The sequence below is a fragment of the Lissotriton helveticus genome, chromosome 10 (genome assembly GCF_964261635.1).
Source record: "Lissotriton helveticus chromosome 10, aLisHel1.1, whole genome shotgun sequence".
Classification (NCBI taxonomy): Eukaryota; Metazoa; Chordata; class Amphibia; order Caudata; family Salamandridae; genus Lissotriton; species Lissotriton helveticus.
This window is the reverse complement of record NC_136071.1, coordinates 642,091,634-642,163,722: the sequence shown is the minus strand read 5'-3', so window position 1 is coordinate 642,163,722 and position 72,089 is coordinate 642,091,634.

Sequence of the window (72,089 nt, the reverse complement as noted above, 5' to 3'; positions counted from 1 at the left end):
CCATCACCGTAAGCATATTATCCATGACCAGCCCTGCGGACTGTCGAATGGACGCCGCAGCTGCCGCTGTTGCTCTTAAACAACTCGGCAAGGCTCTAGCTACTGGGTCTAAAGTCGAAGAAAAATAGGCGCATGGGCGTTGTTTGCCACCAAAAGGTTGTGTCAGAACACTCAATGCACAACCATCCCTCTCGTGAACGTATAGTGTAAACGGCTTACTGTAGTCAGGAGTACCCAACACAGGAGCCGAACACAACGCATCACGCAATTCAGAAAAACCTTTCTGACACTCTTTAGTCCAAGGCAAAGGAGATGAAACATCCTTGCACGTAAGGGCTATCAATGGTTTCGCCAACAATGAAAAATTTGGAATCCATTGTCTGCAGTAGGACGTAATACCTAAAAAGGCACGAACATCTCTCTGGGTTTTTGGCGCAGTCATTCGGGAAATCGCTGCGATTCTCTCTGGGGTCAACCTTCTCCCTTCTTTTGACAATAAGTGACCTAAATAGGTAACTTCTTGACAACAATATTGTAGCTTAGAAGGTGATACCTTGTGATGTAAGTCATGTAGGTAATGCAATAATGATACTGTAGTCGTTTTGCAAATAGCTTCTGTATCAGCTGCCACTGGCAGGTCGTCAACGTATTGAATCAAAGCCGCACCCGTCGGTAAAACAAAGGCATCAAGCTGACTTTTAAGTGCTTGACTGTAGATTGACGGACTCTCACAGTAGCCCTGTGGAGCGCGTTTTAGCCTAAAACTGCGACCACCTAATGCGAATCCGAATAGGTCTCTGCTTTCCTCAGCAATCGGGATACTAAAGAAAGCATTCTTTAGATCGATCACCGTGAACCAGGAGGCAGAGGCCGGAATCATTGTTAGTAAGGCCGTGATATCAGGGACCACGGGAAATTGTGGAATCACTATTTTATTTACTTCTCTCAAATCTATTACGAAACGATACACAGGAGGTTTGGATGGGTCAGTTCATTTCAAAATAGGCAATACAGGGCTATTACACACGTTTCCACGAGTTTCTTCAACAACACCTTTCTTAATTAGATCATGAACGATTGCTAACAGCGTTCGCTCACCATCAAGAGAGATACGATATTGAGGTAAACGTGGTAATCGCACATTTGGTTTCAATTGAATCACATAAGGTGGAATGTCTAACAGACCCACATCATTGGGACCTGTGGCCCATAGAGACGCAGGAAGGGAACTCAATTCCGGTGGGAATTTATCTATCAACAAGTACATAGGAGAGATCACTCTCCGACCTAATGTAAGCTCCACTCCTTCAGGAGAGCAATACAAAGTCGCATATAGTCGTTTCAACAAATCCAGACCCAAAAGATTCTCACCACAGCCGGTAGATAGATTCAGCGGAACCTTCAGCTCACGAGGGCCAATCGTAAGGGGCAAAGGACTAGAGACGGGGTTGCTAACAGGGGCGCCAGAGAATCCAACGGAAACGTTCGTTAAGCCAGACAAAGGTGCGCCAGGGAGTTTCGAATGCATGATGGAACTTTTCGTTGCACCAGTGTCTAACAGAAAAGGCTCAACTACGCCCGATGTAGCCACTGCAACGTAAGGTCCACTCTGATCAACCGGAACTGATACTAATCCCTCTCTTTGTCGGTGGCTGTCCTAGTAATGGTCATTTGCAACAGTCTCATGTTCCACGTAATAATCGTCCACATTATATTGTGCAGATCGAACTGACCCCGCATTTCGCTGGTCAAAACAATTATTCGTATCTAATGGATTTTGAAGTCGCACAATTTGATTTTGGGGGGCACCGCGACCTCTACCTCGTGATGCCTGTTGAGGACCACCACCACGGTTTCCTCGTGTTGACACACCATTTAGACGGTCACGTAAAGCAGGACAATCATATTTTATGTGTCCCTCTCTTCTACAATATGCGCACTGATTATACCCAAGTGAAGATCTATAGTCAGAGTTGTCAGAACGCGGCTGCATCCTATCGGGCTGTGCTCGCGGTCGATACTGCTGTTGTGAATCATTTTGGTTTGATCGTGGAGGATACGCTTGCTGCAACAAAACCTTCGTTTTGAGCTCCTTCGTTTTCTTATCTACACGATCACTTTCTTCCTTTTCCCTATTCTCATAGTATTGAGCCGTTGCTAATATCTGTGCAGTGGTTGAAACCGCCCATGCACTTTCTGAATTCTTCAATTTGTTGCATAGTTCAGGCAACAAATTCGACACGAACTTGTCGACAAATAACCGCTGGCCACCCTCAGCGCCCATGTCCTGACCGCTGTGGTCGACAAACGCTTCCTCAAACCTTGTGAAGAAATCCGAGACACTCTCGTCTTTCTTTTGCTTACAAGCTGATAACTTATCCCAGTTCACCTTCATCGCTGGCATGAGAGTTTTCATGAGCGTAATGATTTTCTGAGGTAAATCCAAGATTAACTGCTCAGGTTTAGCCCCACCGACTTGCAATGCATCAGCCGCTATCAGTGCAGCCCAATCACCACCTAACTCATTTGCGTGGTTTGCTTGACGAATTTTCGCCCAAACTGGTTGTGGTACAACATTACCAAACAACATGTCAATGTCGGCAAGGTTCATAACAGAAGCTTCCACCAATTGGGATAGCTCCTTATAATAACCAGCCGGATTCTTACGCGGATCAGGCAAGGATTGCTTCACTTGCAAAACTTCCGATCGTTTCCATGGGAGGTGTATCCACACTCTTCAAAAATGCGGTAAAACCGCAGGGTTAGCTTGCGGATCACCAGGCACCCAAAGTGGCGGAACCTCTCTCATAGGATACTGACCAGGAGCCGCTTTCCAATTCTCAGTGGCATCATCAAATGACACTCGAGAATGCACTGTGGATCTGAACGCTAACAAACGTTCCAAGGCACGTCGTACATCACCCCCTACAATCATACCGTTCGAAAAGTGACTCTGGAGTTCAGTTATATCGGGCGGTACGTTATCTAGATCATCGTTATACCATTCTTCCCTCAAAAAGTTACACATTTCTTCGAACACGAATCTCTGCGTAGGCTCATTAAACTGAGAAAACGTGTCGGAGACCACACGTGGAGTGTAGTTAGCAGGGTGTCTTATCCATCTATGTGCCATAGTCACTAATGTCTCTTTTTCCCTTCCACTAGGGATCTGGCTCCGTCTCTGGGGAGTTTTGGAAAGATCAGACGGGAATAACTGACCAGAAAGCGGTGAATAAAGGGTAGCAACAGTGTTAGGGATACGATTACGAACAGAAGGAGAAGAAGAAAGAAGAGCAGGAGCAACAACATTAGAAGCGAAGGAAGGCATAGTAGAAACAGACAAGGTAGTCGGGGTAACAGGAATAACAGATTGAGGAGGTACAGGTACAGGGGCAGTAGGGACAGGGACAAGTGGTGGGACAAACGTAGGATTAACGACGGGCGGACCCGCAGCCACTGGAACAACGGGAGGAACAACAGGAGGAACTACAGGAGGAGCTACAGGAGCCGTAGCACCCTGTGCATAAGGAGGTGGCGATTTCATCAAATACGCTAACAAGGAATCCTCCTTCGAATCTTCTTCTTTCTTATCTAGATCAGTCGGTAAAACCGGATAACATTTATCTACACTCATATGATGTAGTCTAGTGGAAACTTCCATTTCTTTTTCTTCTTTTTCTCGCTTACATTGTTGTACAACTTGCATTATCGGAACAAACCCTTCTCTTCAATCCTTTTTAAGCTGTTTGATTTCCTTCTGCTTGGCCTCTTTACGCCACAGCCGAAAAGAATCAAACATAGCTGGCCTAGCTTTCTTTTGAAATATTTTAGCTTCAAGATTATCTAAAATCGTAAGTTCAAAACTTCCATGTGGTGGCCAACTAAGGACACCGTCTTTTCTCGTGTAACGGACCCAGTATTCATTATATATAATAGGGCCCACACCATGTCGACTGTAGAGCTCATATATCGGAGTTCCAACTGGAGGTATCGGACACGAGTCCTCCAACCGGGAATCCATTGCGCAACATTTGAAGATACCAAACAAACCACTATGGCTAGGCATCGTGCACACTAACCCAGTATCAAACTTCAAGGGTTACCGAAGTGCTAAATCTTCGTGTAAGACAAAACCCTCGGTTTTTGGCAATTGCAACTGTCAAATAAATACTAAGAACCACGACTAAGAACCACAAATGCAATGGAACCATGCCATACAACAAAGCCTTAAAAAGCTACAACAAAGCTTCAATGAGCTACAACAACAAAGCTTTAATAAGCTACAACAAAGCTTCAAGAAGCTAGAACAACCACTAAGGACTGGGAGCGACCCACAAATACTTAACTCAGAACTTCAATGGCGTCACCAGGAAGGCCCGTCTATCGTCTCGCTTGTACGTAAGGTCTGCGCCGGGCGTCGAAGACAGGTCGACAGTCAGGGCATCGGTCCGTCGCAGCCGTCAGGAGGCGGGAATCTTCGCAGGGAAAATCTTCGGGCCACTTATTTCGACAACAGGATCGATGAAGCGGGGTGCACCTTCCCTCTGAGATTTCACACGAAGTTCCTCACGATCGTCAGGCTTTGGACCGGTACCGCTGATGTCGCCCCACAATGGGCGCCAACTGAAGGACTGGACTTTTAAAAGAACCAGCGGTGCCAGGGAACAACACCTATAACCTTCATGGGATACCTGTTTCGGCGCACAAGTGACAGAGACACGGGACACTTCCTTCGGCGTCAAAGATCAGCGTTTATTTACTGCAGGGAAACAAGAGTCATTAGAAGTACATCGGCATGTAGGTTCTGCGAGTCTGCTTCAAATTGCATATGTAGGTCGCTCTCTTTTATACAAAATGTTGCCTTTGCACAACATGCGAACAAAAGATTACAATCCAGTTCCCACAGTAAACTTCAAAAGGGTCGCTTTCATGTTTTCAGAATCCCGGAACATAATTACAGTAGCAATGCCGGTTCCCAACTGTAAAAGCACATCTTCCCACCATTAGGCACACCCATTAGAGTTGTAAATGACCAAGAAGAAGAGACAAGAGCAGCTGCAAGGAAGTCAGACACGTGTAGAGAAAAGAGTGTGAGGGTAATATCGGAAGCATGATCGTAGGATCAAAGAGTTGAATCCTATCGCCTGTACGGCTGTCACAATAGACCGGCACGACCAGATTACCCTCAAGCTGAGCCATCTGCCTTCGCTGTGTCATTCCTCCGGCCGTAAAGACGCATGAAAGGAATATGCGTCTTCCGCAAGGCTTGGGAAACAGAAGGTCAGGAGGCGAACAGTTACCTGCTCGCTGACTACGTGAGGGCAAGAAACAAAATGGGTGCCGTATCTAAAATGGAACCCGAGGGTTCAGATGAAGAACACGTAATATTAGGCAAACCCTATCAGGTAGTGTAGCGAAAATGCGTACACTTATCGAACTCACCATTTACGGTTCGTAGATACCAAGCTCGTCCATATTCGGTAATGCCCAAAACATCGTAATAATTTTTACGGAACCTCATCCCTGAGTTTCCAACAGGAGGCCAGCTCTTCTCAGGCCCTTGGAGACAGTTACACTTCAGAGGGGACAAAGCACACAGCACAGCTCCTCTTCAAGCAAGGGGAACACAGCACACAACAAAAAGTCCCTTAGTCCGTTTCCTCAGCAACAACAGCAACTGCAGGTTAGCCCCCAGACACACAGCAATGGCAGCACTTTTCCTCAGTCTTCTTCAGCTGTTCTTCTTTGCCAGGGATTCCTTCTTGATCATGACATTTCCTAGTCTAAAGTTTAGGGGTTTCAGCTCTGACATTTATACCCCAAAAGTCTTTGTTTTTCATGTGTGAGGGGTCCTGGACCCAGTCCAAACCAGTTCTGGGTGCACTCTGCAAGTGCATCTTCTTCCTTTGTGAGTGTGGGCCAGGGCCATCAGACACACCGCAGGAGGTGGAGCCAGAATTGTGTAAGGCAGGCACAGCCCTATTCAGACCCAGGTGCTACTCCTCCCACCATTCCAAATGCAGATAGGTCAATTCAGCCTGGTGCTGACTCACCTAGCCTCCTGGAGCCACCCCAGCCCCTGTCACTCACAAACCAGACAGTCAATTCACAAACAGGCAGAGGCACACAGAAAGGTTGAACAAGAAAATAGCCACTTTCTAAAAGTGCGATTTCCAAACACTGATTTAAAAACCATCCTCCCTAAAAGATGAGTTATTATATTCTGAGTTCAGGGATACCATATTCCAAATTTCTATCTTGCTGCTTTGGGAAGATTTGCAGGTAAACATGTTACACAGCATTCGCCATTCTGTCCTATGGGCAAGATAGCCTTTCAATAATGAAAAACGAAATTGGCAGTATTTCACTCACTAACAGAACATGTTACCCACATTAGTTCATGTCCTACTTTTCACATACACTGCACCCTACCCAGGGAGTGCCTTGGGCCTACCATAGGGGTGTCCAATGTGTAAGAAAAGGGAAGGGTTAGGCCTGGCAAGTGTGTGCACTGGCCAGGTCGACATGGCAGTTAACAAACTGCGCACAGGAACTGCGGTGGCAGGCCTGAGACCTCTTTTCAGCGCTACTCATGTGGGTGACACAATCAGTGCTGCAAGCCCACTGGTAGCATTTGAATTACCAGCCCTGGCACACTCAGTGCACTGTACTAGGCACCAACTGGTAAAACAAGTAAGCCAATCATGGATAACAAATCACATTAACAATTTACACAGAGAGCATATGCACTTTAGCACTGACCAGCAGTGGTAAAGTCCCAGAGTCCTATAGCTAACAACCACAGGACAGGAAAAACAAAGGAGGAAGAAGCAAACAGTTTGGGGATAACCCTGCAAAAAGGGCCATTTCCAACACGCACTGAATATTACTGTTTGCGATTTTGCTAGCGTGTGCTATTGATAACGGTATACACCCGTTACAACGGATCTTTTACTCCGCAGACCCATTACAACGCGACCATTACTCCGCATACCATTACAACGCATTGCGCTGGGGGGCGCTCTAGGATAGGGAATAAGTATAATTTACTATCCAACACCTTCCCTAGGGTCCACGGGGACTGGAGTTAGAATAGTAAATTATACTTACCACTATCCAGCGCCCCAAGGCGCTATGCGTTGTAACGGTATGCGGTGTAAAAGTCGCGTTGTAATGGTCTGCGGAGTAAAAGTATGCGTTGTAACGTCATACATCCTTTGATAACATCTCCAAACCTGAAGTCAGTTTGTAGGTTGTATGGGAGAAGATGAAAGAAACGTTTAACAGTGGCGGTTCTTCTATATGGGTGGAGGGGCTACGCCCTCGTCCTTTTTCTGCCCCCTAGTTGTGCTTCTTATTCTACAATTAACTACGAGTCAAAATAATTTCCGCGAGTAAACTTCTGACAGTCTGATACGCAGACATGCACTTCAGGCTGCAGTTCTCATGTCCGGTTTATGGCAGGCATAAATAATGCTCTCTGAGCATGCGCCAGCAATCCGAGATTTGCCGGGCTGATGAGCTCAGAGCCCTGAGGCTCGTGACGTCACCAGCTCGGCAAAGCCATTGTATTACTTGCTGAAGGACCTCCCCCGCCAATCCCTGGGCGCTGTCTGCTTCAGCTCTGCAGATGCCAGGGCTAGACGTCAATCACTCTTCAGCAAGCCTCACTGTTACCCCACCCTACCATGCCCTGTGACCAATCAAACAAGGGCGGGTTAAAGTGAAAATAAAGAAGCTGCGCCATGATTCCTCGCACCGCTCCGGTAAGTGAAAATTAAAAAGAATATATTTCCAGAATCCAGAATAAAGTGTTCAAAATGCATGTGCCTGTTCCAGCTCTCAGCAAGCCATGAGATCGATTAGCAGTGTTTAACTGTGTTTGTGCCCTCCTGTCAGGCACTAGTTTGTGGATGGAATCCCGAAGTGCATGATAGCACCATTCATCCTTAAGGGGCTGTAAATTGTACCTAGCATTTCTGTATGGCGACTCTTTCGGTAACTGCTGAACTCTGGCTCCGAGCATTAATTAACAGAAACTTGGATCAACTCCAATTCTGACCCGGACATAATTCAAACCCTCCCCCCGGGCTATCTTATAAAGCATCTGGACAGACCCTCTGGGACGGGAGGTGGTATAGCTATGATTTATAGAGATTACTTAGTCTGTCACCTAAAGGACAGCCCTGTTCAGGACTGTGAAAACGTCTTGTTCTCTATCCACTTACCCCCATCCACCACTCTCTCGGGTATTCTAGTGTACCGTCCGCCAGGACAGCAGCGATCCTTCTGCGACTCTCTGGTGGAAAGCACATCCTCATTGTCCTGTTTGTCCCCGAACTTCACGGTCTTAGGAGATTTAAATCTCCACTTCGACGACCTCACAAACAACATCGCCGAAGACCTAAAAAAAGACCTAGCCTCACTCAACCTCCACCTGAAAGGCAACCAACCCACCCATTCCAAGGGCCACCTGCTAGACCCCATTTTTTCAAACCTCACTAATCTAACGGTGAGCAACCCCCTTCCCCTTCCGTGGTCAGACCATTTCCTTATTTCTTTTAAACTCCAACTGCTGTCTGAAATCTCGGCGAGAGCCCCTCCTCAAGCACCCTCTCGCCCATGGCAGAAACTGAATACTGTTTTATGGACTGAAACCCTTGTCGCCTCCACCCCGGAGCTCGACCCAGACCCTTCAAGAGCCGATACGCAACTTTGTGGCTGGATCGAGCAGTCCCTCGACGCCATCCTCCCCGCCATACCCCCTCCCAGTAAAAAGAGAACTCTCAAGTCCCCCTGGTACACGCAGGAATTGCGCGAACTTAGGAAAAATTGTAAAAAAGCGCGAGCGCATATGGAGAAAGGACTGGGCCATAGCAAATAAAAACGAATATAGGGCCGCCTTAAAGCAATACAAAACTTGCAAAAAAAAAACTCAGGCAAGATTTTTCGAGCTAAAAATCCAAGCCGCAGCTAATTCAGCTAAAGAAACGTACCGTATAATAAGGATTCTCACTAAAACCCCTGACCCCCCGCCCCTACCAGACCCTTCGGGCACTAGATGCAATCAGCTTGCGGAGTTTTTCTCAGCGAAAATTCATACCATCCTCACTACCCTCCCTCCCCCGACCACCCCCCTTCCCTCCCTTTCCGTCCCTTCCTGCACGGAAGCTCCCGGTCTCCATACTTACGTCCAGGTGACCACGGATCTATTCCTAACCACGCTCCATTCAGTAAAGAGCGGGGCACCTTCGGACCCAGCGCCAACCAGCAAACTTCAATTAGTCGCCACAACGGTGGCTCCCTCCTTCACCAACCTTATTAATGCGTCCCTGGAATTGGGTACCGTTCCAACCAATTGGAAAAAGGCCACAGTCAGGGCACTTCTTAAAAAAACCCACTTAGACCCCGCAGACTTATCCAACTTCCGACCCATTTCTCTCCTCCCGGTGATCAGTAAGGTGGCCGAACGAATCGTCAATCAACAACTCTCTTCTTACCTGGAAAAAAATAAACTTCTATGCAACTCACAGACGGGGTTCAGACCAGGACAGGGGACAGACACCGCATTACTAGCCGTGGTCGAGGAGGCAAGATCCATCATAGATCAAGGGGGATCAGTGGCAGTGATCCTCCTTGATCTAAGTGCCGCCTTTGACACGGTGGATCACGCTATCCTTATCCATCGACTTAGCGTGGTAGGAATATCTGGTGCCGCCCTGTCCTGGATCAAATCCTTCCTGGAAGGTAGAACCTTCCAGGTGTCAGATGGTACGAGCACGTCCAAAGCGCTTCCATTACAGTGTGGGGTCCCACAGGGCTCCTCCCTGAGCCCCACACTTTTTAACGTTTACATGTCTCCCCTGGAAGACATTATCTCCCCGTTCGGCGTTAAGTCAGTAATGTACGCCGATGACACACAGCTGGTCGTGTCTATAAGCCAGTCAAGAAAAAACCTAGACAACCTAGCTGCCTGTCTAGAGAATATCTACAAATGGATGACTGAATCAAGGCTGAAACTAAACGGCGAGAAGTCTGAAATCCTCCTCCTGGGAAATCCACGCAAACTCCCCTCATCCCTCGTTTGGCCAAGCTGTATGGGCCCACCCCCCGACCCAAAGCAGAAGTTAAAAGTCTTGGCATTTGGTTAGACCAGGACCTGAATTTCAAATCTCAGGCAAGAAAAACCTCCGGGACCTGTCTTGGCCTCATTAAAACAGCACGAAAGGTCCTTCACCTAGTCCCCTTCCAATCCAGGAAACTACTCATGCAGGGTTTAGTGAACTCCAGGCTGGACTACGGAAACGCTCTATACTTAGGGGCCCCCGCCTCGGTCATTCACAGATTACAATGTGCACAAAATGCCGCGGCAAGACTCCTGACAGGAACCAAATCCAGATGCTCAGCCAAACCAGCGCTCAAAAGCCTACATTGGCTACCGGTCAAAGAAAGAATCAACTTCAAGACCCTATGCATCTCGCATAAAATAATGCAGGGGAAAGGGCCACCGATTCTGAGTTCCATGATCAAACCCCATCAGTCAAACAGGCAGCTCAGATCGGATTCCCTCTCACTGGCCAACGTCCCCAGAATACAAAAGTCTCGTTCAGGGGGGCGACTGTTTTCCTATAATGCCCCAAAGTTGTGGAACTCCCTACCAATTTTTATCCGGAAAGAACACAACCTTCTGGCCTTCCGTAGGCATCTAAAAACATGGCTCTTCCCATAGTCTCCATCTCTTCCTTGGCAAGATAGGTCCTCTGTTAGCGCTGGGATGCCCTAGGGTAGCTACGCGCTCTACAAATCCCTATCCAAATCCAAATTAACCACAGACCGCTAGGGCCTGCTGCGAACTCGGAGGGCACTTTGCTGCCCCACAGGCCTTGCGCCGAGTTCTACCTTTGCTTCATGCAGCTAGTCTCCCTGCACTCTGGAAAGTCGTCCGGGGGCTTGCAGTCTTTGGACATTCGTCCCACTTCTAATTGCCCTCACTTCTGAAGTAACTGATACCACCCCAGCTCCCCTAACCCCCCCTTATTGGTAACTGCGAGGGTGGCCGAAGTCCAGCGTAATGAGTGCCCGAAGCCTGGCTCCATTTGACAAGTTCTCTTTGAGGTATTTGAAATGTGACTGATTCACAACTGTGCAAAGAAACAATTAGTCAAAATACTGTTTACTTGAAACGTGAGGGGCCATTAGTGCCAGATTAAAAAGAAGGATCGCTCGAACAGCAAGGCATCAGAGTTAGGTATTAATCATGTATTGAGGGGCTCTACCTTGGACATATGGACTGGCATATGTTATACACTTTTCGCATTCTCCTCTCTCTGGGAAGCTAATGTGAATGAAGCTGGCCTCATGAATAGCACTGGTGGTTGTGGAGCCAGGGAGGAAGGGGAGAAGTGAATTAATTCGATTTTCACAGGTGGAAATGAATCTTATACAGGTGAGTTAATCAAAACGTGCATTAAAAACAGCAATCAAAGTAAAATATGTATTACGCATTTCTACAAAGTGCGTCATACGCAAATTACCAAAAACGCCGAAATCCAAATCAGTCCTGGCAAAAATACTGAATTAGACCACATACTGGAGGCTGCTGCGACTACAGGGTGGCACAGCGGCTTTTGTGGTGGGGTCACTGTGAACTCCAGAGTTTGTGCGGTCAGCTTTGCCCAAAAAGCCTTTTACAGTTGAAAGTTTGAATTGAGGTGAAATTTAGGTTTTGTAGCCCTTCTTTGCCGTTATCAATTTCAGGTGAATTAATACCACATCACTGCTACTGAATGATATAGTAGATTGTAGTTTATTTGTGCTAGCCCCTCTCTTGCACACTTGTGTCACTCCAAGCCCCCTTTCTGTTCCCATGCCTCCCTGTCTCCAAATGTTCTGCTTTCTTTCTCTATTGGCCCATCTACACTAACTACAGCTTTGAAATGCTGAACATTGGTCTTTGAACACATCCACATTCGCAGGATGGTACTGCCCCGTACTTCTTCACAGACAAAAACAGAGGGCATGCGTGATCACATTATTACTACCAATAGGAATTAATTGTGCAATGCACTTCACTTGAGTTTGCATTCAGGGAATGAATGTCTCCATTAATGAAATGTTTGAGGTTTCGTGTTGGAGTTTGGCGCCTCTTCCATCCCCTTAAAGTACTTTTTCTTGTAAATTACTTGTCCTTACAAATATTGAAATAGTACAGCACAACTGAAGTGTTTTCTTCTCCAGCATTTCCCTTTTGTGCCCCATATGTTTATTTTCATCACAATCTGGTAAGGTGAATAGGGTGAAATCTGAGCATTTAATTTCTGTCTGCAGATGACCAATGTGTTTTGCGGTTCTTAATAAGCATTCCTTGAGATCTGCCCCCCAAAGGTAGCTTTTCAGCCTCCTGCTCTTTCAAAGTGAATGATCAAGGTAGTAGTTCAATACTTTCTGCATTTCTGAAGGTTTGAGGGGGTCTTTGGCAGCAAATGGATCCTCTTCATACCATTTCTGATTGATTGAATAGCTTTATTTCGATATATTTATCATATCATAAAAGCAATACAAAAACAGTTAAAAATATAATACAATTTAACAATTCATCCCTCTATTCAATTTATGCCATTTATCAATTCTACAGTTTTTTATAACCATCAATAAAATAACATAGGAGGGAATTCATTCACCATAAAATTATTAAAACAGGCTAAATCAATGCAGATCTTTTTACTGGAGAAACAATTTCCTCACGGATCTTATCCGCCACACCCAACCCAGAAATTTTGCCAGGCAACAGGCAAACAAAGGGCGAGCATCAGATCTCAAGATACGTAGAGCCTCCAAGTGCGATCGAGTGCCAAGGCTCAAGCATAGTGGTTTCAGCCATCTGCACCGAGGTGCTACATAGGCTGGGCACTCAAACATTAGATGGGCAATGGACTCATCCCTTTTTTCGCAAAAAGGGCAATACGATGTGGTTTGCAGCGGTGGCTTCCAGCTTGCTGTCCATAGACCTAATGGTAGAACTCCCACCCTGAATTTGAAGTACAATGACCTGTCCATCGGGTTGGGGATCATGTCCAGATAAAGTTCTCTAAGGGGGAGGTCCTTGATTAACAGAAACTCAACGGCAGATCTGCATAGTTTAGAATTACTCATTCTCTCATTAGCCACCCATGACCAGTACAATTTCTTTAACATCTGTTTGGGTGGAGCTGTTCTGTTAGCCCAAGCGTCTCCAAGGCCCAGTTCACAGAGAAGCCGCTTTACTTCCATGAGCCAACCCACCTTGTGCCAGCCAGGGGATGAGAGAAGTTCACTCAGGGCTTCTGCGTAACTCGACAATTCTGGTACGCTCCATATTCGAGCCCACAATAAGAGGGGACGTAACCTTACTTGCTCGCATATTGGGCGTGTACCTGCATCTAATAAAAGAGGGAGTGTTGGAGTGCTGTGTGGTAGCCTCATAAGATCTTTGTGAAATGTGTTTTCAAGATGGGTCAGTGTATCAACTCTCTGGGTGCCTGTGGGGATGAGGTGCGGCCAGAGCACACGGAGACGGACGCAGACGAGGAAAACACCACTTCCTGGTTGCCGAAAACTCAGAACCAGGAAGTCAATGGCCGCGGTCTATTCGTTTCACTGCGGAAGGAGGAGGAGTCCAGTCAGCCGACGGAACCCGGAAGGATAAGAAGGAGTGGGCTGGAACGGACGGTGTGCGAGGTCGGAGAGGAGGCAGCGGAGCACTCGGAGGCGGAGGAGAGAGGAAGAGCGGAGAGCGTGAGAACGGAGGCGGAGGAGAGAGGAAGAGCGGAGAGCGTGAGAACGGAGGCGGAGGAGAGAGGAAGAGCGGAGAGCGTGAGAACGGAGGCGGAGGAGAGAGGAAGAGCGGAGAGCGAGAGAACGGAGGCAAGAGGAAGAGAGGAGTGCGAGAGAGCGGCGGAGGCGAAGGAGACACGAGAGGCAGGGCGGACCCAGCGCGTGCTGCTGAGCAACGTTCCAGATACTGCTACCATACCCGGTGGGCTGAAGGGAGAAGACGCCACGGGTCCAGCTGCTGTGGTCCGGGACTCGGGCCACAGCCCAAGGCAAGTGCTGCTAAAAGGGGCATTCTGGTGGGGCGTTTGGGGAGGCGGGAGGTAACCGGTTTGGGGAGGCAGGAGGCCCCTTGGTGATCCTTGCACTTACACCCCCTGTTTGGTAAACGGTGACGGTAGCACAACAGTCTGGCACTGAGAACGGATCAGTGAAACCCGTTTCTTTTTCTTTCTCCCTGAGGCCACACAAACCGGGACGACAGACCAACCCTGACATACCCAGCAACCAGCACCAACCTCCCCGTGTTTCAGGAAGGACTGTGTGGTCTAAGCTCCCTTGCGACCCAAGAACAATAAAAACCCTTTTTGTGTTTCAACAGTACTCTGGTCTCATTCTCTGTCCACCGCTAGCCCCTACAGTGCCCCACAATTCCGACCCATACAGCGCCGCACTCACAACCCTTGCCCTATAGATGTCTAATATCACCCCAATGGGTTTAAGAGACGAGGCACGATGTTCTTTTAGCAAAGCCCCTGTAACCCTCTTATGAGTCAGAAAGACTTTTTGGTGGTGAGCCTTCCAACTCATAGAGTCACAGAGTCGGATGCCTAAATAATCAAATTCCCTTACCCTTTCAAGTGGGACTGAATCTAGGGTTGGGGGAATGACTGACTTCCTAGGGGGGTTTAAGACCAGGAATTTGGTTTTGCTTATATTGATGACTAGGCCCCTAGAATCACAAAAGTCCTTGAACCTGGAAAGCAACGTTTGAAGGCCTATCGGGGTTTTTGAAATCAGGAGGGTGTCGTCTGCAAATAGGAGGGTAGGTATTTTCCTGCCCGCCAGGGAAGGTGCATCTGCTGGATGTTTAAGAAGATGCTCCACCACTCCGTTAACATATAGTGAAAACAGAGTGGGGGCTAGCACACAACCCTGGCGGACACCCCTATCTACAGGAATGCGAGATGTTTTTTGGCCCTGATCACCCCACCTGATGTGAGCAAAGTTGCTTTCATGAAACTTAATAAGCAAACCCAACAAATACGGAGGGATACCTAAACCCTCTAAGACATTCCACAATTGGTCACGTGGGACCAGGTCAAAGGCAGTCCGTAAATCTATAAATGCGAGATACAGACTGCCTTTGCCCAGTACAACCACTTTCCAATAGATCATTAAAAAGCGAAATGTCTGTTCAATGGTGCCAGTTCCTGATCTAAAGCCGGCCTGGAAGTCAGACAAAACCTGATTTTCTTCAGCCCAGTGCAAAATCCTACCTAGGACTACTTTGCCTGCTACCTTTTGGGTGGAATCGAGCAGACTAATTGGACGGTAATTAGCAGGGTCGTCCCGACAGCCTTTCTTAAAAATCGGGACGACCTCCGCACCCCTCCAAGAGTCCGGAAGGTGACCTCCCATCACGGCCTCGTTCAGAAGTAAGGCAATAAGCCCGCTCCAAACCTCTATATTAACCCACAACAAATCACCTGGGAGGCCATCTGGGCCTGCAGCCTTGTTAGGAACAAGGCACCTAATTGCCCCTTTGACTTCCTTAGCAACAAAGGGGTAGTCATTGCTTGTATTAGCAACCAGCGCTCTATGCAAAGGACCCCTGTTTGTTTCTAGTACGCCTGATGGCAAGGAGTAGAGCTTAGAAAAATGTGCAAACCAAGCCTCCCCTGTAATGTTGCAAGTCAATTGTGAGTCAACGGGCCTATCCCTACCTCTGAGCAAATCCCAAAACCCCTTCGTGTCCTTTTTGGAGCTCGCGTCCATTAGATCTCTCCAAAAGTTGGTTTCGTGCGCTTCCCTTGCCACGGATAGAACTTTTTTATAACTTTTCCTAGCGAGTCTAATTCGAGCTGGATCATTCACTTTCACAGCTAGGACAAGTTCACCTTTGGCCGCACGACATGCAGAGGAGTACCATTTATCTCTACCCTTGGTTGCAGTTCTATTAGCGGCCCTTACCCTACTCTGTGGGACTATGAACAATTCGCTTAGAGCTGAGACAGTTTCTGTGAGGGCCGTGAGGGCATCACGATTAATGGATTCCGATGTGTCTAAGCGGAGCTTTGCAGCTGTCATTATGGTCTTAGCTTGAGCCATCTTTCCCTCGTCCGCAGCAACCTTAGCCCATTTTAAACGCCTGCCGCAGTTCGAAGGAACAAGTTCATGGGATGACTTCCATATAGGTGGAGACATAGTTGGATTCCCGCCTTGCCACAGGGGGGTAAGGGTTAGGGCCAAAGGGTTATGGTCACTGTCGGATGTCAATAAGACTTCCATATCATGGAGATACGACCATAGATTATGGTTCAGCAGTACATAGTCGATTCTAGAAGTGTGTCCCACCCTATTGTAGGTGTGCGTTCCCCCAGAATCTGACTTAGATCGACCATTAGTAGCTCTAAGGTCGTATTCCAAACAAAGTGAGTTGATATCTATGGCACTCTGGGACCATTTTTTAATCGGATCTAGAGAGAGCAGGGGAATGCCTCTCTTAACATCGTCTACCCAGGTGTCCAAGATGTCTTCACTGGCTAGGGGTTCGAAACAGCAGTTGAAGTCTCCTGCTAAAACAACAAGGGAATCGATATTACAGGCTCTAAGCTCCTCTTCTACTTCGGATGAGGATAACATTGAATTCCCCCCCCCTGGCCCCCCTTAAGTAGAGGTTAAACACTTCTAGCTTCCTACCCCCATGGCACGTTATTGTGAGTCTCAGAAGATCAGGAGATTGTGTGTTAATATGCCTTATATTTAAACCCAATGCAATACTGACCCAAATGAGAAGGCCACCCGACGGGCGACCTTTACTGCCCTGTGATTTCGATGCTGGCACGAAGTAAGTTGTATACCCTACCCTGTGGCGGGGTTCCAAGCACCATGTTTCTTGCAGGAGACAAATCCCGAAAGGATCGACAAAGGAATTCCAATCTGGATTGTCAACATTGCGTGCAAGCCCTGCCACATTCCAACTTAAGATCTTCAGCTGGGGGTTTTCTATGGTTCTCTGTCTGGTCAGGGAGGCAGAAGCAGGGGGATCAATGTTGGATCCAAGGCCTACTCTTGAGCCACAATCAGCCGCTGCCGCTACTTCAGCGGCTCTAGTTGGTGTTTGAGTGGCCTCTTTCTGGATTTGGATATTAGCCCTGGGGACGGTAATTCGTTTGCCAGGAGGCAAGGACAGCTGGTGGGATAGCATAGAAGTCGTTGGTGGTGCAACTATCTCGTGCACAATTGCATGGGTTCTATTAGTATTAGAGGTGTACAACGCTCCCTGCACTAGCAAGGGATGTGCCATAGGTAGGACAAGTGGGGCGGAGCTAGTCCCGTCAGGGTTAGTTAACAAGAGAGGGGAGTCAGGTTCCACATGAAGTAAGGAGATCTTTGAAGGCAGCGGGGGATCGAAAGACTTGAGCAGTCAATCTACTTCTTCGAGACAACTGTACCTGTTCGAGGTAGATACCCCGAACCAGCGACTGGGTGGAATTTGCTCTTTAGTAGAATACCCCCTCCTGGACTGATGGTGTGCCATGGACCAATTGCCCCCATAAGTGTGTGCATTACGTGGTGGATAGAAGAAGGTTAGTGGCCTAGGTGCTATGGATGAGCTCTCACCCTCAGTAGACCATGAGCAGATATGGTGGGCCGTGTTTGGGTCCTCAAACGTCACGACTATGCAATCGCCAGGTCTAGATTTCCGTGAGGGACCCACCCAGGGAACTCTTCGCACCATATTAACTCCACTTGTCCGACCATTTGGAATCGGTCTATGCACGTTAAGCCAGTGCATGACTTTGTTCTTTAGAGACCAATGATTTTCGTATTGGCCGTTCACGACCTCCGGCACACCCGTCAGCACCACCACATAGTCATTGGCCTCTGGGGGGAGATCGATATACCCCCCTTTAAAGTTGCTCTTATTATATGAGCCCTGAGTGTGTCGGTGCGTAGTGTTGCTAGCATTCTGCCTTGGAGGAGCACCCGCATTAGTTTGTATGGGGACTTGGGGAGTGGGGTCCTTTGGCTTTGGCGCCCTGGGCAGGAGATCAGGAATTTTATGATCAACTCCCTTAGTACGAGGTTTGGGGATTGGCTGTGTTGTAACTGGTGCTGGAGGGGGAAGGATTGGAGTCTGTGGGACTATATTATTCTCTAGGAGACCTTGGTTTTCTAGACCTCGCAAGCCAAGAGTGGCCAAGGCTATAATGCTCTTTTCCATCTCTAATAGGTGGTTCTCGATGCGAGAAATTCTTAGGTCCAGGGGAGATAGGAGCTTTTTTAAGGTTTCCCAAACTATTCCTATAAACTCCCCATCCCTCCCTTCCTGATCCTTTGAGTGGAGGCCGACTTCCTCTGCAATTATATTATCTTTCGTGGTTGCAGAGGCTGAACCATCACTATCTTTTCCCCGGGGGACCTGTGGCGGGGTAGCATACCCTCCTATGACGCTAGTCACGGGGATATTACCAACGTTGAATAGGTGTGCCCCAGCAATTTTAGCCTTTTTGCGTAAGTATGCAGACCTTGAGATACGTTTCCTTTTGTGTAGGTTACCCTTGATACTATTACATGTGGATACATCGGAAATATCTGGGGAATGGGAAATGGTGGTGAGTTGTTGGTCAAGAATATCCACGGGCGGGTGCTGGCATACAAGCGGAGGTATGGGGCACAGGGGTAACGGTGAGACAAGCGAAACCGGAGTGTGATGGACATCCGCCTGCGTAATTACGCAGCGCTGATGCTCCAGACGCTCCGGGGTAATAGCAGAAGCTATGTGACCCAAGGATGATTTCTTAGAATTAGCAAACTCCAGCGACAACTTTCTAGCAGCAGCCAAATCTAAGGAGACTCGAGTTTGCAATTTGGTAATTTCATTGTCTATAGCAATGTTTGTGCGTGTAATAAAGTCATCCATGGGACCGTTTTGAATCAAACCCCCCTTAGCAGCCCTACTGCGGGTAGCTCGTGTGCACATGTTTAACACAATAGGCAACCAGCATAAGCTATAGGTGGAAGCAATGTGGACTGTACTGATAACAGAGCAAGGGGCGAAAGAGGGGGGCCCAGACCAGACCGCTTAGACCTCGAACGGCCTCAAACGGCCCGCTCTTTGCCCGGTCTTCGCCCCGAGCTGCATCCCGAGCTGCGTCCCGCGCTGCGGGAGTCAGAGGCTTTGATGTAGTGGGCGTGTTGGGCGGGGGGCGGGCCCGCAGGCAGAGCGGACCGGATGCTGACTACCGGTCTCGCAGGGACTCCTGGTTGTTGGAGTCCCCGCACGCTCGCAGCCCCGCTGAGCCTCTTGCCCAGTACCGCCTTGCAGCTCCTTCCTCTGATGATGCTGGCCCAAACACTCCTGGGCGATGCGGCACCCGCGAAGCGGGTGCGGCGAGAAGCGGGTTCAAAAAGAATCAGAAGTGCAGCCTTAACGGTGTGACCAAACGAATTGTGTCCCAGCGAGGAGAAGGTGCAGGGAGCTTTTTACAGTCCTCAGGTGGGCGGGGGGCGGGCCCGCAGGGAGAGCGCACCGGATGCTGACTACCGGTCTCGCAGGGACTCCTGGTTGTTGGAGTCCCCGCACGCTCGCAGCCCCGCTGAGCCTCTTGCCCAGTACCGCCTTGCAGCTCCTTCCTCTGATGATGCTGGCCCAAACACTCCCGGGCGATGCGGCACCCGCGAAGCGGGTGCGGCGAGAAGCGGGTTCAAAAAGAATCAGAAGTGCAGCCTTAACGGTGTGACCAAACGACTTGTGTCCCTATTTCTATGATAAAGCAGGTTTATACTGCTCGTACAAAATACAAAAAGATGTACTATTCACATGCAGAAGGTAAGAGCCATGCAAGTAACGGCAACAGGAACATATACTAGGCATATCCTCTGTTTTACTTGGTAATTTGCATCCGAAGTGAATTAAGGGCTCAGAGTGTTTCATTATCTGCAGGAATTGTATTCGTGAAAGTCAAGGAATACCAGCTCAGTTTAGTACAAACCACCACTTGTGAAACAATAGCACACTGTGGCACAGATGGACAGAACATGTGGTAGGCTGATATGCATCCGATTAGACTGACAGTTTTGCCAGTCACTATCTTTGTTAGAGCAGATTCACAATGCCTTTATTAACCTTCCTGCTTTCTCAAATTTGCTTGAAAATGCACCATCTGTACACTCTTTTTCAAAATTTTCTCATAGGGGAGAAACCCCCGAACTGCCCCCCCCCCCCCCGCGTAGGTGCAGTACCACAATTATTTTACGCCCTCCCTCTTTCAAATGTCACCAGCCGCCACTGACGTTTAAGCTACTTATGTCAGGATCCCTCCAAGGCCTGGGGTCCTTATTTTGTATTTCTCCTTTGCATGGTACCTGCATATATTTTGCGGTCTACCGGTTTCACAGGTGTACAAAAAACATTACAAAGTCATTAGCTTGAATTCTGGTTATGATTAAAGAGAAAAAAGCCAATGAATCATCTTTCCTATGCAGCACCCACTTTCAGCAAGTGCTTAAAAATAAATATGTATTAAGTATCAAACACAGCACCACAATAAAACGAATGAATAGTATTGGAAAACTGTACAATCTCACGCAGAGAACCTTCTCTATAATAGATATATGTACTAACTGCTAGAGATGTCTTAACATTACATCGCGCCTCCTCTTGGAGATTATCCAGTACAGATATAATTATGTACTCAGAATTCTCTAAAATATGAAACTGTTTGCACGATGACTCATTCTATCATTGTGCGAACATGATGGTACAATAGTAAAAAAGCCTCTTTATACAAAATGAAATGAAGTAAAAAAAACAGAAATGGTTCTTCAGTTATATAAGATCAGAAAGTGATCCTGTGAGGTACATATATTGATTGTGAATAATATGGATTGGTTGTTGTGCTACCAGCCAGAATCTGAGGCCTTCTAACATATACAACCACGTTATTGTTGGAAGAACGTGCTGCAATGTAATTTTCCTGTATTTGAGTTGAGAAGTCTTCCACAAGTCTATAGTAAGCAGCCGGCTTGTTCTGTATGATTTGTGGATTATTGTCTCTCCATGATATAAAGTGTCAGGATTTTTATAAAAGATGTCATGATTTACGATTGCTTATTGTGCGCACAAATGAGTAAATTCGAGATAATCGTATATTTTTTCAAGTGAGAACTTTGAATTTCAATTAGGGTACCATGCTGGTCCAATGTTCCCATTATATATAAAAGTGCAGAAAATGGTACAGGGGTTCTTCAAGTAAGGTAAAAAAGGAAAATACTTCGAATATACAGAGCATGGTAGTAAAATAAAAAACAAAATTGATGAGGAAATCACAGATAAAATTAAAACGGTCTAATTAGATGTGCATAATACTGTTCTTGTCTTATGTACTGCTGTACCAAAGAGCCCACCTAAATCAACCAATATTAATAATAATTTCTCATCTTCTCCTTTTGGCAAATGCGGCCAAAAATTGGGTAATATATTTCAACAAACTCACATGGTAATTCATACTTCCACAAAGGGAGCTATTGAAATATGAAACTTAAAAAAACGTGGACTGAACTAAGGATGCACCTAATGTTCTAAGTGGTTGGTGGGGACGTGTCAACTTCACCAGTTTTCACCTGATTGGCAATTGTTCTTCTGAGGCAGACTACTGATGTGACCATATTTGGTCATCACTTGACTCATCCGGCCTTCACACATGGGAAGCTCATCCCTGTGTCATTGAAGAAATGCCCCCATTCTGTATTCCATTTGTAGGGTCATGCATAAATTACCAAGTTACTGGATCACTTGATTGCTTTGCAACATTATAACCAGTTCTAGGTTACAACAATTAGACAATCCGACTGATAAATGCATCTTACTAAGTGGCGAGGAAGTAGCACAGCGGTACAAGGCTAAATGGCTGCAAAAATCAATAAACTTCTGATATACATGCAACCTCCTAATCTAGGGGTTGCATGTCACAATATAATAAATAAAACAGTGTCTAACATAAATAGTGGTTGCAGATTTTCTTTCATTGACCAATTGGGGCTATTTTATACAAAGAGGCCCAGGACATAAAGGGTGTGTGTGCCCACTTTCTATGCCGAAGAGGCACTTTGTTATCACAGAAAAGGCCACAGATGTTTGTGCATCTCCTTCTGTAGTGTAAACATAAAATTAAAAAATGACAAAAAAAATTAAAATGTACCTGCTGCTCACGCCGCCTCTCTGCAGCCTCCTCAGCCTCCTCGTCGCAGATCAAGCACCCGGATTCCCAGGGTCCATAAGCCAATCACAATGCTGCAATGCAGCGTTGTGATTTGTTCCCCTAAATTCCCCAAAGCCAATCACAACGCTGCGTAACAGCATTGTAAGTAGTCTGACGCTCAGACGTGGCCAGGTAGCCTTTGCATGTTTCCCTACCAAGCTTTGTAATTCAGCCTGGTGGGGAACATGCAAAGTGAGCATGAATGTTTGGCCGGCCCAAGATGGCCACTCAAACCATTCAAGCATAATTTGGAGTGGGAAAACCTCTCATCTCCTCCCCTCCCCCTGCTCTGGCCCACCCCTCCCTGCAACTAGGAAGGAAAAAAGAAAATGAAAATAAAGCGTTTCGTTATTATCATTTTCTTTTTTGTCTGCCCTGCTTTAAAGCAGTGGGGCATGGTCCACCCCTGGGAGTTTCATTGAAGTGTTTGTGGAGGCAAAGAGGTCTGTGAGCCACAAAGAGGTTCTCATGGACACCCCAAACATCCCTCTTGAGGGTGGGTGCAGTATTTCACTGTATCTCGCTTCAGGGGGAACTCTATCCCTCCCTTTGAGCAGCAAGTCGGGTGCAGACAGCACTATGAAAGACAGAGCGGCTACTGCAAACAGCCACTCTGCGTTTAACTAATGTTGTGCCCTGAAGGAAGCACACTATATGTAATAGGGCACACTTTCCTTGTTTGTGCCTGCTGCGTTACAGTGCAACAAGGGACAGTGCCCCTACATAGAACCTGGCCCCTGACATTGCGTGCTCTGAAGGTTGAGGGCATTTGCTAGTCACCTAATGTTGTTGAAGATCAGTTTCACTACTGGCAGCTAAACTTATCTGTACCAGTAAAAGATGTAGCAGCTCAATAATCAGTCACACTATGTCGACACTAGAAGCAAAATCAGAGTGAATGTAGTGACATAAATTGGGCCAGTAATCAATAAATATATCTCATCAAAATATCCAATTATTAAGGGGTGACAAACTATTTATTGAAATATGGACTGTACACAACACATTTGGAGTTGCAAATCATGCAATTCACACAATCCCAGGTCTGTGTGTGCAAAACAGCAGTTTTCATGGATTTAACCCCTTTTGTGTGAAAGAAAAATCTTTCTAATTTATAAAATAGGTTCAGCGGTTCATTAAAAAAACTCAATTGGGAGGGGATGTGAAAGGGTAACCACTTCCTGATTGGACGTCGTAATGAAATGTATCAATGCTTTGTGACCGCAATTGGCATCGCAAACCTGCAATCGGTTACCAACTCTCAAGTTGAAGGTGGTTGACTTATTTTAAAAGGGGTAGCTGCCCCATGTCTCTTTCGCACATCAACGTTTTCTTTTAAAGCATCACCTTTCTATTTAAGGGCATTTAAACATGTGTAAAAATCCATGGATGGAGTGTCTTCTGCACTTTTTGTTTGGATATTAAAGAGAAATTATCATCTTCTTCAAATCCCTGCTGATATACCATTAATGGTAGTGTTGTTTACTTTTCCTCTTTCACTGCTAGCCAAGTGGCCATTTTGTGGCCATTTTGTTGTGTTGCCACTGTGTGTATGTTTGCCATATGCCACTATTTTTCATTCTTCTCCATGTCATGAGGCAGGGTGGCCGTTTTGATCTGTGTAGTCATTGTGCTTTACTTTCCCCATAGGCCTGCATCCCTTCTTTGTTGTCCATGCCTTCGTCCTTGGTGGCTATATGCCAGGGTGGCCACTTTGTGTAGCCAGTGTGTTCTTTTTCTTCCACTTTTCAGAGCCATTTTCTAGGGACATATTTTTCTTTTTTCCCTGATGTGACTTAGATGCACTTGAGGATGACTGTACTACATATGTAATGTGTTTTTATGAATGTTTCTATTTCCCCCTACGCCTCCTTGACTCCATTAGGAATTCTCATAGTCCCTAGGGAGACACCAGCAATGTTTGTTTTTCAATTACTTGATTCTTCCCTGTACCCCCTGTCTGCCATAGGTGCACACCAGCAATTATTTTTTTAAGCATTATTTTATTTCCCCCCTGCACCCCCTGTCTGACATAGGCCATATTCACACACCAGCAATAATGTTTTTAACTATTATTCAATTTTCTCCCTCCACCCCATGCCTGTCTTAGGTGCTCACCAGCATTTTTTTTTAAGGATTATTCAATTTTTCCCCCTGCACCCCCTTCCTGCCATGGGACATTTTCCCCTTGTGCTTGCCAACTGACATAGTCCATAGGGGTACAGCAGCAATACTTTTTTTAAGGATTATTCCATATTCCCCCTGCACCTGTCACCTGCCATAGGCAAACACCAGCAAAAACATTTTTAAGGATAATTCAATTTTCCTCCTGCAAGGTGTTCCATAGGCCGTAGAGGCACATAAAGTACATTTTTACAATCTGTATGTTATTGAAATATCATGTTATGGATTGGAATGGATACACTATTGTTAATTATTCCTGCTGTAACTGTACTAGATTATATTGTCTATAAATTTAAAATGCCTTGTTTCACTGATTTTTATTCATGCTTGAATGCTTGTATGTGCACGAGGGATATCATCACACAGAGTACAGCCAGACAGAAGGCTAGCAGTTGTGTCCTCCTCTGCTTCCGCTTGTGCGGCGGCTAAGTGGCAACTCCCAGAGCTAGGAAATAACTTGAAGATGGCCCCAAAGGAGGGTATTCCTGCCAAGAAAGTAGCCAGTAGGGTGATAAAAAGAAGGATATTGCCACATCTAGCATGCCACCCTCCACCTTTTTCAGGAAATGTGGTGTACCAGCCGCACCTTCCTCTTTGCAGCAAAAAGCTGGAAGCAGCACTCCTGCATCATCAGCAGCACCACCCAACCTAAGTCTATGCCCAAGCGCCTTTCTCTCAGCGATGTAGCCTTGTCATTCTTGGCGACAAGGAGTTAGCCTGAACTGGATTTGTCTAAGCCGCAAACTAGTACTAAATTATCATTGGCAAGTGGACAATAGGAGCCGCAGCCACTAACAGTTCTTCCTGAAGTAGGAGTAGAAGAGGAGGTTGAGCTTCCTGCTGAGCAAGATGTTGCTCTTCAATAATTGGCTTCACAATCTCCAGTAAGTCAAAGAAAGGGTATTCCATCATCTTCTCCAAGCCCTCTTTCTGAGGATCTGGACATGGTTTGGACCCCTGCTGAGTCCAAGAGCTGATAAAAAGACAAGGGGAAATAAAAGTTCCTGAAAGCTTTAGAAATATGGAAAGTGACAGTGATGACAATGATCCAGTGATTGTCAGTATGGTGGGTGGCTCAAGCCCCTCCAATTCAGCTTGCTCAGAAGAATGTGGTTCCACTACCTTCACCACCAGCTTTCATATTTGTAAGACCCCCATTGAGGCCTGCATCTACCGCAGTCGAAGTATGCCCTGCAGAGAGGAAAATGACTCAGTCACCTACCTCCAGTTCTTCAGGCACTGGCACACTAAAAACGTTATTCTCCCCAGGTTGGGACTTTTTTACAATTATCAAGAAAAAGGATAACATTGTAATATACTCCATTTGCCAAGCAAGTACTTGCCGAGGTAACTCGGGTTCATACTACAATACTGAAGGCCAAGCGTTCCATCAGTAAACATCACACAATCTGGTGGGAGGAGCACATTAAAAAGATAGGTGCTGGTGGTGAAGAGAGAGAGGAAGCAGCTGAGTGCACAGTGATAGAAGGAGGAGGTGATCATGAGGATCACGAGGAAGAAGATGATGACTGCATGATGACACAAAGCAGCCCTGTCCCCTGTAGTGTGTCAGCTTAACATGCATCATTGAGTCTACAACCTCAGGGCTCTCTCCGGAAGTCGCTTGTGTCAGTGACACCACAATACAAAAAAATTCAAGCTCCTGATATTGTTGTGTGGCGTTTAAAGCTCCAAGTGAATTTTCCCGATTCATGCCCATATATAGGTACAATTCACATTGCCCTTATATAGGCATAGAAATCAATCCCTTATTTAAGCATTGCCCATGCTACCCAAATACAGGCATGGCTACTTCCACCCGTACCAAACGTCACAGCGACTTCTTGGAAAACCAGCTTAAGCAGTCAGGGACTTCTTCTTGCTTGAATATTGATTTGTCCAAGAACTCAGTTACTTTAAGAAGAACAACTATTCCCTAGGGGTTCTTTCCTGACGTTCATATGCCCGACTTTACGTCAAACTATGGCATTCCTAAACACCTTCAAGGTATAACTATACCTTCACTTGCTCTAGCAAGATACGGTGGTTCGGAGCAGTTCGAAGACCTACTTGCCCGACGCAGCTCACTACAGCAAGTGCCGAAGGAAGCCGACTCTCCAGCTGACGCACTGATCAAGAGGCTGCCTTTCTCCTGCCGAGAATCCAGCTCTAGTGTTTCCGGCTCCCCTTGCGGGATGCTGGGAAATTGAGACCCAAGATAGAGATACCAGACCTCCTTCATTCTGATCAAAGTATAGAGCTGATTATAACCTAGAGAAATCTTTGGTAGATTCTTGGCAAAAACTAAAACCAATGCTACACAATATTTACTTCTTCCCTGGTACTGGACTTAGGTTAGGTACATTGGGGTAGGCATATTTTAGAAGCACCAGTTGAGTATTTTAGTCAATGTTATTTATGTATGTATTTTTATATGGCTTAGAAACCATACAATGCTCTTACAGTATTATTTTATAATGCTATTCTCGCTGTACGCATTATCCTTTGCAGTCTGCAGAACGACTGTAGCAGTTCACTTCTCTTGCAAGAGAAAGAAGACTGTTCAATAAACCCTTTTATTGAAAACGGCCATCTCACTATTTCTCTGCAACTCTGTAGAAACGAAGCATGCACGATTGACTGAGTGAAATACTTTATTGTTTAGCGACTCTGAGAGATATATTCTTATTCTTGGGAAACAAAGTTGTCATGTTTATGCGGTTGTCGGAAACTAATCCCTTCTTGTGTATTCGAGAAAGTTTCTAGTGACCTCTGAGTTAGCTGGCACACACACAATTAAGTTTAGTATATTCGATAGAGACCTAGTTGACCCCAGTCCAACGTCTAATCTATAGGATATATTATTCCAATGCGCAGAGCCTATTGGGAATATAGGAACTACACTACAATATGGGCATGTTTAGGCAGGAGGGGCCCTACACACGCAACCACCCAACGGCACGTTTGGACACTGAGAGCTGGCTAAAATGATAGTGTGATTTTTAGGATTTGTGGAGGGCATCTGCCGGAAATAAAAGGTTTCCAGCCAGAACCATTTTTCCTGAGTTGCTGTTCCAGCTCTCTATCATGATGTGCTGCATTTGGTTGCTGGTCCCTTGCCAACCCCCACCTAGAGCGGTACCTCTGCAAGACCCATCGGCCAGGATACTGTCTCCAGTTATCCTGCCCTCCAGGTTAGAGGTGGGTTAACTCTGGTGACTTCTAGGGGACCTAGCCCTACTGGCTGGGCTCTGTCCCATGGGTTTTCCCATGGGGGAACACCTTTCTCCACTAACCTTCCATTGAGATTTCTGTGCCTGCCATTTAGGAATGGCACCCACAATCTTCAGGACCGCGGGGGCTCTGGTTACAGAAGCTCCACGCACTCCTGTTGCTAGGTGCTCTTCCTCACACAGCTGGCAAGTAGGCACTAGGCCTCCAACCTGGTGCTCATCTAAGGAACCCTCCAGTCTCTGGGGTGGGGTTGTGAACCCCTGGGGATGCTGCTCACACTCTCTCCCTCTCCTTTGAGGCAGGGCACTAGTCCGTATGCCCCCCCAATACTCTGGGACCTAACTGCTCTTCTTCGCTTCTCTTCCCTCCCTAATGCCTCCTCAGACCCTTGGACCAATGACCAGGGGTTGGGCTCTTGGGCCAGCTCCCAGGAATCAAAGAGCTCGCACCCTAAAATGTGTTGGCGCAATCCTGGAAAACAATTACTGAGCCTAGGCTCCCTGGGGGCCAAATTGAGCATGCCCTACAAATCATTTTCTATGCTAACCATCACCCAATCATCCAGCGCATGCATGTACTCATTCACACTCAGCACTGGCTGTGTGCTGTCACCATTCGAACTGGTCTTCACCTGTTTAGTCTTAACATCCAGTTCCCTCATGCTTAACTCATGAGCCAAGAGCATCTTCTTCTCTTCCAAGGCAAGAGCGTTCCTGCTCTCCTCTGCTCGCTTTTCAGTGTCAATCAGCAGCTTCTTCTCTTCTGCTTGAGCATTAAGTTTTAAAACCTCCAACTCATGCTCCCTGGCCTTTTGGTTTTCCTCCTTTTCCTCTGGGAAAAAACTCCTCCCTGAATGGCTACTACCAGCCCCTGAGGCTGGTCCTTCCACTGGCAAATCATGTGGGCCAAATCCATTCCCTGGGTCATCATCATCCACCCCAGCATCATCTGTCTCCTGAGCCTCTTTGGCTTCCCACCAGGCCCTCAAAGCCGTTTGCAGCACCTCCTTCTTGGCGCTACTTTTCATGGGACATCCCAAAGCTCTGCAGAATTGCCTCAATTGATCAACCTTGTAGGTAAGCAATGCCTCAATGTCGAATTCTAATTCTGCAGCCTCACTGGCTTCTTGACTCCTTTGAGACATGATTTTGTACCCAAGGGAAGGTGCACCAAAACAAAATCAACTAATCCAGATGTATACGTAAAATATATCTCTTAATTGTTGTAGATAATTAGAGTTGAAAATCAGCCAACCTGTTTCGTTCCACAGCTGGAACTTCATCAGGGCTCATCTATTCAGTTGGGTCAGGGCACGGTCTGCCTGCATTCATTAACCAAAACCATCTTAACTTGCATGAAGTAGCAGATATCTTGAGATCTCGACCTCAATTTTAATTTAATTCTGAGTTGAACAACATTGTTCAACACCCCACAATTCAGGTAGCCTCTGTAGTGGCAAGTGTCCTTAATGAGACACAACGACAGCAAAAGCACTTCTTCTTCTTTGAAATATTCGAAAAAAGTCCTTTGAGACATGATGAGTGGCTTAAAGGTCACTCACAAATAGAACCAAAAATTAAAACACAATATGTGGTTGCGACGTGGTCTGCGCTAAACTAGTGTTGTACACCAATCACTGTGAGTGAATTTGCAAACACACATTCAAATCACCAACCGCTGACCACCAAGGTCAGAACTGGCGGTCTCTAGTTGGCTGAGGTAGGTACCTTAGTCCAAATAGGGACCCTTGCTTTTGAGTCAGGGAAAGGAAGGACCACTTCTCAGATAGCCCCTGCTCCCTCCTTGGTAGCTTGTCACGAGCAGCCAGGCTTATCTCCAAGGCAAATGTGTAAAGTATTTGCAACCACACTCTGAGTGACCCAGTGATAACACCTCAAATGGACTCCACATGAGTTTCATAAAAAACAATTATATGTTTATAAAAAAAAGATATACAATGAGACCACACGATAAAACCCAACATATGCATATTCGTAATATTTCTCCTTGCCGGTTATTAGGCCAGCAACCCCTCGTAGGTTCTTGCAGTATTAATGAGCAATTCTCGATGATCCAATGCATTCCTAATGCAATGCCATGTAGATTGTAAGGCAAGAATTAGGCACTTGGTAATGTAAAAGTAATGCAATTCATAATGCAACAATAAGGCAGTTTGTAATGCAAAAATAATAATAATTATTATTATTATTATTGAGTTTTATAACGCGCCTGGTTACCCTTGGGCATCCCCGCGCTCATCCAGAAAAAACACCAAAGCAAGAAGCACAAACATTTAGGCAGGAAACAGATAAGTTTTTAAAAGTTTACGAAACCGCAAAGTGCTCGTTTCCAGGCGCAGATGCAAGGGGAGGGAATTCCACAGTGTAGCCACATTTATGGAAAATCTTCTGCCACCAGTTCTTGCCTTCCTAACCCTTGCACTTTGCAACAGATAAAGATGATCTGAGCAAAGGGCGCGGGAGGGCTTGTAAAGCTGAGCCATATCCCGCAGGATAGGAGGACCTTTCCCTTGCAAAATTTTTTGGGCCAAACAGTGTGCCTTAAATTTCACCCTCTCCCTGACAGGGAGCCAATGCAGCGCCATCAACGCGGGGCGAGCTGACTGACGCCTGGGAAGGTCCGTCAGGAGACGGGCCGCAGCATTCTGCACTTGCTGCAGTTTGTTTAAGGTAGCTTCTGGGGCCCCCAGAAACAGAGCATTACTAAAATCCAGCCGTGAGATGATGAGACCCTGGATGAGTAATCTTCTGGCTGCCACTGGGAGGAGAGGGAGAATCTTACGAGCTGACCGGAGCAGACCAAAACACACGCCAGCGGTCTTTTTGGCGTGTGTCTTAAAAGAAAGGTCCTGCTCTAGCCATACCCCCAAGCTCTTGATCTCCTTTTTGGGGGTAGGTGCATCTTCCAAGCAGCTGGGCCAACTCCTCGATGACAAGGAGGGGGAGGAGTTCCCTAGCATCATCAATTCCGTCTTTGAGCCGTTAAGTTTGAGTGATGAGCTACACATCCAAGTGAAGATGTTAACCAAACACGTGTGCAGCCGGTCGGGTTGATTTGCCGACTGGGGAAGCCCTACTACCAACTGAGTATCATCAGCATAGCTGATGATCTTAATACCCAGTGGCAGTACTACACTCTCCAGTGGGGCCATATAAATGTTAAATAAAGTAGGGTTCAGCGATGAGCCCTGCGGCACGCCACACTGGAGAGGAATCGATGATGACTTCTCGTGGCCTTCCCATACCTCAAACGTCCAGCCTTCCAGAAAGGACGCGAGCCACTTCAAGGCCATCCCGGAGACCCCTACCCCCGACAGCCGTTGGAGTAACACCTGATGGTCTACGGTGTCAAATGCCGCACTGAGGTCCAGGAGGATCACTGCCACTGATCCCCCTGAATCCAGAATGCTCCTGGCATTCTCCACAACTGCCAGCAGGGCAGTGTCCGTTCCCTGCCCGGGGCGGAAACCCGTTTGAGAGTCACCCAGAAGGGCGTTAGACTCCAAGAAACCCGATAGGCGACTATTCACCAACTTCTCTGCCACCTTACTAAGACCAGGGAGCAGGGAAATAGGCCTAAAGTTAGTGAGGTCCCCAGCATCCAAATTGGGCTTCTTCAGAAGGGCCTTGACAACCGCTCCCTTCCAACTAGGGAGCACCACTCCTTGGGTGAGTGATAGGTTTATAAGGTCCGTCACTGGGCCGCGATGGTAGGGGCTACCTGCTTCAAATATTTCATTGGTGCAGGGTCTTTTGGCGATCCACTCTTCATGGTCGCCAGGACTCCAAGGACTTCTTCCATAGTGACAGGACCGAAAGAGTCCAGCTCCACAGACTGTGCCCTGGACTCAAACCCTGGATTACCACCCAAGGGAGTCTCTTGGGCTGGCTGAGGGAGAGATGCCAAGATGTTATCTATTTTGGTTTTGAAGAAAGAGGCAAGTTCAGAGCATTTCTCACGAGGATTGTCGTAAACGATCTGCGGTTCAGGAGCTTTCAGGAGTTCTTTGATGACCCTGAACGACTCTTTCGAGGAATTAGACAATGAGCCTATTCTCTCCTTGAAGAACTCGGATTTCGCTACCCGGATAACGGATTTATAGATACTAAGAGCCGCCCGATATTCTCTCCGGCTAGTTTCGCTCCAATCTCTCCTCCACATCCGCTCCAGCCTCTTGCAGCCCTTCCTCAGTGTCCTCAGCTCCGATGTGTACCAGGGCGCAGATCCCACTCCCTTACCCCTGGTGAGAAGTCTTTTCTTGGGGAGGATGGCGTCAAGCGAGTTAGTCAGCCAGGTGTTAAGCTTCTCATCGGCTACTAACGGATTAGACCCGGGGATAGGCCGGGACGCCTCCAGATGTACCACCCAGGTGTCCACTGGGAGCCTGGACCAGGCTCTTTCTACAGTGTAAACCCTAGGGGTTAATGCCCCTAAGACTTCAAATTGCCACTGGACCTGCACCAGAAAATGATCTGTCCAGGGCAATGCCAGAGTGGGTAATGCTTTGAGGCAGTCCACATTAGAGAAAATGGGATCAAGCAAATGTCCCTTCCCATGCGTTGCACCCGTGTTAACCAAGTTGATCCCGAATGCTTTAAGATCGTGCTGAAGATCTACTCCCAAAGAGTTGGAGGGGTCGTCAAAATGGATGTTAAGGTCCCCCAGTGCCACAAAGTTGGCGGTAGAGGAGGCGAGAAGCGTAACCGTTTCCAAAAAGGAATTAGAAAAGTTACCCAAGGTCCCAGGGGGACGATAGACAAGAAGGCCGGCCAAGGAAACAGTAGGTGACAAGCGAAGAGAGAACTGACAACTCTCGCAGTCGCTCACCGCTCTTTCCTGAGCCCTAAAAATTAACGTGTCTCTGTAAAGAATGGCAATTCCTCCTCCCCGCCCCACCGGCCTATCAAGGTGGAATATGAGAAAGCCTGGGGGAAGTGCTCTAACCATATCCGGGCCTGAGCTAGGAGAGATCCAAGTCTCTTTTAAAAATAATACATCCAGCTTGTGATCAAGAATAAGAGAGTTGATTTCCATGGCATGGCTGGGTAAGGATCGACAATTCAGCAAAGCTATTGAAAGCAGGGATTTGTCGGAGGCCGTGTCCCGACCCAGAGTGCAGACTCCACAAGGCAAGAACGGGAGTCCACCCTCATGGGCAAATCTGCATGGAGTAGATTTCAGACACCGCCAGGACATAAGTTCCTCCCTGCTATACTTACTGCAATTCGTAATGCAACAATCAGGCAGTTCGTAATGCAAAAATAATGCAATTCGTAATGCAACAATCAGGCAGTTCGTAATGCCAAAATAATGTACTCCGGCACTGATTGCGGTGCTCTGGATGGTCTCTATGCCACTCTTACTGACTTCCAGCCAAAATATGCCTCAACACTGTTATAATGGAAAACAAAGTGCAGCTCCACACTCCCACCTTGGTACTGCCACTGCCTCGGCAAGTACGGGGCGCGATATGGACTTGAGCAGAGGCTTGCACTGCAAAGATGGGAAAGACAGAGAGTGTTTCTCTCGTAGCCTGCACCCCGTCCCAGGCGGTGACACATGCATGCTAGCTGAGCATTCTCTGGGGGGTACGATCTCACTCTCCTCTCCTCTCCTCGCGGCATGGGCCTCCGATGTGACTTTGTTGATCTTGGGCAGTGGAACTCAGAACCCCGAAGGTGATGATTTGAGGTCTCTCTTTGGCAAAGGCCGGCTCGGGCCAGCTGCGGTGAATTCCCACAGCTCCTCTGGGGATGCCAGTCTGGGCCGATGGCAATGACGATCGCAGCACTTCTGGACACGCTGTCGATCGAATCAGAGAACAAGGCTGCTCCGGGAAACACAGTCACGTGGCAATTTCTCACCAAGGTCTCAGGCTGCAACAGGGCATAAGCACATAGCGTCGCTGAAACTCACTTGAGCTCCGTGTGCACACAATCACAGGGCAATCCTCATGAAGGTCTCAGGCTGCACATGCACAAAGCGTCGCTGAGACTCACTTGGACTCCGGGTGCACATGATCATAGGGCAATCCTCACAAAGGTCTAAGGCTGCATGAAGCACACACACACAGCATTGTTGAGACTCACTTGGAGTCCGGGTGCACATGATCACGGGGCAGTTCTTACAAAGGTCTCAGGCTGCAAAAAGCACACGCACACAGCGTTGCTGAGACGCAATTGGAAACTTTTATGTTCCTGATTTTCCACAACAGGGAGTCAGCTCTCCTCGGGTCCTTGGAGATACATTACTTCGGGACACAGCACACAGCAAAGTCCTTTCAAGCAGGGGGACACAGCACACAGCTGTTCTTCCTTTGGCAAAGGTTCCTCTTGACCGCAAAGTAGTTTCAATCCTTTTTAGTCTTGATCAGTCCAAAGTCCAGGGGTTTCAGCTCTCCTAGTTATACCTCTAAATGTCTTTGAAGTCTTTGAGTTCCGGGGGCACTGACCCCTGTCCAAACCAATTCTGGGAGTCTCCCTGCCAGTGACAACTTCGTCTTTTGATAGTGGGGGTCTGTATCCTCAATCACTCAGCAGGAGATGGAGCCAGTGTTTTATGGCAGTAGCCAAGGCCTCTTCACTTCCAGGGGCTACTCCTCCACCCTACACTCCAGATGCAGGTCAGCCATTGCTTTCTCACCTCCTCCTCTGGGTCAAGACATTTCCCAGATCCTTTCACATTCAAATCCAGACAGTCAATCCACAACCAGGCAGAGAAACACAGAATTGTTAGAATAAAGAAACCAGACACTTCTAAAAGCGTGGTTTCTAAACACACAATTCAAAAACCACCTTCACAAAAAGATGTGTTATTACATTTTGAGTTCAGGCACACTAAACTTCACCTCTCCATCTTAAGCCATACCGAAAGATAGGCTTGAAGCATATTACACAGTGTCCCCCATTCTGTCCTATGGGCAAGATGGCCTTGCAACAGTGAAAAACGAATTTGGCAGTTTTTCACTGTCAGGACATGGTACACGCCTTAGTGCATGTCCTACCTTTCACATACACTGCCCCTCGCCTTGGGCATACCATAGGGGTGTCTGATGTGCATAAAAAAGGAAGAGAAAGGCCTGGCAAGTGGGTCTACTTGTCAGGACAGCAAGGCAGTTTAACAAACTGTGCACAGGCACTGCAGTGGCAAGTTTGAGTTCTCTCTTAGGGCTAATTGTGTGGGTGGCACAAATAGTGCTGCAGGCCCACTAGTAGTATTTGCATTTCCAGAACTGGTACACATAGTGCAGTTTACAAGGGACTTTACTAGTAAGGCAAACATACCAATCAGGGACAACCAATTCCCATTACACTTTACACAGGGAGCACTTGCACTTTGACACTGATCAGCAGTGGCAAAGTGCCCTAAGCTTCTAAGTTGGCAACACCATGTCAGAAAAAAGGTCTAGGGGGAGGCAAAAAGATTAGGGAACTTTAGCTAAAAAGGGCCAAGTCCAACAGGTATTAATATATTCTAAATTACTCATTAATTTGTTAAACATTTGTATTATTTATTATGTTATATGTTGTGCTATGCCTTTAAATTTCACTTATATTTTATTTGTTGGTTGTTATGATTGTGAGAATGTATTGTGGTATTTTAATTACATTACTATTATTTGCATTCATTGATAATAATTGTTAAATAGTGTAATCATTTTGTAATTTGTTAAATTTTTGTAAAATTTAGGCATATCATTTTTAAATATAAATATTCATATTTTTTGTTATTTAATAGAGTTTATAAAATATGTTATTTGTTTGAAATGAACTACTCTCTTTCTACTGTCCAACGTTGGTCCTACTGTTACACCAACTGGAGTGGAATAGATTTCACCCCTCTGCAATCCAATGCTTTCCCTACTGCTGCGCCGACTGGAGTGGGGATAGTAATTTTACCCCTCCTGAGTCCAACTCTTTCCCTACTGTTGCACAGTTTGGAGCGGGAATAGTAAATTTCACCCCTCCACAATCCAATGCTTTCCTAATGTTGTGCCGACTATGGTAGGAATAGTATATTTTACCCCTCCTGAGTCCAACGTTTTCCCTACTTTTGCACCTACTGGACTGGGAATCGTAAATATTAGCCCTCCTGAGTCCAACGCTTCCCCTACCTTTGCAGAGACTGGAGTGGGAACAGTAAATATTACCTCTCCACAGTCTAATGCTTTCCCTACTGTTGCCCAGACTGGAGTCGGAATAGTACATGTCATTCCTCTGTAATCCAACGTTTCCCTTACTATTGGACTAACTAGAGTGGGAATAGTAATCTTTAACCCGCCTGAATCCAACGCTTTCCCTACTTTTGCATAGACTGGAGTGGGAATAGTAAATCTTATCCCTCCTGAGTCCAACACTTTCCCTACTGTGGCACCGACTGGAGTGGGAATAGAAAATATTAACCCTCCTGAGTCCAATTCTTCCCCTACTGTTGAACAGACTGGAGTGGGAACAGTAAAGACTAACCCTCTGCAATCCAATGTTTACCTTACTGTTGCACTGACTGGAGTGGGAATAGTAATCTTTACACCTCCTGAGTCCAATGCTTTTCCTACTGTTGCACAGACTGGAGTGGAAATAGTAAATCTTATCCCTCCTGAGTTTAATGTTTTCCCTGATGTTGCACCGACTGGAGTGGGAATAGTAAATTGTACCCCTCCTGAGTTTAATGCTTTCCTTATTGTTTCATACTTTCGAGTGGGAATAGTATATTTAATATTTATAGAGTTTCATTAAAAAAAATATTACTTACAAATAATTTTTGTGTGTTTGTTTATTTCATTTGAAATTTTGTGCATATAAAATGATGTAATTTTTAACATATGTTTAGTAAAATGTATTTTTATATATTGTTTACTTTTTATGTACAATTAAATTGGAACTATTTTAAATTTTTCAGCAGTTTCTTTGTTGTACTATATAGATAGATAGATAGATAGATAGATAGATAGATAGATAGATAGATAGATAGATAGATAGATAGATAGATTGATAGAAATATATAATTGTTATATTGGTAAATTTAAAACCCATTATAAAAATATAATATAAGTTCAAATGTACATTTGTTAAATAGTTCTAAATTATTTATATCTATGTAAACATGAATACATTCATATATATGTGTGATTATGTGTGTGTTTGTTTAAATTTGTAAATATGTATATATATTTTTATATATTATTCAAACATATTTAATTTATGTTATATTAATGTTATATGTTAAAATATGAAGTTTTACTTAATGTAGCTATATATGTATGTATATATATATATATACTATAAAACAATATTTTGAGATATATATTTCGATGTTAGTGTAAAACTATATTTTTGCACTTATCATTATATGCATAGAAAAATTAAATTTTGGACCCAATATTTTGGTATCTCGATATTTATGGTTTCAATAATGTGTCAGTGATCCACTATAAGGCATCTGCATTAACACCACAGACAGTGTAAAAAAGTACTTCACCAGGGACATCTTAACCAAAGAAAAAGATATCTGCGGAGCTGGATTATAACTTGGACAGGGGCGTGGGATGTCCAGAGCCTAAGGGGATTGAGGACCAAGCACAAGGATTTAGAGGCCAGCCACGGACGACTGGAATTGCCACAAATATCTGGCCAGAAAGCATGATGTGGGTGACAAATTGGGTAGATGCTGGCTTGTCTCCTTAGACCCAAAGTGCACAGGTCACCCATAGGAGCTGTGAAGTCTGCCCATCGCAAGGTGGTTAATTCCAAAGACAACATCAACCTGGCCTTTGAAGCATGCCACAACATGCATGCTTTATCAGGCACAGGAAATGCCTGACCCGTGTACTTTACGGGGCTGTCTCACATACATGATACTACTGAGGCTCGACCCCCTCCAGAAGCAGACACTGAGTGAACCTATATCCATCGAGGATATCTGCTTGACGATAGACCAGATAACACACAATAAAAGTCCATCTGTGTTTTATGCTGGCTGCTATGAGAGATGTAGTCATAGTGGTGCTACTGAAACAAGGCAGGGACCCGCTGAAAATTTGAGTAAATCATGCATGTTCCCCTTGCACCCCTTGTCAGATCTGGAGAGTGCAGGGTCATCATTGTCAAGACTCGACTGGTGCTTTGTCTGCTCTAAGTACCAGGGACTGACAGTATGCAATGTAATGTAAGCACACATTTTTATAGCGCAACTATCGCTCCAAGGATGAGGACCTACTAGATGGCAACTAACACTAACAGTGACCAGACAGTCCTGTAAGATTTGGATCACACTACCACACTTCCCCACGGGCAAGATTGCAATTGCAAAGATACTCAGTTCTTATACTTTTCCTCAGCCCTTCCTATCCACCTCCCAATGCATTTTTTGAAGGAGCATACTATCAGAATTGATTTGGGACACAGAACGAAAATGGGTTGATTTTCGGACACCTCAGAATTCCAAAGATCAGGAAGGCCTTTAAGCCTCCAACAACGAGATCAATTATGCAGCATCCCAACTTCAATTGGTGATGAGATGGCTTAGTGACCTGCAGAACTTCAAAACAATTGCAGTGTTTGAGAACCTAGACACCACCAAATTACTTCACTGGCTAATGTCATAGGGAAAAATCGCTATTCACACCCTATGAGTTAGCATCAATAGAAAAATAATGCTGGTACTGATATGTTCACCCAAAAAGCAGACAACTTCCATACACCCTGGACACCCCAATATGGGCCCTGTCACCACTCAGAACTTTTGGTGACATACATGGGAAAAGGCCGTGGGCAAAGGCAGGAATTTTAGCATTAGGAGACATGTATATTTATTGCACAATACGAATATGGGAAGAGATATAATGCATGTACTTGATGGGCCCTGGGCCCTTCCTTGCATATAGCACACTGACATGCACTATGGAATAACTGTGGTCATTGGTTTGAGTGGAGTCACTCAGTTTGGACACACTACAGTTCCTATTGACTCATAACATAGGCAGGAGAGCAATAACAGAACTCTACTCCACGACACTGACACAGCACTTACCTGCACAGACAGCACCCCAAGAGAGATTGTAGGAATGCATGAGGAAATGTCTTGCAGATAAAGATAGGGAATTAGGGAGTGTCCAGCAACCTTGAGCTAAACTATACCCAGTTAAATTATCCCCAACAAACCTGACTGAAACGCAGACATATAGCCCAGATGTTTCCTGGCGTGAGCTCTGCATGCGCATGAAGACAAACGGTGGATGCGGGGTTCTACCATGTGGTATGGCAGTGCCTGCTGATTGAACAATACTGGTGGAACGCATTGGGGAAATTGGGAGAGGTGATTGAGAGACTGTTTATCCTAGACCTCGTCTAGTGGGTGCATTGCCAGGGTGCAAAAGAACGAGGCACCAGGTAAAGTTTATTGACTTGGCCCTAGTGCTCCTGAAGCAATGCATAGTGATGGTGTGGAAGTCTGTGTCTCCCCTAGGTATTGATACCTTGCGTAAAGATTTTAGTAGATGGGCAACCGCAGAGGCACACGCCCTAGTGAAAATATGCAGATGGGCGCTGGAGCAGTGGGAACACATGGGATGCATAATGGTTAGCCCTCGTATATGCGACCCCTCTGAACTGGGTAGTAAAATGTGGACTCACACAGAGACATGGCAGCATATAGGTACGTAGATAATAACTGCGAATAGTGAGTGCTATGCAGACATGGAAGGGCTTAGCATCTGCCTGCAACACTGGGTGGTCATGGGCTGCACTAGACAATGTATGTAGCCTTCATGGGCTCTCAGACTTAAATAGCAAATGATTTACTGTGGGAAAGAAGATGAACATACAGTGGCATTTGTGGGCTGGAATGAAAGATTTTGTTTATTTACTAAGTCTTATACAATATGCCACTTTAGATGTTTGATTGTAATTCCACCGAATCTGGAGTGGATTCTCACTCCAGTACCAGATGCACAGCTAAATCCTGTGGTTGGGTTTTCCTGGAATGAAATGGGGTCAGCTGAAGCGCAAGCTTGAACAATGTCTGGCAGCACGGGGCGGTCCTCCCAATATCCTCATTATCCATTTAGGAGGGAATGATCTGGCCATGCAGAAGGATGTGGCGGCAATAACTAACCGGTTAGGAGCCACTGAGTTATTTTGGTCAGAAATTGTCCCTCGCAAAGCCTGGAGGGGTGCACGATCACTGGTTGCAATAGAACAGTCCGCAGGAGGGTCAACAGGTCCATGCAGAAGTTCATGGAGAGGAGGGGCCTGGGGTTCATTAGGCATGCACTCATACAGGAAAGAACTGAAGGATATTACGAGAGCGACGGGGTGCACTTGTCTGGGCTGGGTATGGATGTCTTCCTCCTAGACGTACAGGAGGCTCTGTCAGCGGCAGGTTGTAAGTAACAGGTTGGGTGGGGGGGCTCTGTCATTGACGTGGGCCTCCTCCAGAGCTGTGGCGGAGTACAGGGTGATCTGGAAGCAGAGCGATAGTAAGGGTACCTCTGCGGCAGAAGGATACAGTAAGGGTACCTCTGCCTGGCACAGTAAGGGTGCCTGAGCCAAGGACCTGGAGCCGAAGGAGGTTCCGGAAAACCGCGTCGGCGCCCCGTTAGTCCTTCGGGCGGTCGGGGGGACTGAACCGACCGGGGTGTGCCTCACCGCTCCGCCCTGACAGGGGGGGCGGGAGTATAACGAAATGGTAATGTGCTGCATCGTCAGAGCATCGTCTCGCCGTGCAAGATGGCTCCTTAGGCATGTGGGTCATCGAGGGGCTGCCTGCTTTGGATCGCCTGTAAGATGACCCACCATAACGTCATAACTGTGTTGTACGAAATAAACCTGCAGCAGTTCTTTCCCACAAATATGTCTCCTGAGTTTCCTTTGGAAGTGTAAGTGTGTAATGGGCAAAGCGGGGCGAGCACTGGCGGTGTGGGCACTATGCCGCTGACCGCGCGACCCGCAGGGGAGCATGGGCGGGACAGCGCCCTAGTCCCACACGACGGGCGAGCAGAGCCCATATCGCGCCCCTCACTGAGCCCACCTCCTTATCACGAGCAGCCAATGGGGAGGGCTCACCTGGGATGAGGGGCGCCCTCTCCGGTATTTAGCACTGCAGCAACAGTGCTCGGCCTCTCTCTCCCACCAGGATTCTCCCTCGGCTCTGCGCTGATCCCACCCTGATCCCTGACCCAGCTGCAGAGCGGCGGTGCGAAGTTGTGAATTTTATAATGGTCATGTTTTGTGTTGCAGGCGGAGTCACAGGGCGATCTGGAAGCAGATGGACAGTATGGGTACCTCTGCGGCAGAAGGATACAGTAAGGGTACCTCTGCCTGGCACAGTAAGGGTGCCTGAGCCAAGGACCTGGAGCCAAAGGAGGTTCCGGGAAACCGCGTCGGCGCCCCGTTAGTCCTTCGGGCGGTCGGGGGGCCTGAACCGACCAGGGGTGTGCCTCACCGCTCCGCCCTGACAGGGGGGGCGAGAGTATAACGAAATGGTAATGTGCTGCACCGTCAGAGCATCGTCTCACCGTGCAAGATGGCTCCTTAGGCATGCGGGTCAGCGAGGGGCTGCCTGCTTTGGATCGCCTGTAAGATGACCCACCATAACGTCATACCTGTGTTGTACGAAATAAACCTGCAGCAGTTCTTTCCCACAAATATGTCTCCTGAGTTTCCTTTGGAAGTGTAAGTGTGTAATGGGCAAAGCGGGGCGAGCACTGGCGGTGTGGGCACTATGGAGTGGATTCTCACTCCAGTACCAGACGCACAGCTGAATCAGTCACTTCTGACAGAAGATTCCATACATTTATCCTTGTTCAGTATTTGTTTATTCCTTGTATTCCAATGTCGTTATCAATTGTTCTCATATCAGTTCATCATGTCACATGAGGGACACATCATATTTTTAACATCAAATGCATCACATTTGCAATTCCAGGCCTTTTTCTGAAGCAAGAATGTATACGCAAATCCTCCTTAGTGATAAAAGTTCTTCCCAATGCATTTCGGGCATATTTTTTGCCCTTCGGCAGGGGTTCACAAAAAATAAACAACATCGACATTTAGGTTGTATGTCCATAACTTAATATTTACAAGCAACAATGCTACTCCCAACTCCTTTGCTTTTTAACGCTACCCCGTGATCAACGTTATCCCTCTAGTTGCGTGATTACACGCTACCAGGTAACCAAACATGCTTCCTCCGAATTGCCTACTCTCTGCCCTCTTCACTTTCCTTCTCTTGCCCTCACTTCAACACTCTACATGATCCCTCCCCAGATATACAAACTCCATCATTCTTTGTGCCTACAGCTCCCATAATGCTATATTTCAAAAGGTGTCTATACACCAATTATTCCCTAATTCACATCCCTGCTCGTTTAACCTCCCCTAACCGTTTTCAAACCACATGATTCCATCCCAACACAGTCTTTGAAAAAGTCTCCCCCCACCTTTAAAGCCCCTTCAATCCATCCGTACGAGCACATTACCCACCCCCTTAAACATAGCCTCATCAATATTACACTCTACCTTAATCATCGGTTGCCCCATTCTCCATCCATTCATCCACTCTCCTAGCGCGAAAATGGTAATCCGTTCCCTTTCACCCCCTCCCTTTTTAAATGCAAGAGAACTATGTACCGCCCCTCCCAATTAGCCTATGATGAAAATTGAATAATTGGTGTGCACTCGGACACCCTTTTTTGGGATTGTAATTCCACCACATAAAAAAGATGATCAGTATTTGGTCAGAGACTGACTGGTTGATTTGTGCTTGTATGTATCATGTATTTAATTTTTCGGAACTACTGAAAAATGTCAATAAGGAGTGACTGATAAAAAAACAGTAGAGTTTGCAAATAGTTCTGCGAGAATAAACTCAATGTAATTTATATTTGAGGCCAGTATGAGTCTAATCCACCGTTCATTTTTCAGCATTCGTGACACAGTGGATCAGAGTATGTCTTGCCCACCTCACCAAGAGCATTTACAATATGATAAAAAAGTTTCATTTCCACTCAGCACATTGTGGGTCAAATTACCATTGTGGGTAAATGTATCTTTTTCTGAGATCCTGTCCTCCTTTTGGTGCTTGGTTATCATGGTGCCCTTACACCCTCCCTCTAACACAGTAATAAGACTTTGAGTCAATTCAGTAACAACTCTACTCTTGGACCATAAGTCAACCATTTAGTCAAGTATTCCTTGAACTCTTTAAAGCTATTTGGACATAATGTATTGTTTTACTTGTTGCTTTTTAGTCACCATAGCCCTGTTGCAGTCATATCTGAATTAAGCCAATACAGTCTAATATGGCACACCTGATTTTTTGTTATGCAGGCTTATAGGCACACAGCACACAACAACTATTCTCCTCCATCTGTCGCCCCAGAGATTACATCAGCCCACCTCTGCACTCTCTTCACTGGTTCCAGAAGTCAATTGATTGTTTTTTTAAGGTCCAATCTATTGTCTTTCAGACTCTATGTGGTACCATTCCTGCATTCCATTAAGCATCTGCCAGCCCAAGTGTAACACTTTCTTGAAGGTCTATTTCTGGGTTAAAACAGCATGAAGCAGAGAATCCTCACTAGACAACTTTGGAATCTTCAAGGCTTTCTCTGTGAAAAAAGCCAAACTAATGAGCCCTGTGTTTGAAACCATTTGACCTAAAGCATTGAAGCAACATCTCGATGTGCCATTCTTACATGATTTGAGCTCTCACATCTTATTCATGTGTACGATTCGCCCTGATCTAAAATGCCACTTACCTTCTACAAGTCAGAGGAGTTCTATGAGCTTCACCCCTGTAGCTAATTTCAACCTTACATGTCCTTTTCATCAATCAGAATATCAGCATTTAACTGTTCTGCCTCCCATGTACAGAACTTGGTCATGGTGCACACGAAACAGCACCATGAAGTGCAATAATTGCTTCATGTTTTATATAATTTACAATAACAATGACAATTAAGATAATCAAATGATTGCTAGGCTGACAAATGAGTTGTCAAACAAATGATTAATCAAAAGGAAATCAGAAGTGTTGCATCATTGCTTATATAACATATAACCATGAAAATGACGCAGGGAATCTAATTACAGGCAAATAAGGATGATAGGTGTTCCCTTGAGTTGGCCTGTCTCGTTTACTTTGCCCCAGAGCAATTAAAGGAAATAACACATCTGTCAAAATTCATTTATACTGTGCAGCACACAATGGAAAGACCATCTACGCTTGCCAAATGCTTAATTTGAACTATTGGTTGCAGGTCAGGCTCAACAGCACTCCTTTTTAGGCTACCAGACTAATTTTTCATCAACAGATTTTGACCCAGAGCAAGAGAAAGATAGTCAGGGAAGGGGAGGAAAGAAAGAAGGTGAAAAACTGGCAAAGGGTGAAAGCAGGGATGAAACAGAACCTGCAAGTGTGACATATAGGAACAGGTAATTTATGCTGCTGGGGGAAAGAGACAGGAGGTGGGATTAAGACTAGGCAGTCTTGGTGTTGTAAGTCCTCATATTGTAGAAGTAAACCCATTGTATGACTGGTGTGTTCATTGAAGCGACTCCCCCAGAGCAGCTGCAACTATCACTGCTCTCATCCAACTGCCAAGATATTCCAATTCCCTTTGCCCAGTGCCTCTCATTCCACAATCCACCCATGAGCATTGCCACACAAGATTTTAACATATGCCCCTATTTTTAAAAAAATACAATAAAACTAATATATAAGGGAAACAACATTACAATGCAAGGGCATTAGATATATAAAAAAAACTATAAACACTGTGAGATATATAAATTGATCAAATGATACCTAAATAAAATAACAAAACAACAGGAGCATATTATATACATATGCAACATACAATTGCTGCAAGATCTAGTAACTAAACAAATACTAAGAAAAACAGATGGGAAGTGACACACATCCCATGGAAATCAGAGTACATTATATCATCTTTTGTATAGAAAATCCTTGTAGTTCTCAGTAAAATTCCCTTTCCTTTTCCCTCCACACCACAATTGTGAACCCACTCCCAGCAGCGGTGCCTGGTTATCTCATTTGCGGATCATCATTCCATTCCTCTTGAACACATTCCCTTCGGTAAACATCGGGCCACTTTCACGAATCTGCTCTTACTCCATCTGGACCCATCATTCAACGTAACATAACCTCTGCCTACTCTTTTCACAACTTCAGGTTCAGAAAATACAGATGTCCCCTTCCTCACATGCCATAGTAACCTGACCTTAACAGTTTGCCCACATCTAACGTCAAACCTCTTGAATTAACAACTTTTATAAAAATACTTCTTATAGGTCAACTGTTTCTCAAACATCTTCATCTAAACTTCTCGAACATTTACATTAGTACTCACTTGAACCGACCCCATGGACATCGCCAACTTTAGTTCCCTTTTCCTTAATAACTCAAAAGATGTCAAACCTGTGGTACAATGAACACTTGTTCGGTACTTCGATACCATCTGATTTACATGCTCTACCACATCTTTGCCATTGCCATCAACCCTCTGTATAGTCTCGTTTACAACCCTGTTCACTCTCTCCACTAAACCATTTACCCAGAGATTGTATCTCCACTTCCCGAGAACAAAACTGGGGTCCAGTTTTTGGAAAATACTTCATCAGGATAGCCTACTCCGAAGAACAACTTTTCCATGAATTGTATCATTGACTTGCTCATCACCTCTCCCATGAATTACCCCTCAAACTGCTTGGAATAATAATCCACAATGACTATTACAAACCTGTTACGACTACCTAATTTATCAATGGGACCCATAATGTCCACAGCCAATTTCAACCATGGCCTAGCAGGATACTTACCAGGAAAAAGAGGCTGCATGTTGTTTTTCAAGGTTTGATCACTGTTTCCACACAACATTTACTCCTTGACAATGTTTTTTATGTCCTTGCCCATCCATGGCCACCAAAACACTTCCCTTGATCTGCTTTTTGTTTTGCTCCTACCTAAATTACCTTGATGATCACACTCCACAATCTTAAATCTCAGCCCTACGAGAGAAATATCTTTACTTCACCTCCTTACACTCCATTCACCAACACTCAATTTGTCTTTTACTTGTACATAGTCATCTACCCCTGAAACATCAGCAGACCACCCTTCCTTAATGCATTTAAGCAAATTTGACAGATTAACGTCGTCCTTTACAGCATCCAACCATTCTTTTGTAGTACCAAACTTGCCATCAAAACATTCCATATTTGCAATCCACCCCAAATCTTGCAAATCAGCCCCAGAATGCACGTGTGCTTCTTGTAATACCTTGTTACTTGACAATGCACCAGCAAATTCATTCTTTACCCCCGGTACAATTACATAGTAAAATTATACTTCTGCAAATGTGCCAGCCATCTAACAATTCTCGGTGACATTACACCTGAACCTTTAGTGGAAAAAGAATGGCTTATGATCAGTTCTTATCACAAAGGGTATACCCTATACAAATGTTCTGAAGTGTCTGGCGGCCCAAAGGACTGCCAATGCTTCCCTTTCAATAACGGAATAGCACTGGCATCGGTCATTCAATTTGACACCATGTTCTTCCTAATTTTTTCCACATACCAAAATGTTGTCTTGAAAATAGTTCACCCATGACATATCACCAAAACTTTTCTGCATCAACCTTTAAAAAACTGGCAAAGTGAATGCGCAGCCAAAAAGGCATTCTATTAAAATGATAACCAACAAATGGGATAATGAACGATGTTAAGTGTCTAGAGGCTTGGTGCAATTTGATCTGGTGATACGCAGACGACAAATAAGAGTGGAAAACGTCTTGTTTTTCCATTTGTGGCAATCATCTCATTTATGTTAGGCAAAGGATGCCTATCTATCCAATTGACATTATTTAGATCGCGAAGATCAATAAACAGCCTAACAGATTTATCTTACTTCTGTACAACAACAATAGGCACCAACCATTCTGACAATTCAATATCCCTAATGATGTCAGCATTTAACTACCTCTCAATGTCAGCCTTAACATCCTCTCTCTATGCCAACAGTACATTTCAAACTTTGCGGACTCTAGGTTGACACCCCCTAAATAATACAATTTGGTGCTTAGATCATTTCAGTTATTCCAACTTCTCTGTGAAATGCCTATACAATTTCCTTTTCTTGCATCATGGCACCAACCCTAACTACCTGCTCATGAGCACCGAAATGTAACTGAATACCCATGGCAGATTGGTGAATAAGACCAAATAAAGGTGCACTTTTTTTAGCTTCATAAACCCTCCCTGATATTTTCTTGTTTTAGTATACAATGACAGCAGTGAAAAACCCAAGCAAATCTACCCATTACCCACTATACGACTTCAATTTGACATACAGCTTAAGCAATTGTTTGCTTACAAAGCTGTCACACTTATGATAATCATCTTAAGATATAATGGTATATCTGTCTCCTGAATCAACCAACATTGACAAAGGATTGCCATCAATATCAATCACAAACTTGGGGTCCCTCACACTCAAACGTCTTTCCTTGTCTAAATCCACCATGGTGGAAGACACTACCTGCTCACCACCTTCACAGGAATCCGAGCCGACATCTTCAGCTATAGTACATAAAATGTTATCAATTTATAACTCCTCATCTCTCATGTCTTGACTACTTTGATCAACTACTCCTACATGCTTAGACCATGACCCTTTACACACACATGCATAATGACCCAATTTTGTGTACCGTAAACAGGTAACATTCCTTGCAAAACATGATTTGTCATTAGCAAAATGGATCCAGCTACCACACCTTATACACGCATTCCTTTGCGCACTAACACGCTTCACTTGCCACCTCTATCAACTCTCTCACCACTCGGCTTTTCATTTAACGTTTTCTCAGATTTTTCATTCTTAATCCTGCCTTTCACCATTCTAACTCTTGCCTCATCATGACCATTATCATCCTTCACTTTATCTTCATTCACAGCGTTGACACACTTGTTAGTTAACTCTTCCCCACAGGCAATAACTAAAGCTTCTAACAAAGTGAGATTGTGAGCACTCCATAACTTTTTTTGAATTCACAGACGGGGTTCAGACCAGGACAGGGGACAGACACCGCATTACTAGCCGTGGTCGAGGAGGCAAGATCCATCATAGATCAAGGGGGATCAGTGGCAGTGATCCTCCTTGATCTAAGTGCCGCCTTTGACACGGTGGATCACGCTATCCTTATCCATCGACTTAGCGTGGTAGGAATATCTGGTGCCGCCCTGTCCTGGATCAAATCCTTCCTGGAAGGTAGAACCTTCCAGGTGTCAGATGGTACGAGCACGTCCAAAGCGCTTCCATTACAGTGTGGGGTCCCACAGGGCTCCTCCCTGAGCCCCACACTTTTTAACGTTTACATGTCTCCCCTGGAAGACATTATCTCCCCGTTCGGCGTTAAGTCAGTAATGTACGCCGATGACACACAGCTGGTCGTGTCTATAAGCCAGTCAAGAAAAAACCTAGACAACCTAGCTGCCTGTCTAGAGAATATCTACAAATGGATGACTGAATCAAGGCTGAAACTAAACGGCGAGAAGTCTGAAATCCTCCTCCTGGGAAATCCACGCAAACTCCCCTCATCCCTCGTTTGGCCAAGCTGTATGGGCCCACCCCCCGACCCAAAGCAGAAGTTAAAAGTCTTGGCATTTGGTTAGACCAGGACCTGAATTTCAAATCTCAGGCAAGAAAAACCTCCGGGACCTGTCTTGGCCTCATTAAAACAGCACGAAAGGTCCTTCACCTAGTCCCCTTCCAATCCAGGAAACTACTCATGCAGGGTTTAGTGAACTCCAGGCTGGACTACGGAAACGCTCTATACTTAGGGGCCCCCGCCTCGGTCATTCACAGATTACAATGTGCACAAAATGCCGCGGCAAGACTCCTGACAGGAACCAAATCCAGATGCTCAGCCAAACCAGCGCTCAAAAGCCTACATTGGCTACCGGTCAAAGAAAGAATCAACTTCAAGACCCTATGCATCTCGCATAAAATAATGCAGGGGAAAGGGCCACCGATTCTGAGTTCCATGATCAAACCCCATCAGTCAAACAGGCAGCTCAGATCGGATTCCCTCTCACTGGCCAACGTCCCCAGAATACAAAAGTCTCGTTCAGGGGGGCGACTGTTTTCCTATAATGCCCCAAAGTTGTGGAACTCCCTACCAATTTTTATCCGGAAAGAACACAACCTTCTGGCCTTCCGTAGGCATCTAAAAACATGGCTCTTCCCATAGTCTCCATCTCTTCCTTGGCAAGATAGGTCCTCTGTTAGCGCTGGGATGCCCTAGGGTAGCTACGCGCTCTACAAATCCCTATCCAAATCCAAATTAACCACAGACCGCTAGGGCCTGCTGCGAACTCGGAGGGCACTTTGCTGCCCCACAGGCCTTGCGCCGAGTTCTACCTTTGCTTCATGCAGCTAGTCTCCCTGCACTCTGGAAAGTCGTCCGGGGGCTTGCAGTCTTTGGACATTCGTCCCACTTCTAATTGCCCTCACTTCTGAAGTAACTGATACCACCCCAGCTCCCCTAACCCCCCCTTATTGGTAACTGCGAGGGTGGCCGAAGTCCAGCGTAATGAGTGCCCGAAGCCTGGCTCCATTTGACAAGTTCTCTTTGAGGTATTTGAAATGTGACTGATTCACAACTGTGCAAAGAAACAATTAGTCAAAATACTGTTTACTTGAAACGTGAGGGGCCATTAGTGCCAGATTAAAAAGAAGGATCGCTCGAACAGCAAGGCATCAGAGTTAGGTATTAATCATGTATTGAGGGGCTCTACCTTGGACATATGGACTGGCATATGTTATACACTTTTCGCATTCTCCTCTCTCTGGGAAGCTAATGTGAATGAAGCTGGCCTCATGAATAGCACTGGTGGTTGTGGAGCCAGGGAGGAAGGGGAGAAGTGAATTAATTCGATTTTCACAGGTGGAAATGAATCTTATACAGGTGAGTTAATCAAAACGTGCATTAAAAACAGCAATCAAAGTAAAATATGTATTACGCATTTCTACAAAGTGCGTCATACGCAAATTACCAAAAACGCCGAAATCCAAATCAGTCCTGGCAAAAATATTGAATTAGACCACATACTGGAGGCTGCTGCGACTACAGGGTGGCACAGCGGCTTTTGTGGTGGGGTCACTGTGAACTCCAGAGTTTGTGCGGTCAGCTTTGCCCAAAAAGCCTTTTACAGTTGAAAGTTTGAATTGAGGTGAAATTTAGGTTTTGTAGCCCTTCTTTGCCGTTATCAATTTCAGGTGAATTAATACCACATCACTGCTACTGAATGATATAGTAGATTGTAGTTTATTTGTGCTAGCCCCTCTCTTGCACACTTGTGTCACTCCAAGCCCCCTTTCTGTTCCCATGCCTCCCTGTCTCCAAATGTTCTGCTTTCTTTCTCTATTGGCCCATCTACACTAACTACAGCTTTGAAATGCTGAACATTGGTCTTTGAACACATCCACATTCGCAGGATGGTACTGCCCCGTACTTCTTCACAGACAAAAACAGAGGGCATGCGTGATCACATTATTACTACCAATAGGAATTAATTGTGCAATGCACTTCACTTGAGTTTGCATTCAGGGAATGAATGTCTCCATTAATGAAATGTTTGAGGTTTCGTGTTGGAGTTTGGCGCCTCTTCCATCCCCTTAAAGTACTTTTTCTTGTAAATTACTTGTCCTTACAAATATTGAAATAGTACAGCACAACTGAAGTGTTTTCTTCTCCAGCATTTCCCTTTTGTGCCCCATATGTTTATTTTCATCACAATCTGGTAAGGTGAATAGGGTGAAATCTGAGCATTTAATTTCTGTCTGCAGATGACCAATGTGTTTTGCGGTTCTTAATAAGCATTCCTTGAGATCTGCCCCCCAAAGGTAGCTTTTCAGCCTCCTGCTCTTTCAAAGTGAATGATCAAGGTAGTAGTTCAATACTTTCTGCATTTCTGAAGGTTTGAGGGGGTCTTTGGCAGCAAATGGATCCTCTTCATACCATTTCTGATTGATTGAATAGCTTTATTTCGATATATTTATCATATCATAAAAGCAATACAAAAACAGTTAAAAATATAATACAATTTAACAATTCATCCCTCTATTCAATTTATGCCATTTATCAATTCTACAGTTTTTTATAACCATCAATAAAATAACATAGGAGGGAATTCATTCACCATAAAATTATTAAAACAGGCTAAATCAATGCAGATCTTTTTACTGGAGAAACAATTTCCTCACGGATCTTATCCGCCACACCCAACCCAGAAATTTTGCCAGGCAACAGGCAAACAAAGGGCGAGCATCAGATCTCAAGATACGTAGAGCCTCCAAGTGCGATCGAGTGCCAAGGCTCAAGCATAGTGGTTTCAGCCATCTGCACCGAGGTGCTACATAGGCTGGGCACTCAAACATTAGATGGGCAATGGACTCATCCCTTTTTTCGCAAAAAGGGCAATACGATGTGGTTTGCAGCGGTGGCTTCCAGCTTGCTGTCCATAGACCTAATGGTAGAACTCCCACCCTGAATTTGAAGTACAATGACCTGTCCATCGGGTTGGGGATCATGTCCAGATAAAGTTCTCTAAGGGGGAGGTCCTTGATTAACAGAAACTCAACGGCAGATCTGCATAGTTTAGAATTACTCATTCTCTCATTAGCCACCCATGACCAGTACAATTTCTTTAACATCTGTTTGGGTGGAGCTGTTCTGTTAGCCCAAGCGTCTCCAAGGCCCAGTTCACAGAGAAGCCGCTTTACTTCCATGAGCCAACCCACCTTGTGCCAGCCAGGGGATGAGAGAAGTTCACTCAGGGCTTCTGCGTAACTCGACAATTCTGGTACGCTCCATATTCGAGCCCACAATAAGAGGGGACGTAACCTTACTTGCTCGCATATTGGGCGTGTACCTGCATCTAATAAAAGAGGGAGTGTTGGAGTGCTGTGTGGTAGCCTCATAAGATCTTTGTGAAATGTGTTTTCAAGATGGGTCAGTGTATCAACTCTCTGGGTGCCTGTGGGGATGAGGTGCGGCCAGAGCACACGGAGACGGACGCAGACGAGGAAAACACCACTTCCTGGTTGCCGAAAACTCAGAACCAGGAAGTCAATGGCCGCGGTCTAGTCGTTTCACTGCGGAAGGAGGAGGAGTCCAGTCAGCCGACGGAACCCGGAAGGATAAGAAGGAGTGGGCTGGAACGGACGGTGTGCGAGGTCGGAGAGGAGGCAGCGGAGCACTCGGAGGCGGAGGAGAGAGGAAGAGCGGAGAGCGTGAGAACGGAGGCGGAGGAGAGAGGAAGAGCGGAGAGCGTGAGAACGGAGGCGGAGGAGAGAGGAAGAGCGAAGAGCGAGAGAACGGAGGCAAGAGGAAGAGAGGAGAGCGAGAGAGCGGCGGAGGCGAAGGAGACACGAGAGGCAGGGCGGACCCAGCGCGTGCTGCTGAGCAACGTTCCAGATACTGCTACCATACCCGGTGGGCTGAAGGGAGAAGACGCCACGGGTCCAGCTGCTGTGGTCCGGGACTCGGGCCACAGCCCAAGGCAAGTGCTGCTAAAAGGGGCATTCTGGTGGGGCGTTTGGGGAGGCGGGAGGCCCCTTGGTGATCCTTGCACTTACACCCCCTGTTTGGTAAACGGTGACGGTAGCACAACAGTCTGGCACTGAGAACGGATCAGTGAAACCCGTTTCTTTTTCTTTCTCCCTGAGGCCACACAAACCGGGACGACAGACCAACCCTGACATACCCAGCAACCAGCACCAACCTCCCCGTGTTTCAGGAAGGACTGTGTGGTCTAAGCTCCCTTGCGACCCAAGAACAATAAAAACCCTTTTTGTGTTTCAACAGTACTCTGGTCTCATTCTCTGTCCACCGCTAGCCCCTACAGTGCCCCACAATTCCGACCCATACAGCGCCGCACTCACAACCCTTGCCCTATAGATGTCTAATATCACCCCAATGGGTTTAAGAGACGAGGCACAATGTTCTTTTAGCAAAGCCCCTGTAACCCTCTTATGAGTCAGAAATACTTTTTGGTGGTGAGCCTTCCAACTCATAGAGTCACAGAGTCGGATGCCTAAATAATCAAATTCCCTTACCCTTTCAAGTGGGACTGAATCTAGGGTTGGGGGAATGACTGACTTCCTAGGGGGGTTTAAGACCAGGAATTTGGTTTTGCTTATATTGATGACTAGGCCCCTAGAATCACAAAAGTCCTTGAACCTGGAAAGCAACGTTTGAAGGCCTATCGGGGTTTTTGAAATCAGGAGGGTGTCGTCTGCAAATAGGAGGGTAGGTATTTTCCTGCCCGCCAGGGAAGGTGCATCTGCTGGATGTTTAAGAATATGCTCCACCACTCCGTTAACATATAGTGAAAACAGAGTGGGGGCTAGCACACAACCCTGGCGGACACCCCTATCTACAGGAATGCGAGATGTTTTTTGGCCCTGATCACCCCACCTGATGTGAGCAAAGTTGCTTTCATGAAACTTAATAAGCAAACCCAACAAATACGGAGGGATACCTAAACCCTCTAAGACATTCCACAATTGGTCACGTGGGACCAGGTCAAAGGCAGTCCGTAAATCTATAAATGCGAGATACAGACTGCCTTTGCCCAGTACAACCACTTTCCAATAGATCATTAAAAAGCGAAATGTCTGTTCAATGGTGCCAGTTCCTGATCTAAAGCCGGCCTGGAAGTCAGACAAAACCTGATTTTCTTCAGCCCAGTGCAAAATCCTACCTAGGACTACTTTGCCTGCTACCTTTTGGGTGGAATCGAGCAGACTAATTGGACGGTAATTAGCAGGGTCGTCCCGACAGCCTTTCTTAAAAATCGGGACGACCTCCGCACCCCTCCAAGAGTCCGGAAGGTGACCTCCCATCACGGCCTCGTTCAGAAGTAAGGCAATAAGCCCGCTCCAAACCTCTATATTAACCCACAACAAATCACCTGGGAGGCCATCTGGGCCTGCAGCCTTGTTAGGAACAAGGCACCTAATTGCCCCTTTGACTTCCTTAGCAACAAAGGGGTAGTCATTGCTTGTATTAGCAACCAGCGCTCTATGCAAAGGACCCCTGTTTGTTTCTAGTACGCCTGATGGCAAGGAGTAGAGCTTAGAAAAATGTGCAAACCAAGCCTCCCCTGTAATGTTGCAAGTCAATTGTGAGTCAACGGGCCTATCCCTACCTCTGAGCAAATCCCAAAACCCCTTCGTGTCCTTTTTGGAGCTCGCGTCCATTAGATCTCTCCAAAAGTTGGTTTTGTGCGCTTCCCTTGCCACGGATAGAACTTTTTTATAACTTTTCCTAGCGAGTCTAATTCGAGCTGGATCATTCACTTTCACAGCTAGGACAAGTTCACCTTTGGCCGCACGACATGCAGAGGAGTACCATTTATCTCTACCCTTGGTTGCAGTTCTATTAGCGGCCCTTACCCTACTCTGTGGGACTATGAACAATTCGCTTAGAGCTGAGACAGTTTCTGTGAGGGCCGTGAGGGCATCACGATTAATGGATTCCGATGTGTCTGAGCGGAGCTTTGCAGCTGTCATTATGGTCTTAGCTTGAGCCATCTTTCCCTCGTCCGCAGCAACCTTAGCCCATTTTAAACGCCTGCCGCAGTTCGAAGGAACAAGTTCATGGGATGACTTCCATATAGGTGGAGACGTAGTTGGATTCCCGCCTTGCCACAGGGGGGTAAGGGTTAGGGCCAAAGGGTTATGGTCACTGTCGGATGTCAATAAGACTTCCATATCATGGAGATACGACCATAGATTATGGTTCAGCAGTACATAGTCGATTCTAGAAGTGTGTCCCACCCTATTGTAGGTGTGCGTTCCCCCAGAATCTGACTTAGATCGACCATTAGTAGCTCTAAGGTCGTATTCCAAACAAAGTGAGTTGATATCTATGGCACTCTGGGACCATTTTTTAATCGGATCTAGAGAGAGCAGGGGAATGCCTCTCTTAACATCGTCTACCCAGGTGTCCAAGATGTCTTCACTGGCTAGGGGTTCGAAACAGCAGTTGAAGTCTCCTGCTAAAACAACAAGGGAATCGATATTACAGGCTCTAAGCTCCTCTTCTACTTCGGATGAGGATAACATTGAATTCCCCCCCCCTGGCCCCCCTTAAGTAGAGGTTAAACACTTCTAGCTTCCTACCCCCATGGCACGTTATTGTGAGTCTCAGAAGATCAGGAGATTGTGTGTTAATATGCCTTATATTTAAACCCAATGCAATACTGACCCAAATGAGAAGGCCACCCGACGGGCGACCTTTACTGCCCTGTGATTTCGATGCTGGCACGAAGTAAGTTGTATACCCTACCCTGTGGCGGGGTTCCAAGCACCATGTTTCTTGCAGGAGACAAATCCCGAAAGGATCGACAAAGGAATTCCAATCTGGATTGTCAACATTGCGTGCAAGCCCTGCCACATTCCAACTTAAGATCTTCAGCTGGGGGTTTTCTATGGTTCTCTGTCTGGTCAGGGAGGCAGAAGCAGGGGGATCAATGTTGGATCCAAGGCCTACTCTTGAGCCACAATCAGCCGCTGCCGCTACTTCAGCGGCTCTAGTTGGTGTTTGAGTGGCCTCTTTCTGGATTTGGATATTAGCCCTGGGGACGGTAATTCGTTTGCCAGGAGGCAAGGACAGCTGGTGGGATAGCATAGAAGTCGTTGGTGGTGCAACTATCTCGTGCACAATTGCATGGGTTCTATTAGTATTAGAGGTGTACAACGCTCCCTGCACTAGCAAGGGATGTGCCATAGGTAGGACAAGTGGGGCGGAGCTAGTCCCGTCAGGGTTAGTTAACAAGAGAGGGGAGTCAGGTTCCACATGAAGTAAGGAGATCTTTGAAGGCAGCGGGGGATCGAAAGACTTGAGCAGTCAATCTACTTCTTCGAGACAACTGTACCTGTTCGAGGTAGATACCCCGAACCAGCGACTGGGTGGAATTTGCTCTTTAGTAGAATACCCCCTCCTGGACTGATGGTGTGCCATGGACCAATTGCCCCCATAAGTGTGTGCATTACGTGGTGGATAGAAGAAGGTTAGTGGCCTAGGTGCTATGGATGAGCCCTCACCCTCAGTAGACCATGAGCAGATATGGTGGGCCGTGTTTGGGTCCTCAAACGTCACGACTATGCAATCGCCAGGTCTAGATTTCCGTGAGGGACCCACCCAGGGAACTCTTCGCACCATATTAACTCCACTTGTCCGACCATTTGGAATCGGTCTATGCACGTTAAGCCAGTGCATGACTTTGTTCTTTAGAGACCAATGATTTTCGTATTGGCCGTTCACGACCTCCGGCACACCCGTCAGCACCACCACATAGTCATTGGCCTCTGGGGGGAGATCGATATACCCCCCTTTAAAGTTGCTCTTATTATATGAGCCCTGAGTGTGTCGGTGCGTAGTGTTGCTAGCATTCTGCCTTGGAGGAGCACCCGCATTAGTTTGTATGGGGACTTGGGGAGTGGGGTCCTTTGGCTTTGGCGCCCTGGGCAGGAGATCAGGAATTTTATGATCAACTCCCTTAGTACGAGGTTTGGGGATTGGCTGTGTTGTAACTGGTGCTGGAGGGGGAAGGATTGGAGTCTGTGGGACTATATTATTCTCTAGGAGACCTTGGTTTTCTAGACCTCGCAAGCCAAGAGTGGCCAAGGCTATAATGCTCTTTTCCATCTCTAATAGGTGGTTCTCGATGCGAGAAATTCTTAGGTCCAGGGGAGATAGGAGCTTTTTAAAGGTTTCCCAAACTATTCCTATAAACTCCCCATCCCTCCCTTCCTGATCCTTTGAGTGGAGGCCGACTTCCTCTGCAATTATATTATCTTTCGTGGTTGCAGAGGCTGAACCATCACTATCTTTTCCCCGGGGGACCTGTGGCGGGGTAGCATACCCTCCTATGACGCTAGTCACGGGGATATTACCAACGTTGAATAGGTGTGCCCCAGCAATTTTAGCCTTTTTGCGTAAGTATGCAGACCTTGAGATACGTTTCCTTTTGTGTAGGTTACCCTTGATACTATTACATGTGGATACATCGGAAATATCTGGGGAATGGGAAATGGTGGTGAGTTGTTGGTCAAGAATATCCACGGGCGGGTGCTGGCATACAAGCGGAGGTATGGGGCACAGGGGTAACGGTGAGACAAGCGAAACCGGAGTGTGATGGACATCCGCCTGCGTAATTACGCAGCGCTGATGCTCCAGACGCTCCGGGGTAATAGCAGAAGCTATGTGACCCAAGGATGATTTCTTAGAATTAGCAAACTCCAGCGACAACTTTCTAGCAGCAGCCAAATCTAAGGAGACTCGAGTTTGCAATTTGGTAATTTCATTGTCTATAGCAATGTTTGTGCGTGTAATAAAGTCATCCATGGGACCGTTTTGAATCAAACCCCCCTTAGCAGCCCTACTGCGGGTAGCTCGTGTGCACATGTTTAACACAATAGGCAACCAGCATAAGCTATAGGTGGAAGCAATGTGGACTGTACTGATAACAGAGCAAGGGGCGAAAGAGGGGGGCCCAGACCAGACCGCTTAGACCTCGAACGGCCTCAAACGGCCCGCTCTTTGCCCGGTCTTCGCCCCGAGCTGCATCCCGAGCTGCGTCCCGCGCTGCGGGAGTCAGAGGCTTTGATGTAGTGGGCGTGTTGGGCGGGGGGCGGGCCCGCAGGCAGAGCGGACCGGATGCTGACTACCGGTCTCGCAGGGACTCCTGGTTGTTGGAGTCCCCGCACGCTCGCAGCCCCGCTGAGCCTCTTGCCCAGTACCGCCTTGCAGCTCCTTCCTCTGATGATGCTGGCCCAAACACTCCTGGGCGATGCGGCACCCGCGAAGCGGGTGCGGCGAGAAGCGGGTTCAAAAAGAATCAGAAGTGCAGCCTTAACGGTGTGACCAAACGAATTGTGTCCCAGCGAGGAGAAGGTGCAGGGAGCTTTTTACAGTCCTCAGGTGGGCGGGGGGCGGGCCCGCAGGGAGAGCGCACCGGATGCTGACTACCGGTCTCGCAGGGACTCCTGGTTGTTGGAGTCCCCGCACGCTCGCAGCCCCGCTGAGCCTCTTGCCCAGTACCGCCTTGCAGCTCCTTCCTCTGATGATGCTGGCCCAAACACTCCCGGGCGATGCGGCACCCGCGAAGCGGGTGCGGCGAGAAGCGGGTTCAAAAAGAATCAGAAGTGCAGCCTTAACGGTGTGACCAAACGACTTGTGTCCCTATTTCTATGATAAAGCAGGTTTATACTGCTCGTACAAAATACAAAAAGATGTACTATTCACATGCAGAAGGTAAGAGCCATGCAAGTAACGGCAACAGGAACATATACTAGGCATATCCTCTGTTTTACTTGGTAATTTGCATCCGAAGTGAATTAAGGGCTCAGAGTGTTTCATTATCTGCAGGAATTGTATTCGTGAAAGTCAAGGAATACCAGCTCAGTTTAGTACAAACCACCACTTGTGAAACAATAGCACACTGTGGCACAGATGGACAGAACATGTGGTAGGCTGATATGCATCCGATTAGACTGACAGTTTTGCCAGTCACTATCTTTGTTAGAGCAGATTCACAATGCCTTTATTAACCTTCCTGCTTTCTCAAATTTGCTTGAAAATGCACCATCTGTACACTCTTTTTCAAAATTTTCTCATAGGGGAGAAACCCCCGAACTGCCCCCCCCCCCGCGTAGGTGCAGTACCACAATTATTTTACGCCCTCCCTCTTTCAAATGTCACCAGCCGCCACTGACGTTTAAGCTACTTATGTCAGGATCCCTCCAAGGCCTGGGGTCCTTATTTTGTATTTCTCCTTTGCATGGTACCTGCATATATTTTGCGGTCTACCGGTTTCACAGGTGTACAAAAAACATTACAAAGTCATTAGCTTGAATTCTGGTTATGATTAAAGAGAAAAAAGCCAATGAATCATCTTTCCTATGCAGCACCCACTTTCAGCAAGTGCTTAAAAATAAATATGTATTAAGTATCAAACACAGCACCACAATAAAACGAATGAATAGTATTGGAAAACTGTACAATCTCACGCAGAGAACCTTCTCTATAATAGATATATGTACTAACTGCTAGAGATGTCTTAACATTACATCGCGCCTCCTCTTGGAGATTATCCAGTACAGATATAATTATGTACTCAGAATTCTCTAAAATATGAAACTGTTTGCACGATGACTCATTCTATCATTGTGCGAACATGATGGTACAATAGTAAAAAAGCCTCTTTATACAAAATGAAATGAAGTAAAAAAAACAGAAATGGTTCTTCAGTTATATAAGATCAGAAAGGGATCCTGTGAGGTACATATATTGATTGTGAATAATATGGATTGGTTGTTGTGCTACCAGCCAGAATCTGAGGCCTTCTAACATATACAACCACGTTATTGTTGGAAGAACGTGCTGCAATGTAATTTTCCTGTATTTGAGTTGAGAAGTCTTCCACAAGTCTATAGTAAGCAGCCGGCTTGTTCTGTATGATTTGTGGATTATTGTCTCTCCATGATATAAAGTGTCAGGATTTTTATAAAAGATGTCATGATTTACGATTGCTTATTGTGCGCACAAATGAGTAAATTCGAGATAATCGTATATTTTTTCAAGTGAGAACTTTGAATTTCAATTAGGGTACCATGCTGGTCCAATGTTCCCATTATATATAAAAGTGCAGAAAATGGTACAGGGGTTCTTCAAGTAAGGTAAAAAAGGAAAATACTTCGAATATACAGAGCATGGTAGTAAAATAAAAAACAAAATTGATGAGGAAATCACAGATAAAATTAAAACGGTCTAATTAGATGTGCATAATACTGTTCTTGTCTTATGTACTGCTGTACCAAAGAGCCCACCTAAATCAACCAATATTAATAATAATTTCTCATCTTCTCCTTTTGGCAAATGCGGCCAAAAATTGGGTAATATATTTCAACAAACTCACATGGTAATTCATACTTCCACAAAGGGAGCTATTGAAATATGAAACTTAAAAAAACGTGGACTGAACTAAGGATGCACCTAATGTTCTAAGTGGTTGGTGGGGACGTGTCAACTTCACCAGTTTTCACCTGATTGGCAATTGTTCTTCTGAGGCAGACTACTGATGTGACCATATTTGGTCATCACTTGACTCATCCGGCCTTCACACATGGGAAGCTCATCCCTGTGTCATTGAAGAAATGCCCCCATTCTGTATTCCATTTGTAGGGTCATGCATAAATTACCAAGTTACTGGATCACTTGATTGCTTTGCAACATTATAACCAGTTCTAGGTTACAACAATTAGACAATCCGACTGATAAATGCATCTTACTAAGTGGCGAGGAAGTAGCACAGCGGTACAAGGCTAAATGGCTGCAAAAATCAATAAACTTCTGATATACATGCAACCTCCTAATCTAGGGGTTGCATGTCACAATATAATAAATAAAACAGTGTCTAACATAAATAGTGGTTGCAGATTTTCTTTCATTGACCAATTGGGGCTATTTTATACAAAGAGGCCCAGGACATAAAGGGTGTGTGTGCCCACTTTCTATGCCGAAGAGGCACTTTGTTATCACAGAAAAGGCCACAGATGTTTGTGCATCTCCTTCTGTAGTGTAAACATAAAATTAAAAAATGACAAAAAAAATTAAAATGTACCTGCTGCTCACGCCGCCTCTCTGCAGCCTCCTCAGCCTCCTCGTCGCAGGTCAAGCACCCGGATTCCCAGGGTCCATAAGCCAATCACAATGCTGCAATGCAGCGTTGTGATTTGTTCCCCTAAATTCCCCAAAGCCAATCACAACGCTGCGTAACAGCATTGTAAGTAGTCTGACGCTCAGACGTGGCCAGGTAGCCTTTGCATGTTTCCCTACCAAGCTTTGTAATTCAGCCTGGTGGGGAACATGCAAAGTGAGCATGAATGTTTGGCCGGCCCAAGATGGCCACTCAAACCATTCAAGCATAATTTGGAGTGGGAAAACCTCTCATCTCCTCCCCTCCCCCTGCTCTGGCCCACCCCTCCCTGCAACTAGGAAGGAAAAAAGAAAATGAAAATAAAGCGTTTCGTTATTATCATTTTCTTTTTTGTCTGCCCTGCTTTAAAGCAGTGGGGCATGGTCCACCCCTGGGAGTTTCATTGAAGTGTTTGTGGAGGCAAAGAGGTCTGTGAGCCACAAAGAGGTTCTCATGGACACCCCAAACATCCCTCTTGAGGGTGGGTGCAGTATTTCACTGTATCTCGCTTCAGGGGGAACTCTATCCCTCCCTTTGAGCAGCAAGTCGGGTGCAGACAGCACTATGAAAGACAGAGCGGCTACTGCAAACAGCCACTCTGCGTTTAACTAATGTTGTGCCCTGAAGGAAGCACACTATATGTAATAGGGCACACTTTCCTTGTTTGTGCCTGCTGCGTTACAGTGCAACAAGGGACAGTGCCCCTACATAGAACCTGGCCCCTGACATTGCGTGCTCTGAAGGTTGAGGGCATTTGCTAGTCACCTAATGTTGTTGAAGATCAGTTTCACTACTGGCAGCTAAACTTATCTGTACCAGTAAAAGATGTAGCAGCTCAATAATCAGTCACACTATGTCGACACTAGAAGCAAAATCAGAGTGAATGTAGTGACATAAATTGGGCCAGTAATCAATAAATATATCTCATCAAAATATCCAATTATTAAGGGGTGACAAACTATTTATTGAAATATGGACTGTACACAACACATTTGGAGTTGCAAATCATGCAGTTCACACAATCCCAGGTCTGTGTGTGCAAAACAGCAGTTTTCATGGATTTAACCCCTTTTGTGTGAAAGAAAAATCTTTCTAATTTATAAAATAGGTTCAGCGGTTCATTAAAAAAACTCAATTGGGAGGGGATGTGAAAGGGTAACCACTTCCTGATTGGACGTCGTAATGAAATGTATCAATGCTTTGTGACCGCAATTGGCATCGCAAACCTGCAATCGGTTACCAACTCTCAAGTTGAAGGTGGTTGACTTATTTTAAAAGGGGTAGCTGCCCCATGTCTCTTTCGCACATCAACGTTTTCTTTTAAAGCATCACCTTTCTATTTAAGGGCATTTAAACATGTGTAAAAATCCATGGATGGAGTGTCTTCTGCACTTTTTGTTTGGATATTAAAGAGAAATTATCATCCTCTTCAAATCCCTGCTGATATACCATTAATGGTAGTGTTGTTTACTTTTCCTCTTTCACTGCTAGCCAAGTGGCCATTTTGTGGCCATTTTGTTGTGTTGCCACTGTGTGTATGTTTGCCATATGCCACTATTTTTCATTCTTCTCCATGTCATGAGGCAGGGTGGCCGTTTTGATCTGTGTAGTCATTGTGCTTTACTTTCCCCATAGGCCTGCATCCCTTCTTTGTTGTCCATGCCTTCGTCCTTGGTGGCTATATGCCAGGGTGGCCACTTTGTGTAGCCAGTGTGTTCTTTTTCTTCCACTTTTCAGAGCCATTTTCTAGGGACATATTTTTCTTTTTTCCCTGATGTGACTTAGATGCACTTGAGGATGACTGTACTACATATGTAATGTGTTTTTATGAATGTTTCTATTTCCCCCTACGCCTCCTTGACTCCATTAGGAATTCTCATAGTCCCTAGGGAGACACCAGCAATGTTTGTTTTTCAATTACTTGATTCTTCCCTGTACCCCCTGTCTGCCATAGGTGCACACCAGCAATTATTTTTTTAAGCATTATTTTATTTCCCCCCTGCACCCCCTGTCTGACATAGGCCATATTCACACACCAGCAATAATGTTTTTAACTATTATTCAATTTTCTCCCTCCACCCCATGCCTGTCTTAGGTGCTCACCAGCATTTTTTTTTAAGGATTATTCAATTTTTCCCCCTGCACCCCCTTCCTGCCATGGGACATTTTCCCCTTGTGCTTGCCAACTGACATAGTCCATAGGGGTACAGCAGCAATACTTTTTTTAAGGATTATTCCATATTCCCCCTGCACCTGTCACCTGCCATAGGCAAACACCAGCAAAAACATTTTTAAGGATAATTCAATTTTCCTCCTGCAAGGTGTTCCATAGGCCGTAGAGGCACATAAAGTACATTTTTACAATCTGTATGTTATTGAAATATCATGTTATGGATTGGAATGGATACACTATTGTTAATTATTCCTGCTGTAACTGTACTAGATTATATTGTCTATAAATTCAAAATGCCTTGTTTCACTGATTTTTATTCATGCTTGAATGCTTGTATGTGCACGAGGGATATCATCACACAGAGTACAGCCAGACAGAAGGCTAGCAGTTGTGTCCTCCTCTGCTTCCGCTTGTGCGGCGGCTAAGTGGCAACTCCCAGAGCTAGGAAATAACTTGAAGATGGCCCCAAAGGAGGGTATTCCTGCCAAGAAAGTAGCCAGTAGGGTGATAAAAAGAAGGATATTGCCACATCTAGCATGCCACCCTCCACCTTTTTCAGGAAATGTGGTGTACCAGCCGCACCTTCCTCTTTGCAGCAAAAAGCTGGAAGCAGCACTCCTGCATCATCAGCAGCACCACCCAATCTAAGTCTATGCCCAAGCGCCTTTCTCTCAGCGATGTAGCCTTGTCATTCTTGGCGACAAGGAGTTAGCCTGAACTGGATTTGTCTAAGCCGCAAACTAGTACTAAATTATCATTGGCAAGTGGACAATAGGAGCCGCAGCCACCAACAGTTCTTCCTGAAGTAGGAGTAGAAGAGGAGGTTGAGCTTCCTGCTGAGCAAGATGTTGCTCTTCAATAATTGGCTTCACAATCTCCAGTAAGTCAAAGAAAGGGTATTCCATCATCTTCTCCAAGCCCTCTTTCTGAGGATCTGGACATGGTTTGGACCCCTGCTGAGTCCAAGAGCTGATCAAAAAGACAAGGGGAAATAAAAGTTCCTGAAAGCTTTAGAAATATGGAAAGTGACAGTGATGACAATGATCCAGTGATTGTCAGTATGGTGGGTGGCTCAAGCCCCTCCAATTCAGCTTGCTCAGAAGAATGTGGTTCCACTACCTTCACCACCAGCTTTCATATTTGTAAGACCCCCATTGAGGCCTGCATCTACCGCAGTCGAAGTATGCCCTGCAGAGAGGAAAATGACTCAGTCACCTACCTCCAGTTCTTCAGGCACTGGCACACTAAAAACGTTATTCTCCCCAGGTTGGGACTTTTTTACAATTATCAAGAAAAAGGATAACATTGTAATATACTCCATTTGCCAAGCAAGTACTTGCCGAGGTAACTCGGGTTCATACTACAATACTGAAGGCCAAGCGTGCCATCAGTAAACATCACACAATCTGGTGGGAGGAGCACATTAAAAAGATAGGTGCTGGTGGTGAAGAGAGAGAGGAAGCAGCTGAGTGCACAGTGATAGAAGGAGGAGGTGATCATGAGGATCATGAGGAAGAAGATGATGACTGCATGATGACACAAAGCAGCCCTGTCCCCTGTAGTGTGTCAGCTTAACATGCATCATTGAGTCTACAACCTCAGGGCTCTCTCCGGAAGTCGCTTGTGTCAGTGACACCACAATACAAAAAAATTCAAGCTCCTGATATTGTTGTGTGGCGTTTAAAGCTCCAAGTGAATTTTCCCGATTCATGCCCATATATAGGTACAATTCACATTGCCCTTATATAGGCATAGAAATCAATCCCTTATTTAAGCATTGCCCATGCTACCCAAATACAGGCATGGCTACTTCCACCCGTACCAAACGTCACAGCGACTTCTTGGAAAACCAGCTTAAGCAGTCAGGGACTTCTTCTTGCTTGAATATTGATTTGTCCAAGAACTCAGTTACTTTAAGAAGAACAACTATTCCCTAGGGGTTCTTTCCTGACGTTCATATGCCCGACTTTACGTCAAACTATGGCATTCCTAAACACCTTCAAGGTATAACTATACCTTCACTTGCTCTAGCAAGATACGGTGGTTCGGAGCAGTTCGAAGACCTACTTGCCCGACGCAGCTCACTACAGCAAGTGCCGAAGGAAGCCGACTCTCCAGCTGACGCACTGATCAAGAGGCTGCCTTTCTCCTGCCGAGAATCCAGCTCTAGTGTTTCCGGCTCCCCTTGCGGGATGCTGGGAAATTGAGACCCAAGATAGAGATACCAGACCTCCTTCATTCTGATCAAAGTATAGAGCTGATTAGAACCTAGAGAAATCTTTGGTAGATTCTTGGCAAAAACTAAAACCAATGCTACACAATATTTACTTCTTCCCTGGTACTGGACTTAGGTTAGGTACATTGGGGTAGGCATATTTTAGAAGCACCAGTTGAGTATTTTAGTCAATGTTATTTATGTATGTATTTTTATATGGCTTAGAAACCATACAATGCTCTTACAGTATTATTTTATAATGCTATTCTCGCTGTACGCATTATCCTTTGCAGTCTGCAGAACGACTGTAGCAGTTCACTTCTCTTGCAAGAGAAAGAAGACTGTTCAATAAACCCTTTTATTGAAAACGGCCATCTCACTATTTCTCTGCAACTCTGTAGAAACGAAGCATGCACGATTGACTGAGTGAAATACTTATCTATTGTTTAGCGACTCTGAGAGATATATTCTTATTCTTGGGAAACAAAGTTGTCATGTTTATGCGGTTGTCGGAAACTAATCCCTTCTTGTGTATTCGAGAAAGTTTCTAGTGACCTCTGAGTTAGCTGGCACACACACAATTAAGTTTAGTATATTCGATAGAGACCTAGTTGACCCCAGTCCAACGTCTAATCTATAGGATATATTATTCCAATGCGCAGAGCCTATTGGGAATATAGGAACTACACTACAATATGGGCATGTTTAGGCAGGAGGGGCCCTACACACGCAACCACCCAACGGCACGTTTGGACACTGAGAGCTGGCTAAAATGATAGTGTGATTTTTAGGATTTGTGGAGGGCATCTGCCGGAAATAAAAGGTTTCCAGCCAGAACCATTTTTCCTGAGTTGCTGTTCCAGCTCTCTATCATGATGTGCTGCATTTGGTTGCTGGTCCCTTGCCAACCCCCACCTAGAGCGGTACCTCTGCAAGACCCATCGGCCAGGATACTGTCTCCAGTTATCCTGCCCTCCAGGTTAGAGGTGGGTTAACTCTGGTGACTTCTAGGGGACCTAGCCCTACTGGCTGGGCTCTGTCCCATGGGTTTTCCCATGGGGGAACACCTTTCTCCACTAACCTTCCATTGAGATTTCTGTGCCTGCCATTTAGGAATGGCACCCACAATCTTCAGGACCGCGGGGGCTCTGGTTACAGAAGCTCCACGCACTCCTGTTGCTAGGTGCTCTTCCTCACACAGCTGGCAAGTAGGCACTAGGCCTCCAACCTGGTGCTCATCTAAGGAACCCTCCAGTCTCTGGGGTGGGGTTGTGAACCCCTGGGGATGCTGCTCACACTCTCTCCCTCTCCTTTGAGGCAGGGCACTAGTCCGTATGCCCCCCCAATACTCTGGGACCTAACTGCTCTTCTTCGCTTCTCTTCCCTCCCTAATGCCTCCTCAGACCCTTGGACCAATGACCAGGGGTTGGGCTCTTGGGCCAGCTCCCAGGAATCAAAGAGCTCGCACCCTAAAATGTGTTGGCGCAATCCTGGAAAACAATTACTGAGCCTAGGCTCCCTGGGGGCCAAATTGAGCATGCCCTACAAATCATTTTCTATGCTAACCATCACCCAATCATCCAGCGCATGCATGTACTCATTCACACTCAGCACTGGCTGTGTGCTGTCACCATTCGAACTGGTCTTCACCTGTTTAGTCTTAACATCCAGTTCCCTCATGCTTAACTCATGAGCCAAGAGCATCTTCTTCTCTTCCAAGGCAAGAGCGTTCCTGCTCTCCTCTGCTCACTTTTCAGTGTCAATCAGCAGCTTCTTCTCTTCTGCTTGAGCATTAAGTTTTAAAACCTCCAACTCATGCTCCCTGGCCTTTTGGTTTTCCTCCTTTTCCTCTGGGAAAAAACTCCTCCCTGAATGGCTACTACCAGCCCCTGAGGCTGGTCCTTCCACTGGCAAATCATGTGGGCCAAATCCATTCCCTGGGTCATCATCATCCACCCCAGCATCATCTGTCTCCTGAGCCTCTTTGGCTTCCCACCAGGCCCTCAAAGCCGTTTGCAGCACCTCCTTCTTGGCGCTACTTTTCATGGGACATCCCAAAGCTCTGCAGAATTGCCTCAATTGATCTACCTTGTAGGTAAGCAATGCCTCAATGTCGAATTCTAATTCTGCAGCCTCACTGGCTTCTTGACTCCTTTGAGACATGATTTTGTACCCAAGGGAAGGTGCACCAAAACAAAATCAACTAATCCAGATGTATACGTAAAATATATCTCTTAATTGTTGTAGATAATTAGAGTTGAAAATCAGCCAACCTGTTTCGTTCCACAGCTGGAACTTCATCAGGGCTCATCTATTCAGTTGGGTCAGGGCACGGTCTGCCTGCATTCATTAACCAAAACCATCTTAACTTGCATGAAGTAGCAGATATCTTGAGATCTCGACCTCAATTTTAATTTAATTCTGAGTTGAACAACATTGTTCAACACCCCACAATTCAGGTAGCCTCTGTAGTGGCAAGTGTCCTTAATGAGACACAACGACAGCAAAAGCACTTCTTCTTCTTTGAAATATTCGAAAAAAGTCCTTTGAGACATGATGAGTGGCTTAAAGGTCACTCACAAATAGAACCAAAAATTAAAACACAATATGTGGTTGCGACGTGGTCTGCGCTAAACTAGTGTTGTACACCAATCACTGTGAGTGAATTTGCAAACACACATTCAAATCACCAACAGCTGACCACCAAGGTCAGAACTGGCGGTCTCTAGTTGGCTGAGGTAGGTACCTTAGTCCAAATAGGGACCCTTGCTTTTGAGTCAGGGAAAGGAAGGACCACTTCTCAGATAGCCCCTGCTCCCTCCTTGGTAGCTTGTCACGAGCAGCCAGGCTTATCTCCAAGGCAAATGTGTAAAGTATTTGCAACCACACTCTGAGTGACCCAGTGATAACACCTCAAATGGACTCCACATGAGTTTCATAAAAAACAATTATATGTTTATAAAAAAAAGATATACAATGAGACCACACGATAAAACCCAACATATGCATATTCGTAATATTTGTCCTTGCCGGTTATTAGGCCAGCAACCCCTCGTAGGTTCTTGCAGTATTAATGAGCAATTCTCGATGATCCAATGCATTCCTAATGCAATGCCATGTAGATTGTAAGGCAAGAATTAGGCACTTGGTAATGTAAAAGTAATGCAATTCATAATGCAACAATAAGGCAGTTTGTAATGCAAAAATAATAATAATTATTATTATTATTATTGAGTTTTATAACGCGCCTGGTTACCCTTGGGCATCCCCGCGCTCATCCAGAAAAAACACCAAAGCAAGAAGCACAAACATTTAGGCAGGAAACAGATAAGTTTTTAAAAGTTTACGAAACCGCAAAGTGCTCGTTTCCAGGCGCAGATGCAAGGGGAGGGAATTCCACAGTGTAGCCACATTTATGGAAAATCTTCTGCCACCAGTTCTTGCCTTCCTAACCCTTGCACTTTGCAACAGATAAAGATGATCTGAGCAAAGGGCGCGGGAGGGCTTGTAAAGCTGAGCCATATCCCGCAGGATAGGAGGACCTTTCCCTTGCAAAATTTTTTGGGCCAAACAGAGTGCCTTAAATTTCACCCTCTCCCTGACAGGGAGCCAATGCAGCGCCATCAACGCGGGGCGAGCTGACTGACGCCTGGGAAGGTCCGTCAGGAGACGGGCCGCAGCATTCTGCACTTGCTGCAGTTTGTTTAAGGTAGCTTCTGGGGCCCCCAGAAACAGAGCATTACTAAAATCCAGCCGTGAGATGATGAGACCCTGGATGAGTAATCTTCTGGCTGCCACTGGGAGGAGAGGGAGAATCTTACGAGCTGACCGGAGCAGACCAAAACACACGCCAGCGGTCTTTTTGGCGTGTGTCTTAAAAGAAAGGTCCTGCTCTAGCCATACCCCCAAGCTCTTGATCTCCTTTTTGGGGGTAGGTGCATCTTCCAAGCAGCTGGGCCAACTCCTCGATGACAAGGAGGGGGAGGAGTTCCCTAGCATCATCAATTCCGTCTTTGAGCCGTTAAGTTTGAGTGATGAGCTACACATCCAAGTGAAGATGTTAACCAAACACGTGTGCAGCCGGTCGGGTTGATATGCCGACTGGGGAAGCCCTACTACCAACTGAGTATCATCAGCATAGCTGATGATCTTAATACCCAGTGGCAGTACTACACTCTCCAGTGGGGCCATATAAATGTTAAATAAAGTAGGGTTCAGCGATGAGCCCTGCGGCACGCCACACTGGAGAGGAATCGATGATGACTTCTCGTGGCCTTCCCATACCTCAAACGTCCAGCCTTCCAGAAAGGACGCGAGCCACTTCAAGGCCATCCCGGAGACCCCTACCCCCGACAGCCGTTGGAGTAACACCTGATGGTCTACGGTGTCAAATGCCGCACTGAGGTCCAGGAGGATCACTGCCACTGATCCCCCTGAATCCAGAATGCTCCTGGCATTCTCCACAACTGCCAGCAGGGCAGTGTCCGTTCCCTGCCCGGGGCGGAAACCCGTTTGAGAGTCACCCAGAAGGGCGTTAGACTCCAAGAAACCCGATAGGCGACTATTCACCAACTTCTCTGCCACCTTACTAAGACCAGGGAGCAGGGAAATAGGCCTAAAGTTAGTGAGGTCCCCAGCATCCAAATTGGGCTTCTTCAGAAGGGCCTTGACAACCGCTCCCTTCCAACTAGGGAGCACCACTCCTTGGGTGAGTGATAGGTTTATAAGGTCCGTCACTGGGCCGCGATGGTAGGGGCTACCTGCTTCAAATATTTCATTGGTGCAGGGTCTTTTGGCGATCCACTCTTCATGGTCGCCAGGACTCCAAGGACTTCTTCCATAGTGACAGGACCGAAAGAGTCCAGCTCCACAGACTGTGCCCTGGACTCAAACCCTGGATTACCACCCAAGGGAGTCTCTTGGGCTGGCTGAGGGAGAGATGCCAAGATGTTATCTATTTTGGTTTTGAAGAAAGAGGCAAGTTCAGAGCATTTCTCACGAGGATTGTCGTAAACGATCTGCGGTTCAGGAGCTTTCAGGAGTTCTTTGATGACCCTGAACGACTCTTTCGAGGAATTAGACAATGAGCCTATTCTCTCCTTGAAGAACTCGGATTTCGCTACCCGGATAACGGATTTATAGATACTAAGAGCCGCCCGATATTCTCTCCGGCTAGTTTCGCTCCAATCTCTCCTCCACATCCGCTCCAGCCTCTTGCAGCCCTTCCTCAGTGTCCTCAGCTCCGATGTGTACCAGGGCGCAGATCCCACTCCCTTACCCCTGGTGAGAAGTCTTTTCTTGGGGAGGATGGCGTCAAGCGAGTTAGTCAGCCAGGTGTTAAGCTTCTCATCGGCTACTAACGGATTAGACCCGGGGATAGGCCGGGACGCCTCCAGATGTACCACCCAGGTGTCCACTGGGAGCCTGGACCAGGCTCTTTCTACAGTGTAAACCCTAGGGGTTAATGCCCCTAAGACTTCAAATTGCCACTGGACCTGCACCAGAAAATGATCTGTCCAGGGCAATGCCAGAGTGGGTAATGCTTTGAGGCAGTCCACATTAGAGAAAATGGGATCAAGCAAATGTCCCTTCCCATGCGTTGCACCCGTGTTAACCAAGTTGATCCCGAATGCTTTAAGATCGTGCTGAAGATCTACTCCCAAAGAGTTGGAGGGGTCATCAAAATGGATGTTAAGGTCCCCCAGTGCCACAAAGTTGGCGGTAGAGGAGGCGAGAAGCGTAACCGTTTCCAAAAAGGAATTAGAAAAGTTACCCAAGGTCCCAGGGGGACGATAGACAAGAAGGCCGGCCAAGGAAACAGTAGGTGACAAGCGAAGAGAGAACTGACAACTCTCGCAGTCGCTCACCGCTCTTTCCTGAGCCCTAAAAATTAACGTGTCTCTGTAAAGAATGGCAATTCCTCCTCCCCGCCCCACCGGCCTATCAAGGTGGAATATGAGAAAGCCTGGGGGAAGTGCTCTAACCATATCCGGGCCTGAGCTAGGAGAGATCCAAGTCTCTTTTAAAAATAATACATCCAGCTTGTGATCAAGAATAAGAGAGTTGATTTCCATGGCATGGCTGGGTAAGGATCGACAATTCAGCAAAGCTATTGAAAGCAGGGATTTGTCGGAGGCCGTGTCCCGACCCAGAGTGCAGACTCCACAAGGCAAGAACGGGAGTCCACCCTCATGGGCAAATCTGCATGGAGTAGATTTCAGACACCGCCAGGACATAAGTTCCTCCCTGCTATACTTACTGCAATTCGTAATGCAACAATCAGGCAGTTCGTAATGCAAAAATAATGCAATTCGTAATGCAACAATCAGGCAGTTCGTAATGCCAAAATAATGTACTCCGGCACTGATTGCGGTGCTCTGGATGGTCTCTATGCCACTCTTACTGACTTCCAGCCAAAATATGCCTCAACACTGTTATAATGGAAAACAAAGTGCAGCTCCACACTCCCACCTTGGTACTGCCACTGCCTCAGCAAGTACGGGGCGCGATATGGACTTGAGCAGAGGCTTGCACTGCAAAGATGGGAAAGACAGAGAGTGTTTCTCTCGTAGCCTGCACCCCGTCCCAGGCGGTGACACATGCATGCTAGCTGAGCATTCTCTGGGGGGTACGATCTCACTCTCCTCTCCTCTCCTCGCGGCATGGGCCTCCGATGTGACTTTGTTGATCTTGGGCAGTGGAACTCAGAACCCCGAAGGTGATGATTTGAGGTCTCTCTTTGGCAAAGGCCGGCTCGGGCCAGCTGCGGTGAATTCCCACAGCTCCTCTGGGGATGCCAGTCTGGGCCGATGGCAATGACGATCGCAGCACTTCTGGACACGCTGTCGATCGAATCAGAGAACAAGGCTGCTCCGGGAAACACAGTCACGTGGCAATTTCTCACCAAGGTCTCAGGCTGCAACAGGGCATAAGCACATAGCGTCGCTGAAACTCACTTGAGCTCCGTGTGCACACAATCACAGGGCAATCCTCATGAAGGTCTCAGGCTGCACATGCACAAAGCGTCGCTGAGACTCACTTGGACTCCGGGTGCACATGATCACAGGGCAATCCTCACAAAGGTCTAAGGCTGCATGAAGCACACACACACAGCATTGTTGAGACTCACTTGGAGTCCGGGTGCACATGATCACGGGGCAGTTCTTACAAAG